We start from the raw sequence: 72,089 nt of genomic DNA, 5'->3' as shown, positions 1-72,089 counted from the left end.
TTAGGTTTAAGGAGCCTGTGAGAAATTATAGTGACCATAGAGACTTGGAGTTCAAAGAAGAGATCTAGGCCACTGTATTCTAATGTGCACATTTTGCTACATTTAAAAATATCTGAAATAAGAATATATCTTACATTTGATTATATCTCATAATTATTTAGCAGTGTTTTTCCTTTCTCAGTGCTACATAAGATAACTGAGTATCATATAACTCATGGTATCTTTGATGAGAAGCTGTAGAATTGGTATTGGTAGACTTTGCTTTATGAGTGTTAGTTGGAGCTTCTTTTTTTTAAAAAAGATTTATTTATTTATTTATCTTTTAGAGGGGAAGGAGAGAGGAATAGAAACATCAATGTATGGTTGCCTTTCATGCGTTCCCATGCTGGGAACTGGCCTGCAGGGAACCAGCCTGCAACCTAGACATGTGCCCTGTGATCCTCTGGTTTGCAGGCCTGTGCTCAATCCACTGAGCTACACCAGCCAGGGCAGTTGGACCTTTTTAATACTACCAACTGCAAAGGAAGGTGTCCAGATTTGTGTTGAAGGAGAGAAAAGGAACTTTAATATTCTTCCTTCTTGATCTGAAGTAACTTGTGCAACACCTGTCATTAAGACTCTGTGTGAAAGAAAAACTCGTTTCTTACCTAGGCTGAAATTTCATCTCATTAAAGACTTTTACAGCCCTGGCTGGAACCAAAAAGTTGCTGGTTCAATTCCCAGTCAGGGCACATGCGTGGGTTGTGGGTCAGGTCCCCAGTAGGGGCCACATGAGAGGCAACCACCCATTGATGTTTGTCTTCCTCTCTTTCTCCCTCCCTTTCTCTCTGTCTAAAAATAAATAAAATCTTTTAAAAAAAAGACTTTTACAAATCCTCCCTAAATTAGGTCAGTTGGTACTTTCTCCAGGTAAAAATCAGGTAGCTTTGTCCACCCTATTCTTTCAACATTGCAAACAAACTTTTTGTTATAATTTATTATAATCTTATGGGAACACCATTGTATATGCAATCCATTCGTGACCAAAACATCATTATGTAGTGCATGGCTGTAGATTCATCAGAGAAGTGAGGTCACAGGGCAAACCACTGCTCCAGAATTGAAGAGACAGAGAATTGCAACTTCCCAGAGCAGAAGCCCATGAGCAGAAACCTCTGCAGGAATCAGCATCAGGGTATGGAAACCTGAATTGTAATGGATGAACTGCTGGAAGCTCAGCATGGACAAGTCTGTTAAAAAACTCCTGGGGGGCCCAGTCATAAGGATGCCATTACACTTTTGTGAGTTTTACCCCCAGGAGCTAAACCAGTTTTTTCAGTGAATATGGGAGAAAAATCCCCTTGTGTTTCCACCAGAGGGGAGGGAAAGAGACCATTTTGAAATATGCTAGAACATTCTGTTCTTAACAAAGCTTGCCCCTGAGAGAAATTATTTTATCAAAACCTAAGCTGTTGGGGGTTTTAGAGCCTAATCAACCCAGAAGGAGGGAAATCCAAACGACTCTAGCCTTCCATGTGGGAGAATGGAATCATCCAACTGGAGCCCAATCAAGCCATCTTTTCATGGGGTGTAGTGGGGAGGGGAGGGGTGGGGAGGAGAGGGAATGAGAAACACTTGTAAAGTTCACAGTCCAGAGACACAGCCCACTAAAAGACTGAGCCATAAACACAGGACTCTAGAATGCTTCCCCTCCCCTGACGCCTCCCCACCAGATTACTAAGGCCTATTTACTGCAGTTTCTTTTGCCAAGTACAGCATGTCCAGCTACCAAGAAAAATTGAGAAGGCGTACTAAAAGGAAAAAAGTTTGAAGAGACAGAGAAACCATCAGAACCATACCTACTTAGCAGGGATATTGGAATTATCACACAGGGAATTAGAAGCAACTATAATTATCATGCTAAAAGCTCTAACGGGTAAAGTAGACAGCATGCAAGAACAGATGGGCACAGTAAGCCAAGAAATGGAAATTCTGAGAAATAAAAAAATGGTAGATATAAAAAACACAGTAACAGAAATAAAGAATGCCTTTGTTGGGTCTATTGCACAGGTGGCAAACACAAGGCCCACGGGCTGAATCCGGCCTTCACCTTGTTTTATGTGGCCCAGCACCTTGTTTCCACCCCGTGGCAGTGCCGAGCTCTCGCTTAACTGTTAAGGAGTAGTTACCTTTACACAGTCCTAAAATTACACTGGGCCTCTTGAAGGCAACCATGAGGCTGATGTGATCCCCAGTGAAAATGAGTTTGACACCCCTGGCTTATTAGTGGTCTGGTTGCAACTGAGGAAAGAAACTCTGAGCTTGAGGATATGTCAATAGAAACATCTAAAACTGAATGGCAAAGAGAGAAGAGACTGAAAAACACAGAATGTAATATCTAAGAACTGTGGACATCTAAAAATAGGTGTAAAAGACAGGTAATGGAATATCAGAAAGAGAAGAAAGAGAAAGGAACAGAAGTATTTGAAGAAGTGATGGCCAAGAAATTCCCTAAATTAATGTCACACACGAAATCAGAGACCCTGGGAGCTCAGAGGACACCTAAGAGGATAAATTCCCACCCCACCCCCAAAAGAGTGAAATATTTAAAGTATTTGAGAAAAACCACCAAGATAGAATTTTTTGCACTGCAGAATTATCCTTCAGAAGTGAAGGAGAAATAAAGACTTTCTCAGACAAACAAAAAATGAGGGAATGTGTGTTGTCAGTAGACCTGTTTTTCAAGAAAGGTTAAAAGAAGTTCTTCAGACAGAGGGAAGATAACACAGGTGGGAAACTCAGATACACATAGAGAAGGGAAGAGCATCAGAAAAGGAATAACTAAAGTTAAAAAGTCTTAATTGTCTTATTCTTAATTGATCTAACAGAGAACAGTTTGTTCAAAACAATAATAGTGACTATTATATATACATACATATTCTTACCTATAAGTGAAATGAATAATCGAAGATATAAAGCACGAGAGGGAGGAATTAAGATTATTTTGCTATTATAAGGTACTTGCACTAATTGTAGAGAGGTACAATGTTACTTGAAGGTGGACTTGGGTTAGTTGTAAGTGTACATTGCAAACTCTAGGACAACCCCTAAAAACACTTTTAAGAAAAAGTACAGTCAATATTCTTAAAAAGGAGAGGGAACAATATTAATATCACGAGGCAAAAAAAGTGGAAGACAAAAATAGGAACAAACAAAAAGAGCAACAAATAGAAAACAATAATAAATATGGTATATATTAATCCAACTATCACTAATCACTTTAAAAGTCAATCTGAATACCAATTGTCCTGGCTGGTATGTCCCAGTGGACTGAGTTCTGGCCTGTGAACTGAAAAGTCACTGGTTTGATTCCAAGTCGGGGCATATGTGTGGGTTGCAGGCCAGGTCCCCAGTTAGGGGCACACGAGAGGCAACCGACCTACGTATCTTTCACACATCAATGTTTCTCTCCCTCTTTATCTCCCTCCCTTCTCTCTCTCTAAAAATAAGTAAAATCTTTTAAAAATATAAATAAATAAATAAGCCAATTGAAAGAGAAATATTGTCAGAGTGATTCAGAAGCAAGACACAACTGCCCTGGCCCACGTGCCTCAGTTGGTTGGAGCATCATTCCATCCCATGAAATGAAAGGTTGTGAGTTTGATTACTGGTCCAGGCACATGCCTAGGTGGCAGGTTCAGTCCCCGGTTGGGGCACATGTGGAAAGCAATGGATAGATGTTTCTCTTTCACATTAATAGTTTCTCTCCTCTCTCTCCCTTCCTTCCCCTCTGTCTAAAAATCTATAAGCATGTCCTTAGGTGAGGTTAAAACATTTTAAAAAAACATAACTATATGTTGTCTACAAGAAACCCAATTTAAAGATAAAGACACATATTACTTAGAAATTAAATGGATAGAGAAAGATGTACTGTGCTAATACTAATCAAAGAAAGCCAGAGTAGCTATATTACTCTCAGTCAGAGCAAGGACACTTACCAGGGCATTCTACAATGACAAAGGGGTCATTCTCCAAGAATAATATCTTTAATGTGTATGTACCTAATAACAGACAGTAAAAATACAGAAGGCAAAACCTGATAGACTACAAGGAGAAACAGAGAAATCCACTATTAAGTAGGAGACTTCAGCACCTCTCTAGCAGAAATGGATAGATCCAGCAGGCAGAAAGTCAGTAAGGACACAGCTGAACTCAGTAAAACCACCAATCAACTGGGTATAACGGACCTGTATAGACTACTTCATCCAACAACAGCAGAAAACACCAAGATAGGCCATCTCTGGGCCATAAAACACACCTTAACAAATTCAAAAGAATAAGAATCATACAATGTCTGCTCTCAGACGACAACAGAATTAAACTAGGAATCAGTAACAGAAAGATAGCTAGAAAACTCCAAAATTAAACAACACACTTCTAAGCGACACATGAGTCAAAGAAGAAATCACAGGTCAGGCTTAAAAAACACAATGCCGTTTATATGAACACCCTAAAATGAAAAAATGTAGGTATAAATCTAATAAGATACATATAAGATCCATATGAGGAGAATACAAACTCTGGTAAAGAGAAATCAATTCGGAACCACGGACATGAGGAGCTATCCTGTGGTGCTGCGGGGGGAGGGTCAATGTTGTCAGGATGCCAGTCCTTCCCGATTTGCACTGTGGTTTCAGGGCGTTCCCAGCCAAAACCCCAGATAGTCATTGTGTGGGTGGCACAAGTTGATTCTTAAGTTGGAGACAATAGCCAACCTAATACTGAAGGAAAAGAACAAAGTCAGATGACTGACAATCCCTGACACCAAGACTACTGTAAAGCTACACTAAAGATGACAGTGTGGTATTGGTGAAAGAACAGATGAACAGACCCATAACTGACCTTTGACAAAGGAGCAAAGGCAATACAATGAAGAAAAGATAGTCTTTTCAACAAATGGTGCTGGAACAACTGGACATCCACATGCCAAAAATAAATAAACCTAGATACAGAACTTACACCCTTCACAAAAATTAACTAAACATGGATCACAGAACTAACTGTAAAATGCAAAACTATAAAATTCCTAGAAGATAACATAGGAGGAACTCTAGATGACCTCAGGTATGGTGATGACTTTTAAATGCAACACCAAAGGCATGATACCTGAAAGAAAGAATAGATGAACTGGTCTGGATCAAAATTAAATTTTTCTGCTCTGAGAGAGCCATTGTCAAGAGAATGAAAAAGACAAGCCACAGACTGGGAGGAAATATTGGCAAAAGACACATTTGATAAAGCACTATGATCCAAAATAGACAAAGAACTCTCAAAAGTCAACAATAAGGAACCACCTGATTTTAAAATGGGCAAAATATCTGAAGACACCTTGCCAAAGAAGATATACGATGGCAAATAAAGATATGGAAAGATGTTCCACATCATGTGTCATTGGGGAAATGCAGTTTAAAATGAGCGATGCCATAGGAATCCAGAAGACTGACATCAACGCTGATGAAATGTAGAACAGGAACTCTCACTTGCGCTGGTGCGAATGAAAAAGAGGGTCACTTTGGAAGACAGCTGGGTGCTTTCTTAACAGAACGAAACACATTCTTATCATACAAACCAGTAATCACGCTCCTTGGTTTTTAGCCACAGAAATTGAAAACTATGTCCACACAAAACCCAGCCCTTGGACGTCTGTAGCAGTTTCAAAGCATCCAGCTTCCAGTGCCCCTATCAATGTCCAGTGTCGCACGCAGCCTTGACACTGGACATTGCCTCGCCTTCTCACGTCGCCTTGAAGCTGCTGCGGCGGTTCTCACCTGCAGGCCCTTTCCAGCTCTTTCTGCAGTTCTTGCTTCCCTCCACTTACCTAGATGTGAGAAGACACGCTCCAGGGTCTCCACTGGGGACGATGGGGCAGCAGCGCCCCTTTCCCCTCCATACTACCCTCTGCCCTGACCTCACTTCTCTTCTGCTGCGCTGGCTTCCTGCAGCCCTGCTTCACCTTTTCATTGATGTCCGTGTTCTCTATAAATGAACTGACACCTATTGGGGTGAGGGTGGGGGCACCAAAGAGAAGGCTGTTTCCCCCCTCACAGAGGACTTCTCTTCAGCCTCAATAACTTGGCAGTGATGCCAGCCCATAGAGAGAGGGACAGAGGTCTCCTAGGGACCCTGCCATCCCCAACAGTCACGACAGTCTTCAAATCTACCTGAATGGAGCCTGACGAACATTCTTTGCTTGAACCTTCTCCCAGGTCCATCTGCACATTTCCTGTAAAATCTGGTTGTATCAAAACTCCTGCCACAGTCAGTTTAAACAGAACGCCCCACCCCTTCAAAATGTGATCAGATTCCTCCTCCTCCACCGCTGTCTTCATCAAGAGTCCTGTTAGGTTGCTTTAGCCAGAATCCTTCTTACCCCCTTGTTTCCTCTTAGTAATTTTCCATCCACGGCCCCCCACCCTGCTCCTTGGCTACCTATTGCCCAACGTGCATTCACAGTCAAGCCCCATCTCTCTCCCCATTGTAAAATCCCACTGCACTAGTCCTGATACTTACCATGATGGGCCATTTTAAACAACTGTCCTTGAACTTTTTTCTTTAACAAGCCCACTATCACAGTGGCTTCTTGGAGCCAAACCTCTCTGGGTATAGTCATTGGAATACAGCAAATTATCAAACTCAAACCTCAGGGGAACCCTGTACCCAGCTAGTCTTCACCCCTTCCTCAGGCTGCCTCGCCCTTCACCTGCCCTGACCTGCAACCTTCACTCCAGCTTCTGCTTCAGCAAGCTCTTCCCATGCTCCCCTTGCATCCCAGGACCGTTTGGTTGATGGCATCAGCTGCCACAGACTCCTCCGTAGCACCTGAATTGGATGGAGGTTCCGTACATGAGGCTCTGCCAGACCCCATGGCTGGAAGAGAGATGAAGGAGCCCATTTGCCAGCCTCCTTTTCAACTCAGAGGCCATGGGAGCCATGATTAAGAAAGGAAAACTGGCCAGGGAATCGGGGGACAAGGTTAGTCTCGTGCTTGCTTCCCACCAGCTGTGAGATGTCCTTTCCTCTCTGGCTCTCAGTGTCCTCTGCTGTGAGAGAGGAACTTCAATGGGATGCTTACAGCGTGTCCAACCGGCAGCCCAGGATGGCAATGAATGCGGCCCAACGCAATGGTGAATTTGCTTAAAACATTCGTTTTATTACTTAGATATGTATTTTTCTATATCAGTGATCCAAACCTGCTCGACAATTTTAGATTATTGAAAGGGCTGCTGCATAATTAGGGTTATTATGTGAGGACTTTTTTGCTTATCTGTGGTGGCAGGTATCACGAAAATTATGCACGGACCTTTTATTTGCTCATCAGTTTTCGTTAGTGGTTATGTATTTAACATGTGGCCCGAGACAACTCTTCTTCTCCCAGTGTGGCCCGGAGACGACAAAGGGTTAGGCACCGCTGCTTTAAAAGGCCTTTCCAACCCCCGTTGGGTCTCTGACAGCTTCGCGGGCTGCTGCCCAGGGAGCGCCTCTCTTGGAGGAAAAGAGGAAACAGTGCAGGTCTTTGTCGCCGCTTCTTACTCCACTTACTAAGGCTTCACACTGCCCAGTGCCAGACCATGCCCGGAGCTGGTTATGGCACCAGAAGCGGGAGGGAAACTGTGACTCGGGCTGAAGAACACAGGCACCAAGATCTGCCAGCTCTGGCTACAGCCCTGGGCCAAAGATACAGACTGTGCCATCTCCTGAATGTGGTACAACACTTAAAATGGCAGAGACCCTGGACTTCTTCCCTGCAGCCTCAAAATGGGACAATTTTGAAATTATCTCAGGCCCACCGTTACCCATGGGATCAGCTGAGGCCTACTTTGCAACTTCATTGCTCATTACAAATTTTTTTTTTAAGATTTTATTTAGACAGAGAGGAAGGAAGGGAGGGAAACACCATGTGCAGTTGCCTCTCTCACACCCCCTGCTGGACACCTGGCCCACAACACAGGCATGTGCCCTGACTGGGAATCGAACCAGTGACCCTTTGGTTCAGAGGCCAGCACTCAATCCACTGAGCCACACTAGCCAGGGTTCATTACTCTTTGAATTGACATCTGTTCATTCATGATTCCTTCACCCACCTAAGGTGTTGATCCTTAAGAAGTCTAGAGGTCTCCCTAATAAACTTCCCGCATACTAATGTCTCTCAGAGAGCTAGAGCTATAGGAACATGACCCATGGCCTACAAGGTCCTTCATGATCTGGCTCCTGCCAATCTTTCTAGTCTTATTTCTCCCCAGGGCCCCACTGCCACTATTCTTCAGCACCACTGAACTCTCAGTTCCCTGGACATCAAGTTCCTCTCTTGCCCTGTGCCAGTGTGTGCAAGTTTTCACATAGCTTACTGAACAAATATTCATTATCCTGCCATGGTCCTGACAGGACAGAGATGGCATACTCAAAAAGGGAAACTAGAAGGTTTAGTGAAGGGGCTATTTAAAAGGTGTGCCCTGGCTGTGTAGCTCAGCTGGCTAGAGCATCATCCTGATACGCCAAGGTTGTGGGTTTGATCCCCAGTCTGGGCACATATAACAATCAACCAATGAGTGTATAAATAAGTGGAACAACAAATTCATGTTCCCCTCTCCCTTCCTCCTTCCTCTCTCTCTCTCTCTCTCTCTCTCTCTAAAATCAATCAATCAAAGGTATAAGCAGGGCTATGGGCAAACCAACAAAACATCCCAGGACTAGTAGTGGTGGAGTAGCAGTGGGAAGCTGCTCGGCTGTGATGGGGTGAAGGGCAGAGCGGTCAGCGGAACCCGAGAGTGAGGGCTGTGGCTCTGGGAGGGAGCCAGACAGAGCTGTTACCTCGACGGAGAAGGCAGCTGGAAGTGAGCCGGTATAAAGAAGTTTCCAATCTCTCTTTCCCAACCACTGTCCAGCCTCTACTAGTACAGCTGAACCTAAATGAAGTCCCAGAGCAAAAGATGTATAGTCCACAGATACCAGCTTGTTGGGACAGAGAGCTGGGTGAAGCAGGGAAGGTGGATTTGGAAGGGCAAAGAGAATGCGCTCCCATAATCCCTACTGCGTGCCAGACACCAAACAAAACAGCATAGCATCTGCCCTCATGTTTAAAGTCTTGCAGAGGAAAACTGACTCTCATCAGTGAATCATAAAAAGTGATTAAAAACACCCATTATTTCTATGTACACATAAAACACAAATTCACCATCAGCTAGCCCATTAAATCAAGTTCCAATAGATTTTTAAAAACTGGCATCACATATACTTAGTTAACTGCCTAAAATGTAATTGTAAATCCTTAACCAAAACAAAAAAAGGAATTTATCTTCACACTTGGAAATTTTAAAACATACCTATGTAAAACTCAGGGCAAAGAGAAATCATAATGGCAATTAGAAAACCCTGAGTGCTGAACAGTAACAACAGAGTCACACACTGGAACCTGCGGTACTTAAAGGGAGATCCGAACTTTAATATTTATGTTAGAAACGAAGAAAGGCTGAAAATTCCTGAGCTGAGCATCCACGTAGATAGGGAAACAATGCATATTGGAATAGCCCTACCCAGGAGAACACAGGTAACGAAGAGCAGAAATTAATAAAGCAGAAAACAGAGGTGGTACGAGAGAAACGACAGAAGCTGGCTCCCTGGGAAACAGCGAACGGCCGAGCTGCAGCCCACGCGCCCTGGACGACACACCGCAGCGAAGACAAGTGCGCCGCGGTGACCGCAAGGCAGCCCGCGAAAGTCAGAGACTCACTGCGGAAAAAGACGCCATTTTTGTAAAGCTCAAGAATATGTAAAACCAAAATATATCGTTTAGAGCCCATGGATATTGGGCAAACTTTTTTTTAAAGCACAAGAATCAGCACAACAGTAACCACAACAGTAACCACAACAGTAACCACAACAGTAACCACAACAGTAACCCCGGGGTGAGGGGGCATCTGGGGAGAGCTCACAGGAGCTTCAAAATTATGGTTACTATTCTGGTCTACAAACTATATGGTGACTTCGCATTTTCAAATAGTTTCATAATTACAAAGATGCTACATATGCTTTTTTACAAATATAAAACAGTAAATAATAACTTTTTAAAAATTGATTTGAGAAAGGGAGAGAAATATTGAGTGGTTGCCTCTCATATGCACCCCCACCAGTAATCAAACCTGCAACCTGGGTATGTGCCCTGACCAGGAATTGAACCTGCAACCTTTTGGTGTACAGGATGATGCTCCAACTAACTGGGCTACCTGGCCAGGGCAATAATAACTCTTTAAAACCGTAAGCAAATCCTGCTCAGTAAAATGTCTCAGATGAACCCTGTATTGTCTCCATGTTCCCAGCTTGGAACCTGGAGCAGGTCCCCTTATTTTCAGAGCCTGTGGCTTCATGTTGAACCTGGCACTTCCCCATCCTTCTTTTTCAACTCCTGGATTTCACACAAAAGCTCTGATTCAGCATATTCTTAGATGCTTCAGAATCTTTTAAAAACTTTTTATTTTATTTTTGATTTTTAGAGAGAGGGAGAAAGAGGAGAGAAACATCAGTGTGAGTGAGAAACATCAATTGGCTGCCTTCTTTACAAGCCCCAACTGGAGACCTAACCCGCAACTCAGGCGTGTGCCCCTGACCTGGAACTGAACTGGCGATTCTGCTTTGTGGGATGATGCCCAACCAACTGAGCCACACTGGTCAGGGCATACATCGTTACTATTAATTTCTTTGGGAAGCCATGTTGAGAAAAAAGGGAGAAGAAAGGAAATAGAAACCAAGGGGGTCTTCTTTCAATGAGAAAAAAAGAAAAACTCCAGAGATTTTGAAATGTCCTCCAAGAGACTGTCACGGCTCTAGTCTACAAATCTACTTTCATGACCAACTATGCCTCCCCAGTAGCACCAGAAGGGTGAGTGTGAAGTCAAGCAGCCCAAGCAGTGAACTACACTGGACACCTGCCACCTAGGGTCTATCCTGAATCTGGGTCCATTTTTTAACAGCTCTTTGGCTACATTTTAGGAATTAACATCTCCTCCACTGAATACAGTTTTAGTGAGCAGGAAGTTCTACCTTTCACCATGGTATCTGGGCTTGGACAGGGCCTTCTGGTTCAGAACCAAAACAGCTGGGAACCAACACAGTGGGCCAGGGGCCTACGCTGTGCCATTTGAGAAAATTCTCCTTGGCTGCTGACTTGAGCGAAGACGGTTCTTCACAGCCACAGTGAGTCTTTTTCAGGAGCCTGCAAACCGCCTCTGGTTCCTACCCACCGATTCTGTGAGCCTGATCTTCCAGTTTCCTGTTGATCTTGTAGGCCCCTAGTATCTTTCCAAAACGTACTTCCTTTCTCCTAAATTTGTTTTCTTAAACAAATTTCATTCATTTTCTTAAAAGATGAGAAAAATAGATGTTCATAGCAGACGAACAATTCAATAACAGAAATACAATACACTAAAAGTTGAAAGTTCTCTCCCTGTGAATACCATTGGTACCAGTTTGATAACATACCCATTTTCTAGCATTGTGTGTGTGTGTGTGTGTGTGTGTGTGTGTGTGTGTGTGTGTGTGTGTGTGTGGAGAGAGAGGGAGAGAGATGGACTAGACCTCTAGATAATATGGGGTTATGGGGAATGGAAGGGATTTTTACATAAAAGGGGTCATAACAAATATAGTCTTATATAAATTATTTTTTAACCCAATGATATAAACATCTTTCTTTTTCAGTACATAAGAGATCTGTCATTCCTTTAAATAGATGCATAGTATTCTACAGTATGAACTCCATAATTTAATCTTTCCTTGTCAGACATCAACACTGTCTCCAATTTTTTAGTATTATAAATAACGATACAAGGGGGTTGAGGGGAGGGAGGGGAGGGTAAAGGGGGCATAAATGGTGATGGAAGGAGACTTGACCTGAGGTGGTGAACACACAATACAATATACAGACGATATACTATGGAACTGCACACCTGAAACCTATACATAATTTTACTAATCGGTATCACCCAAATAAATTCAATAAAAAATATATTAACTTTGCGAATAATTTAACTAGCTGCTTTATTACTGTAAAATGAAGTAGTTAGTAAATCCTTAGGACAGGATTTCAAAAAATAAATTTATCCAAGTTTTTAGTAGAAAATGAGAGAAGTAATGATGCAATAAACACCCTTATACTTACATAGCTTTGCACACTGTGCAAATATTTATGTAGGTGGGGGGTTGCCTAGAAAACATTTCTGGAACAGAGGATATATACATTTTTTCAAGATTTTATTTATTTTTATTTTTAGAAAGAGAGGAAGGAAAGGAGAAAGAGGGGAGAAACATCAATGTGTGGTTGCCTCTCACATGCCCCCTACCCTACTGGGGACCTGGCCCGAAACCTAGGCATGTGCTGTGACTGGGAATCCAACCGGCAACACTTTGTTTCACAGGCCAGCACTCAATCCACTGAGGCCCATCAGCCACGGCAGGATATATACCTTTAAGATGTTTATGTGAGGTACTGCCAGATTACCTTTTTTCTGGCTACGCCCACTTCCTAAAAACATCTGGAAGAAATGCTCATCACCCACACTTATAAACAGGTCTTTAATATTCCTTTTCAGGAATTTGATAGATGCAAGCATCTTTTTGTCTTTCATATGCATTTCCCCTGATTACTAAGTGAGGATAAATATATTTTTCAAATATGTATTAGCCAATTTATTTAAAAAGTTTTTTGTTGGTTTCTTCATGTATTAGGAATATGAACCTTTTATCAGTTAAATATTGTAATTATTCCCTCCAAATAGTTCTTTCTTAATTTTGCTTTTGGTGTCTTTGGATGTATATTTGTTCTTTATCATTTCCATCACTTCTTTATGGCTTCTGGGTTCCTGATCACACCCAAAAAAGTTCTCCTTTCCCCCAAACTACAAATGAACATACTTACATGCATTTCCCCCTGGAGGTAGAATAGCACAGCACAGTGGTTAGTTGTAGAAGGAAATGTTCTGGAGCTAGACTTCTTTGGTTCAAATCCCAGCTCTGGCACTTATCAGTTATGTGACCTTGGTACTTAACTTTCTCATCAGTAAAATGGGTTTCTAGTGAAGGTTAAGTTAATATATGTAAAGCATTTAGAGTAGTGCCTAGTATACAACAAATACTCAATGTATATGCCATTATCTAGTTTCTTTATATTTCTTTTTTATATTTAGATCTTTAGTATACTTTAACATTTTTTTCATAATTTGAGGCTATTTTTTTCCTCAGGTGAATAGCCAGTTTTATAAAGTAGTCTGTTTTTCCACTAATTTGAAATTCCATCTTTAGAATATACTAAGGAACAGGTCATCCCTAAGAGGGCCTCAGAGACCCACACCAGTTCATGGCCACCTGTAACTGTACTTCAAAGGCCACTCCATGAACACTTTGTGGACACCTGGGGGTCCTACTGAAGGTAAAAATTTCTAAGTTAAATTTAACAATGTCACATTTACAGTTTAAATTTAAAGGCCACATTGGTGGCCTCTCCCCTCTGAACGCCACCAATCACAGGCCCAGGAAGGCCACACCAGTTGCCCTACTCAAGGGACAAGCCTGCTGAGGGAGGTGTTTTGGAAAAGCATGCCCAATCTAAAAATGTATACACTACAAGCTATTTTCTCCAAAGTAAGAATGGTTAAAGAAAAAGAGAACCGTACTGAAATTTACACCAGAATATATGATATGTGCATGTAAGATGGGAGATATTTGGCCATGCAGGGTGGCTGGAATTAGTGGCGAGTTTCACAAGAGTCAGAGGCTCATCTGCATTAAATGACTTTTGTGTAGGGGTAGGCAGAGAACCACTGAGATACTTTAGTCTTTCCTTTAAGACTTAATTAAAAACAACCAACTGTTTAAGGCATGCTGCCATCTCCTGGCTAAACCTCTGTTGCAGCCAAATCACAAGCAGTTACAGCAAAAAGTGACACAGCCTTGCAAGCATGATATGGTAACCCAAAACATAATAAAACATGCACCCTGGGGAAAAGGTGGCAAGCTGCCTGCTCACATTCCCCGGTTACTACAGACAGTGCCACTCTGCTGGTGGTGGCCTCTGACGGTGCCGGCTAGGCACTGTCTAACAAGCACATCTGAAGCGGGGGTGAGCCTAAACAGAAAATTCAAATATTCCAAACACGGATAGGCTGGTATATAGATTCCATCCCCAGATGCTCTCACAATGTAATAAAGAATAGCTGGGCTCATGCACGAGCTCACAATGCTGCAAGCTTGTGCTGAAAAGAAGCTGAAGAAAAGTATAAACACCAAAAAGTCTCTGAAGAACAAACTGCTGTCACCACACCTTGCTCCCCTCTTCTCCACTGACCCACCTTCCGTTCCCTTGCCCTACTTCCTGATAGCAGTAACGTCACCTGGAAACCAAGAGCGATCTATGGGGGAGTGGCATATTCCATCAATCTCTAAGGCAAACTGAAAGACTGCAGAGGTCCCAGTAGAAATGGAATAGAATCAGGAGTGTCCTGTTAACACAGGGGAAACAAAAGCCAAACACGTAAATCTAAAATGTTAATGTGATCTTTATTATACAGTACATCTGGTATTTGTGCATGCCACAACTATACAGAATACTCTATAAAACCAGACCCAACCCTTCAAAATTACACTAAGTGAAGACTTGTCCCTTAATTGCGTCTCTTAAAAATACACACAGTTAACAGGGTCCTGCTGTAACAATGTGGAAATGTAACAACATGGAAAGAGACGGTAGCACAAGAAAGGAGAGTGTAAGGACTAAAGTTTTTGCCAAAGTAATTTCTCTAGTTATTGCACTTTTATTCTACACCCTTAGTATATAACATTTTTATTCAACACTGTAATAAACATTAGTGATTTAAAACAAACAAAAGTATTACATAAAGACAAGAGACAACAAGCTGTCCAGACCATTTTTCCTTTCAACCCTCTGGGGAAGGCCTACCCGGTGCCAGGTGTTCACAGTCTCTGCGATCCTCCCGGTTGGACTGGATGTTAACAGAGCAGGTGAAGTGAAAAACGAAACCCAGGTTAAGAACAGTAGTGCTGTATCTGAAACCCCCAAGGGAGTTTACAATACAAGTTTCTCAAGGTCACTCCCTCCTTACCTATTAACATCCACACTAGCCCTAACTACCCCCCACCTCCACATTTAGGAAGATAAACCCTCTTTCTTTTTCTTTTAAAGAGAAAATGGGTTATTTGATCCAGCAAATCCCAAAATCAAGCTTTGAAATCCGAAAGAAAACAACTCTTCTTTTGGCAATAAACTTCTGGAGGGCTGTTTAGCCGGCTCGATGCGCCGTGGAGTCTGGAGGTTCCCTGATTGGGCGGATGGAACACCGGGCAAGGCCAGAGGGAGTCTCTCTTCCCCCGAGTGCGCCTGTAACCACCAACCCCCCTGGGCTTGTCAGTGCTGAATAAAAACAAAGGTAAAGTGTCGTTCAGTGCAGTTACCATGTTGCAGCCCAAACAGCTTCTCCCGTAATGACAAAAAAACTTTTCCAATACCTTTGGCAGCTCACGCAATGATGCAAAAAAATAAAATCAAAATGTATTGGAGAGCTGACAGGTACTAGTCGAGAGTTCTACTATTCCCCTATTTCTATATGTGGTAGTAATGTATCCTTTCCTTCACTGGTTCCTTGACTTTTAGTGTTAAAAATTAGGAGAAGCTGCCGCCTAGGCTCTGTCCCCCTGAAAGTGATGGAGTCACAAGTGACTCTCTTTGGTCTGGGAAGAACCGGCACAGCCTTCCTTTCCAGAGAAGTGACAGGCCTGCTCAACCAATGAGCCTTTCTCCACAAGGGGGTCCAGGAACCAGGGTGTGCCTGTGGAAACCTCACCCAAACGAGCATTCCCCCACCCACGACTGACCGTGCTGCTGGCACCCTAGGCACAGGGTCAGCCACTCCTGGCTCCAGACTCCACCACCTTCCAACTGTACTGCAGGGAGGCCCCCTACTCAGTTCTGAAGCAACATAAGTGATCAGACTTCAAGTGCATTACAAATGTCCAGGCGATCATTTTGGGGCAGAAGTAAACTGCCCTTATTTAACTGACTAGAAGGGTAGAGCCCACTGTAATCCTCTCATCCATCCTTCTTCCTTGCCAAGCCATGATCTCACCTCAACACTGGGAGCACACACCACCAAAGCAAGGTGGTAAAATCTTTAGGCTTTGGTCTTGCTGAGCCCTTGATAGTCCAAGTGCCACCAAACTTCTTTAATAACCTAGTATCTTCCCAAGTAATATACAATACAGTACATTTCATGGCATTACATCACTTGAATAATAATGGGTGCCAAAGGAACAAAGAGCCCCAAATTTGCTGACGGTATGTAAAACAAAAGCGACGTACACACGTGGTATGTATCCTGCACGCAGCCCGCCGAGCGCAGCCGGCCGAGTGCTTCAGTAACGCGTCCCGTGCTTGCCCGTGGGCTTTGGCTGGCCGAAGACTTTTTTTTTTAAGTGAATTGTAGCAGAACTACTCATCATCAGCCTCTCCCTTCTCACTCAGGCAAAAAATGTGGGAATCTGCTAGAAAACTGATGTCTGAGAGCAGACTAAGCCACAGGGGATAAACCAAAACGGGACTCTGGGTGGAGAAAAACCTAGCCTCCCGTGTGTGAATGGGAATGTGACACTTCTGAAGGATGTTAGGGATGTGGCCTCCAAAAGGGGAGCACCAACTCCTGATTACAGTCGGAGTTACACTGACAGTCTGGACAAGGGAACTATATAAAAGTGTTCTTGAAATTTCATATAGAACAAGACTTGCACTGATTTTTCATCAGGTAGAGACTACTCGCCTCTACTTCGTTAACTTGAAACGTGGCTTCCTGGAAGGCCCATGATAGTTCCCAGAAGGGCAACAAGTTCATGCTGACAAGAATAGAGTGACTTGAAGTAAAGCTAAGTGTAAGTGTTAAAAATTCCAAGAGATATACTGAACATTCCACCAAAACAAGGCTGGAGCTTACAGAACCCAAAAACACCGGGTCAGTAAACTTAACCACTGCAAGTAAGAAGTTTTTCAGCAGTACATGGAATTTCGGAAGGGCTGCATGTTCTCGGGGGCTACTACACTCACAAATATCAGGATCAGAGCCCAGGGCAGTCAGGTTAAAAACTGAACTTTGAAAGGTATATGGAAAATTTTTTGTAGACTCCATTTACACCCTGTTAATGTTTAAGAGATGGTTATTCTATCACTAACAACCCTAGAAAATTCCAGCAGCAAATCTGACCATTGTCATATGTGTCTACTCTGGGACTTGTTCCACTCACTGTTTGGGACTAGGCACAGGGCACAGGCCACGGTGCTCGGGCGTTGGGCAGATGGAGGAGGCTACTCACCCCCACTGTCCATGGCTTCACCTGTGTGATTTTCTAAATCTAATGGACTGTTTTGGTTGAGGGAGGCTTAAAGTCAAGGTCAAAGATGCACCAGTGTTTAAATCGTTCCCCTTCCTTGGACTGGCATAAGAATTTCTCTTCTTACGTACACTTCATGACAAATCTCCAGAAGACCACCACCTGCCTTCCCAGTGCAAGGGACAGGACCCTCCAGACACTAACACACAGGGACGCAGGGCACACACAGAGCTACAGAGTGCTCTTCTCTTCCATCTGGCTCTTTTCATCTACGCTGCATTTAAAATAAGGTAAAAAGAAGGGACAGGTGACAGAAGAAACCTCGGTTAGAAAGCTCACTGATCAAGTTTAAAAACATCAGTGTGTTAGATTCAAACACTAAAAAACAGTGATTTTTTTTTAAGTTTTATAAAACCACTGGCACCCTTGTAGTGGGTTTGTTGAGGCCCGTGGCCCCAGACCACTGTCCAATTCTCAGTCTAACCAGATACCTCACACTGGGTCAATTGTACTCACTCACCCCTAAGGGCCATGTTAACTGGAGCTTCCCCACTGTGAGACCAAAGAGAGAAAAAAAAAAGTGAAGATGCAGGGGCAGAAGAAATTCTGTTCTAGGAGTAGCAGTAACTCAAAATCCAACAGCACACACATACACACACACGTTTTTTTCTTTCTGTGGCCTCTTGGTGATGAACTGTGAAACCCTTCCCCAGAAGCCAGGGCTATGTGCTCCTATAAATGTAAACACACTGGCACTGTAAGGTACAGGTAGCTGTGTTTCTAGCTTTATCACTGGGGCCTCTGGCTGTTGCAACCTGAGATCTCTGGGTGCAGATAGCAGGAAAGAGTAATCCACAAGTTATTTTTTTGCTCCTATGTTTTCACAATTCCAGAACTAAGCTTAAATTTTCTAAGGGTTCTGACAACTGGATAGATCCAAACTATTCTGAGCTAGAGTCGAAACTATGAAAATTAGTTTTTAAGACTATTGCAACTGCAGTGTTCCCCTTGTCTTAGAAACATACAGTGAACAGACAATGGTAACATTTACCTCCTTTTCAGTTCTGAGGCCTGAACATGGCCTTCTCCAGCCTTGTGCCCATGTCCAAGACAATCTTTTGCTGAAGAAACAGCTTGGGGTGTCAGTGAACTGCTGAACATGCCCAGCTGCCCGACAGCACTATCCGGGAGTTATCTCTGCCTGGGGGGCCTCAAGCTGCCCGGCAAGCACCAATTGCCCCGGAGCGCTCTGTGATGAACAACTGTCAAATTCTTCCCATGGCCAAAAGGTGAGGGGAAGGAAAGAAATAGAGAGTGAAAGAGAAAGGTCTTTGCTTTCAAGTAGAATCATCTAGTCCTCTGTTTGGCTGCTCAGAACTTGACTTGCATAGCCTGTCCATAATGCCCTGAAGCATGGGCTGGACGATACCCAAGAGAGGTCTCTGGGAGGGGTCGCCATCCCAACAGGCTTCCATCAGCTGCCAGCACTCCTCATCAAACACAGGAAGACGTTCTGGGCGGGCCCCTAGAGAAAGGAATGCGGGAATAGACCGAGAGTCAGTGCAAGGGCCACCAGGATGACCAACGGGCATGATGAGCTCTCGGACTAATGACCCAGTTGGGGCTCAGAATACTGAAGAATACAGTAATTGTCAGCTCCAACTGCAAAAATCTAGACCAGAACCAAAAAGTAACAGTGATGATTAACTGCGACACGGTTGAAGAACTGGAAATCTTAAAGAAAAAAGCTTTTATGAGACCGTTCAGCACAATGCTGCTGGAATCAAGGGTTTGAAGGGAGGCCCCTGCTGCAGGGTCTGGCCCCAGTGTGCTCTCAATCAAGGAGTTTGGATGAGGTAGGTTTGTGGCTCTTACCTCTCCGTACATTGTTCCAGAGGTGATCTTTGCTGGCACACCTCTCGAATGCCTCAGGGAGCTTGACAGAGCCTGAGCAGATGTACCAGAAAAGAATGCCAAAAGCGTAGACATCTACGGAATTGTCATACTTCCCTACAACAAGAAGGGGTGACATGCAGTGAGCCAGGGAGAGAAATCAATAGCATGACCACTAACATGCGTCTGCAGAAGTCTTTACACATTCTTTTCTAAAGCTTTTAACATACATTATCTCTCACAACGACCCTGTGAGGCAGGACACATTCACAATGCCATTTTATAGTAAAAAGAACTATGGCACTCAAGACCAAAGCTAGATATTTAGAGAGCCAACACTAGAACATGACAAAGGAGAAGAAAAACAGGTCTTTTATTTTAAAGGGACAGTCAAAAAAGATTCATTGTGAAAGGTCATTATTACGAAAATAAAGGTGGAAAGTACAGGTGTGGGGAACCGCTTCGCAGGATGTGGAAATGTAGTGGGGGGCAAGTTGGCACACAGGACCACGCCCACGACGAAGTTCTGTGGGAAATCAGGCCCACATTATACCTAGGCTGCTTTGTGACTTGCTCTTGCTAAAACTCTCTCACCCTGAGTTCAGGCAGCAAGCATTTGCTGCATATCTTTAACTTCCTGAAGTCTGTGCTCATTCTCCCAAGGACTGAAGTGTAACCAGACCTGTTACTCTTATGTTCCCTTGCATTTGCAACATTTTTTCCTTGTTAATCTGTAAGAAGTCATCAGTAACATCCCTTCCATTGCTATCTGTAAAAAGTAATTACCTAGAGCAAACCTAAGTATAATGAATGAAAACCTTCTTTGATGTATGCTATTAGAAAGCCAACAAAAGCCTGTCAAGACAAGGGTCAGCTTGCTCCCCTCTTGACTGAGGGGCCAGGCTGCTCTGAGGTGCTCTCCCCTTGAGAGAGTACCTATGCCATCCCTTTTCCTCCACAGGACTCAATAGTCTGTGTGAATGTCTTGTCTCATCCATAACACTGAGGACACTGCGGGCAGGTATCCACGTCATACAGGTAGTCGGGCAAGTTGAAACCAGAATATAAAGATTTTTCAAGTTAGACAGAAGAGTCAGAATTGAGTGGACAACAGAAGTTATTTATGTTTTAGACCAAGAGGTGACATGAAGAAAAATATTTTAGAAAGATTATTCTGACAGCATTAGAATGAATTGCAGTAGAAACAATAAAAAAATTTAAATATAAAGCAGCTGAGAAAATAATAAGACTTGGGGGAGTAGAAGTTTAACTTAAAAAAAGTAAATGTAGAAGAAAAATGCTGACTGCGCTGCGTTCCCATGTGTGGAGACTGCAGCTCTCTAGCTGACCCCCAGGGCACATGGGGGTCACTCAGTGAAGGGCTGCTACGTGAGGCTAATGAGAGAAATTCAAATACATCACCAATTTAACTCTTACCACTGCTAATGAGTAACCTGTGATTGCCTTTCCATCTTCCCCAACAACCTTACAACCTCTCCTCACATCCACTCGGGTTCAAAACCTTGGGGTCATTGTTTAGTAATCCCTTCTGTTCATCATCCACATCAACTTAAACAAAAAAAGAAACCATTATCCATTATTCTTCTGAATTCTCTCAAATCTGTCACAGTTTTACTTAGCACAACCACCAACCTAATCATGAAGACAGCCACCATTTCCCTACCTTGGTCATTGCCACTCAAGTTACTTCTACCTACTGCTGCTAAGCTAATCTTCCATAAACATTTTTCGTTCCTTACCTGCTCAAAAGCACAATAACACCTTACTTCTTCTACATTAAAAGCCTTCATTCCTCTGTGTGAATTTTAAACCCACTGCATTTTATCTTCACCCTGGTTTGCTATTATTCCCCAAATGGATTTCTTTCCTATCCCGCTTATTTCTATTCTGCAACTTTCCTCATATTTCCCATTCCCCAGCCTCCAGAATTTTCATTCATTCTTTCATGAAAAGACATGGTTAGACACTAGAGAATGAAACACCAAGATTCCATTGCTAGATTCATGACTTCCAGCTCAGTGTTCTAGGGTGGGTTTCTTCAGTAATCGGGCCTTGACTTAACTTTATCTATGATACAGACACAAAAATGAATCACTGTCACCAGAGAATTCTAGTGAAGATTAAATAGAATAAAATATATGAAAAAATACTCTGCCTAGCTCAAAGAATATTCTTTTTTTAAAAAATTACTTATTTATTTTTATTCTTTCTTTCTCTCTCTCTCTCTCTTTCTTTCTTTCTTTGTTTTTTAGAGAGAGAGAGAGAGGAAGGAGAAAGAGCGGGAGAGAAACATTAATGTGTGGTTGCCTCTCATGTGTCCCCTACTGGGGACTTGGCCTGCAACCCAGGCATGTGCCCTGACTGGGAATCAAACTGGTGACCCTTTGGTTCACAGGCCAGCACTCAACCCACTAAGCCACACAGGCCAGAGCTCAAAGAATATTCTTAATAATGAATGCTCTTTCCACCTACCAATTTTTCTAGATTGGACTCAAATTCTACCTAAACTCTTACCTCTACCATAAAACCATCAAACATTTCAACCTTAATTCATCCCTTCTCTGAGCATCAACATCACATTTTGTAGTACTTAATGTAGCACTTTATCACATGTTGTCTGGTATTGCCCTCCTAATTATTTCACATCTATTAATATATCTCTGTCATCTGTAAATTCTTAAATGATAGGGTGATAGGGGACAATGCCTTATATAGGGTAGCAGTTAGTCGATCAATACTTTATGATGAAATGATTGGTTGATTATGAGAGATATCCAAAAGAACAGTTGGTGATGCCCATTCGCACTTTTCTTTCTGACCCCTTTACCTCTACTTCCCCTAGCACTTGTCTTAGTTTCTCCCTGTTCTGCTTTCTCCCTTGCCTGTGCTGGGTCGGCCAGCACTACTGGTGGACATCGCTCTTAGCTCAAGGGGTAGCACTCACTGTTATAGTGTGGAGCCAAGCCCAAACCCACTCCCTGCCCTCCAGCTTACCTGTGAAAAGTTCGGGGGCCATATGGATTGGCGTCCCCACAATGCTGCCTGACATCATGGCCTCTGGCTTGCAGAATCCTAAGTCAGTGATCTTGGCTCGGTTCTGCTTGTCCAGCTGCCAACAAAGCAGGGTTAGAGTCACCCCACATTGGATTCTGCAGATAACACTCAACTCCATTGTAGCCCGGAGCTCACAAGTAGGTGTCTCCCTCACAGCAGTACCGAATCAATCCTGCCTCCAGCCTCCCCATCTCCAGCTTCAGTTGCGTAAGCAACCTGATGGCACAACTGCCATATTTATTTGGTGAAAACCTGTGGGTTCCCAGCACTTAGCATAATGCCTGGCACTATCAGGAGCTTAACAAAACTTGGAAGAATGAGTAAGTGAATAACACTGAGGAAAGTATTTCAGTTCCTGATTATTCTCTGGCCTCCAGACCCCAAGGACAGAAAGCTGCTAAGTAAGGACACTGAGGTCCTCTGTTCAGCTAAAGAAGTTTCTGAAATTCCTTGTAGTTTCCTTTCCTAAAGGTCCAAGAGAATAAAGCTGTGTGTCACTTGGTAATTGGTAAGCCTCATAAATTTCAGCCTATTAATTTTAGAAAGATCCTTCCTGTCCTTCAAATTGCTATATCTTTATATACCATTTAAGTGACACCACAGATAACTCAGTAACACAATATATTTTCAAGAGAAGTATGTCAAAAGATTCTTTGTAATTTACATAACAGGCCTGGTGGGTTTAGGACCCTTTTTTTGGTAAAGATTTTAATTTATTTATTTTTAGACAGACGGGAAGGAAGGGAGAAAGGGAGAGAAACATCAATGTGTGGTTGCCTCTCCTGCACCCCCTACTGAGGACCTGGCCTGAAACCCAGGCATGTGCCCTGACTGGGAATCAAACTGGTGACCATTTGGTTCGCAGGCCAGCACTCAGTCCACTAAGCTATACCACCAGGTTGGTTCATGACCTTTTAATGTTCATTTACCAATCTCATCCCTTATCCAATACTTCTAATCAAACCTTAAGCAATAACAGGACCTGGAATGCTTAAAAATGTCAATGTCACAAAAGCAAAAAAGGCAGACGGACTATTCTAAATTAACGGAGGCTAAACAATCACAATGAAAAAACATAGTATATAGCCCTTGGACTGGATCTGGAATCAGAAACAGACTACATTTGGGATAACTGAACATATGTGGGACAATAAAAAAATGTTAGTACAGACAGTATATTAACCAATAGAATTGTATCAGTGTTAAATTTCTTAGATGTGATGATGGCATTTTAATTGCATGGAAGATGTCCCTTTCTTTCTAGCAGACACAAACTGAATACCTCGGAGACTGCAAGTGCAGTTCCAGAACACTGCTCTAAAGCCAACAAAGTGAGTCACGTGAATTTCTGGGCTGCCCAATGCACATAAAAAGTTACTTTATTCTATACTGTGGTCCACTAAGTGTGCAATAGCATTACATCTTTAAAAAAAACCACCCGAGGTATATACAATAATTAAAAAACACTTTATTGCTAAAAAATGCTAACCACTGGGATGGGAGCTCTGGCCACGGAACGATGGTGGTGGCAGCAAGATGGGCTGGGCAGGGACCGTGATGGTGGCAACAGAGGTGGCAGGGGCAGATGGCTGGTGGTACGTACAGAGGAGGCTATCGTCTTCGGAGGGCTGTAGGTGGAGGCGGAGTTTGGGCCAGCAGCAGGGATGGCAGCAAGGAAGCCTTGGGGGCGCGCTGGGTGCCACAACGGCAGCTTGCCCAAGGGGAACAAGCAGCCCCACCTGTCAGAGTGGTCACTGCCCCAGGGAGACTGGCTGCTATACCTACTGCTCTGAGATCTGGTGGTTCGGGCTGCTCTGGTCTGTCCTCATCCTCTTCAGCCACTGCTGCGCCTTCTGTCGTCGACGACCTTCACTCTGGCTACAGCGGCAGCAGTGTGAGATCAACCTGTCAGTCTACCATGGGGCATGCCACGGGGCTGGCCCCGCTCCTACTAGTTCACTGTTCCACAACTGCTCCCTCATCGCCGTCAACTCATCAGCCTATGAGGATGTGGTCCCCCCCCAGGCACACCTCCTCACACTGCGGTCTAAGGCTGCCCTCTGACCGCGCCCAGGGAGTGTATCTGCTGCTCCTCCACTTCTGGCTGTCCTGCCCACTGCGAGGAAACAAATGTGGAAGGTGCTTCCTTCCATCAGAGTGTCCCTCACTCATCAGGAGGGTGAGCCCTGCCCCCACACTGCCACCTGGCTGGCAACTTAGGTGTCAAGCTCTGACCTTGTCCTGACTCCAGCGAGGGCGAGCCAGTCAAGGAGGTGAGGGCTAGTGCCACCCGGCCAGATCTGGGGACCACTCCTCTTGTACACCGCGCTTAGATCCCCTGCCCCAGGTTTCTTCCGTGGGGCTGGTTCCCAGGGAAGGAGACATCGCATAAGCAGTTCTGGGAGGGTAGATGGGTTACTTGCCCACTAGAAAAAGCCCCGGTTCCAATTCCTTGTGTTCTCGGCCTGTCCCTGCCCTCCTAGCATCTGCCTGAAAGGGCTGGAGTCCTGAGGAGGGGGCCACGTCTGGGGGGCTGTGGCAGCTCTACCCACGATGGCACACATAGGAGCCTCTGACCTCAGGAAAGAGATGTGAACCAAAAGAAAACGCTAGCCATCACGTGAGCCTTCAGTGAGCTGTGATCTTTTTGCTGTTGGAGGGTCCTGCCTCAAAGTTGACAACCGCGCACTGATCAAGGTGGTGGTTGAAGACTGGGTAGCTGTGGCAATGTCTTAAAGAAGACAGGAATGAAGTCTGCAGCATCAGTTCACTTCTTTTTTAAAAAACTGATTTTAGAGAGAAGCAGGAAGAGAGATAGAGAAACACCGATTTGTTCTTCCACTTATTTATGCATTCATTGGTTGAGTCTTGAATGTGCCTTGAGTAGGGGATTAAACCCGCAGCCTTGGCTTATGGGAATGACAGTGTAACCAAGCTTCTCAGCCAGAGCTTCAACGGACTTCCTTTCACTAGATTTTTCTGTAGCATATGATGCTGTTTGATAGCATTTTACCCACAGAACTATTTTCAAACTTGAAGTCAATTTTCTCAAACCCTGCTGCTGCTTTAACATCTAAGTTACGTCATATTCTGAATCCTCTGTTGTCATTTCAACAATCTCCTTTCTTTGTTCATCCATAAGAGGCAACTCCTCACACATTAAAGCTTTATCATGAGATTGTAGCAATCCAGTCAAATCTTTAAACTCCACTTCTAATTCTTCCACTGAAGCTTTGAATCCCTCAAAGTCATCCATTAGAGCTGGAATCTTCTTCAAAACCTCTGTTGATATTTTGACCTCTTTCCATGAATCAAGAATGTTCTAAATGGCATTTATAATAGTGTTATCCTTTCCAGAAGGTTTTCAATTTACTTTGCCCAGATCTGTCAGAAAATCATTATCTTTGGCAACAAAAGATAGTGAAATCTATCTTTTTCACTAAAAATGTATTTCTTAAATAGCAACACTTGAAATTCAAAGTTACTCCTTGTTCCATGGGCTACAGAATGGATGCCGTGTGAGCAGGCATGGGACCATCAATCCTGCTGCACATCTCCACCACAGCACTCGGGGGAGCAGGACTCTGCCGGTGCTCTGGACTAGGCTTTCACTTAAGGGAATGTTGTGGCTGGTTAGCTCTTCTACCCAGACCACTAACACTTCCTCCATATCAGCAATAAGGCTGTTTTGCTTTCTTATCATTTGTGTGTTCACTGGAATAACACTTTTAATTTCCTTCAAGAACTTTCCTTCTCATTCACAACTCGGCTAACTGGCACAAGAGGCCGGAAAGCTGCAGAAGCCGCATCTGACGTGCCTTCCTCACTAAGCTTAATCAGTTCTACCTTTTGATTTAAAGTGAAAGACGGGAGGCTTCTCCTTTCACTTGAACACTTTGAGGCCATTAGAACGTTATTAACTGGACTGATTTCAATATTGTTGTGTATCCGGGAATCAGTGGAGCAGGCAGAACATGTGCAACGCTTACCTTAAGTTTGCCATCTCATATGGGCCAACTTGCCATCTTATGTGGGTGTGGTTTGTGGTGCCCCAAGGCGATTTCAATAGTAACATCACAGATCACCACAGCAAATACGACAATAATGAAAAAGTCTGAGAGTGAGAATGACCAAAATGTGGCACAGAGACGCAAAGTGAGCAAATGCTGTTGGAAAATGGTGTCAACAGACTTGTTCAAGGCAGGGTTGCCACAAACTTCAATCTAAAGAACATAGTATCTGTGCAGTGCATTAAGCAAAGCACAATAAAACAAGGTATGCCTGTATTTAGGAATGACGTGTTACCTGCAATTTACTTCTATATAGTTTAGTGAAAAAGTCTGTGTGTGTAGAGAGAGGCAGAGGACACACATGGAAAAAGTGAGACTGTGAATCTGAGTGAACAGTACATGGGCCTTCATTGTACAGTACCACTATCTTAACTTTTCTATAAGTTAAAAAAAAATTTTCATAGTGTTGGGAGAGAAAAACCTTAAGCAACATAAACTAGGTCTATGATGCAAGTCCTCCCTGAGCTTTAAGTCCAGATACTACCCACCTATTCTGCTGTTAACTCTACCACTTTTCCTTCAGTCTTTTCCTGTGACCAAATGTACATTTAAATGTACCCTAGAAAGACCACTTAACCCAGAGGCAGCATGTTATTTTAGAAAAACAGCTCTTACTCACCAGCACGTTTTTCAGTTTGATATCACGGTGGACAAGTCCCTGGCTGTGCAGGAAGCGGATCCCTTCCACCACGTCGAGTGCCATCTGCAGACGTGTCTCCAGGGTCAGCCCAGCCTTGGGGAAACAGAAGAGCTCACACGTCACCAACAGGACATCGCATCAAATCCAACCTACTACACCAACTAAGAGTTCCTTCTGTGGGGTCTAAAAGACTGACTGCACTAGGGGACACAAGGACAGAACAGTGGATGGAAAACCGGGAAGAGGAAAGCAGTCGAAAAACAAGGGAGGACAAGCTCTCTAGGCCAGATAAAATCCCTGGGAAGCTGCTCGTAAGCCAGCTGGATAATCCCCAAATGTGACTAGGAGAGATGCAATCAAATGACTAAAGACATGAGCTCATTCTAACCCCTAAATCAACTCTGGAATTGCCCTTCAGGCTCAAAAGAATTATTTCTGGGCCCTTCGGGCAGACTCATATCCACTGGTTTATAGACCTAGTTGGGCCCGGCTGGGTTTTGCTTATTCACACACCATACCCACTCGCCTCACTTGTACCAAGCCTCATGCATACTCTAGCCACATGGAGAAGCACCAGACAGTGCTGAGCTCATCTCCTCTGAACGAAGAAGGAAAACTGCTTGGAGAGTCATTGTCTTTATCATATTGATTTCTCATGGCTCCTGCGAACGTGTCTAAGGCTTCCAAATAAACTGGTACAAGAGAGATGTGAGAAGGGCCCTGCCCACATGCCCTGGCGGTAGCTTCCCCCCATTCTACTGAGCTCCAGTGCGACTCCTCTACTTGTTGTTGGTGGTTATTTTAAATTAGGGAAATGCAGCATCCAACCGAGGGTACTTCACTTTCACTCGAATAAAATCTTTTGAGAGCTTCTCATTGTCTATAACAGAATTTGAGTTTTACGGAAACTCTTAACATTTTCAGGCCTCTATAATTTGCTCCCAACATTTCTTGGCATCTTATTCGCCCACCCCCACCCCCAACATTCCCAAAATGAACCAGCTGCTCCAATGGTGACAAGTGCCCTTAATGCCTTCCAATGCTGTTGACATTATACTATTTCCTCCCCTGGTATGGCCTCTTCTTTCCAATGGCCCAGATTTTAGCCATCAATATGTACTCATCTAACTCAAACACCCCATCTTCATGGAATATTTCTGACTATAATTCTCTTAAAAGCTTCTGTCAATTACACTTTTTGACATCCCTCTATGGTCCTTAAGGGCTTTGTGCAAAGTAGTCACATGTAGTAATAAATATATGTATTGACCAAACAACAATAACTGGCTTTATACATTGACAGCCAAAAAAAAGAGAGAGAGAGAGAAAGAACAGCAGAGTTAGAGGAAGCTTTTCTGCACTTCTGAGTAGTCTAGATTTTTCCTACCACCACAGGAGGTATCTTGGATATGAACTGCATCAAAAATAAATTCTGAAAAAAATTTAAGATTTTTTGGAAATAGGGTAATAAAGTTTGATTACTCCAATAATGTCTTCTAAAAGCTAGAAGCTCTGAATGAATAAGAAAGGATGAAAGGCCAGACAGGAAGGTGCTGATCTGGCTGCCAGCTGGATCTCACTCTCTCCCCGCCTGGCCTCACCTTCAGCCCAGTGTAGAGGTCCCGGTGGAGCCGCTCCATAATGAGCAGCACGGCAATGCTGGAGCCACCACCGTAGCTGTAGTCGATGACAGAACCGTGGAGGTCCACCAACCGCTCATGCTTCGGCAGAGACCTGATGAGAAGGAGAGAGGTCTGGGCCACAATGCACGGCAGGCCACCACGTGGGAAGGAATAACCTTGAGACCATGCTTCGTGCAGATCCACAGGTAATGGCCCTCGGTACAGAAAGAGGACAAAGAGAATGGGTTCTCAAACAAGAACAAAGCATATGGAATCTAAAAATTGATAGGCATTTAGAACTAAGGAAGAAAATCAAATGAAAGGATGAGTGAGAATCTGGGATGCTGAGGAACGGCAGGCAAAGAGAGTAAAGGCCTTGAAGAGAACAGCTCTGGGCCAGACACAGAAATATTGGGTCTACAACATTCTGAGGCCTAGGTGTGGAAGGACAAGGCGTGCTGTAGCTCTTGGTACAGAATTTATGCTAGGCTTCTGGCTTCTTCTCTGGATCATTTCCCACAGAGGAGAATGAGACCCTACCCACCTCATGTAGTGGAATTCCAAGGCCAGGTCATTCCAGTGCTTCTCATCTGGAGGAACTACTGACTTGAGGGCACAAGGAAAGTGTCCCCCCCAGTTGTCACACAGGTACACCACACCGTACTGGCCCCGGCCCAGCTCCTGTCCCAGTTTAGGTTTACCTGCAAAGCACAGAGACAGAGATAAGGCAGGAGGGGTGGGGACTTGCTGGGCAACCTCCATAGGATTCTTAGCCCTGGACCTGCCTAGAGACAGGAAGTCATAATTACACAGCGGGCGGGGAGCTGCCATTCTAAACCAGCAGAAAGTAATCTGACTGGTTTGGCTGAAGTAAATTTGGTCATGTTATTTGAACTATGTAAGTAGCAGACCCAAACACACGTCAGGAATTCAACTACGCATCAGGGAGTGCTACACAGATTCCCAAGGAAGCAGCTTTGGACACTGGCATTCTCCCAGGCTGAGAGGAAAACTGTCCTCCAATTTACTTGTGAAAAACAAGGACTCACCATGTAGCAAGACATCCTGTAAAGAACGGCTCTCCAGAGAAAGCCTGGCCAGGCGGGGGGCATGATCTTTCCGAACCTTCAGCCACAGGTCCTCAGTTTTCTCCAACCGGCCTGAGTGGCCAGCTTCCAGCTGGGAGGACATGGGAGACAAGACATGACTTACAAAGTCCCTGGTATATAGGGATAACGGCATCTGTGTCATAAGAATGACTGTGAGAATCAGGTAAGATGTATGTAACCAATTTAGTTCCGAGATTAGTCGTAATGTAATACTTTCTCCTCCTGTGTGTATATCGTATTACCCACCCTCCCCCGACACACACACACACGCACACACACATGCACACACATCCCCAAAAGGACAAGCAGATGTCACAAAACTGCCAACTAGTATGGAAGTTGGAAAGTCATCCTTTTCTGTCAATCGTTCCTGAAGTACTACAGAAAATTCCTGCCCCTTGATTTTCATTCCTTACTCAATGAAATGGGGAGAAAGTAACTAGAAAGTAACATGGAAAATTTATTGATAAAACTTCCTGTGACATGGTATTATCCTTGGATAGAGTAGAAAATATACTAATGATTTTTAAAACATTATATGGAGAGCAGATTTAAATATTACCCAGTAGATGAGGTTCTCTCCACTTGATCCAGCTTTTGTCTCCTTTCCTATATACCCACCTGCCTCAGGGAGGCTGCAAAAGCCTCATGAGAACTATTGAGCCGGGTCCGGAACTGGCTGCAAATGCTTTTGGCCAACTTGGAGGCACTGAGGCTCTCAATGGCTTCCTGGGCCACCTTCCTCTTCCATTCTAGTGTGATGGCCGGTGGGCTCACCCACGTGATGCGCTGGATGATCTGCCAGGACAAGGACAGTGAGATCAGAGACGGAAACCACTGGAAAAACCAACGCCCTCCCCTCTCTGAGTTATCCACTCTTAAGACAGGGGCCATATGAAGTCCAAGACTGCTCTCCAATTCCATCTACCTCAAGACTAGGGCTCGGGCCACAGGAAAGCATTAAAGAACACTAGACCTAGTCTACGTGTTCACAAACTCTCAATACATTACACCTAGTGCCAGACAGTGCCAGGTAAATCCGTCTGTGAAGTCAGAAAATCCCTGTGAACTCCACATAACAGGCGGGTCACGTTCCAGAAAAGGAACCACACTCACAGCCTCTGGCAACAAAGCCTGGTTCTGAGACAACATTTAGGTTGGGACAAAGAGATACGAAGAAGCTGGCAAGGCAGTCTTATGGCTCCATAGAATAGCATTTAAACACATCACTTTTAAGAGTTAAAGGTGGCCTAAACAACAAAACAATCAGACAAGCAAAATATAACCAAAGACACAGAAATAGAGAACATGGGGACAGTGAGCAGAGGGGAGAGGGGAGGGAATTTCAGGGGAAAAGGGGAAGGGTTTACAGGAACAAGAATAAAGGACACATGGACAAAAACTGGGGGGGGGTGGTGGAAATGGGACGGAGAGGGTAGGGCTGGGTGAGTGGGCTTGGATGGGAGTAAAAGACAGAATCTCTGTACTTGAACAACAATTTTTTAAATTAATTAATTAATTTAATTAATTAAAAAAAAAGAGTTAAAGGTGGCGACAGTAACAATTACACCAGAACGAGCAGGAACAGAATTCTCCCCGGAAGGAAAACAAGGACGCACGGCCACGCTCCACTAACAGAAGGAGCCTATCGCAGTAACTAGGGTTCGTGTGAGCCGACTAAGGGCAGAACGTTTTTTCTCTGAGCAGCCTCTACCTGTTTGATTTGTTCCCACAGCATCCTTGTAACCGAGGACCCTGAGTGAAATGTGACTTCGACATGATAGGCAGCATTTAAAATCTGAAAGACAACACACAAAAGAAAATAAGTATGTCCTGAGTGGCTTTTTAAAAAATGCAATAAATGATACTCCAAGAACATAGTCTGGTCTCAAGGTTTTCAAATTTAACCCTCAATATATGTGTAGTGTCAATGCAAGTTGATCGAGCATTTTGTGACTATTTGGGTGCCTTTTCTTCATCTTCTTCTTGCTCATTGACTTACCTGCAGTTGTATAGTTCATAAGCACCTCCTACAGGCAGTGATCATATGATAGGAAATGAGCATAAATAAAATTCTAAATGGATCAACAAGAAGTTGAAAGGGAAACTGTTGGCTAACTTGACGTTGGGCTTATGTGCGGATTCCGTTTCACGTGTCATCCAGGATGTGGTGTCTTAAACTCTCTGAGTACCTGTTTGAGATTATTACTGGTGATGTGAACTGAGACATCCTGAGACTTCTCCAGGCTCTGCAAACACCGTTCCAGCGTTCCGACAAAACTCTCACGTAGGTAATCCACTGAGCTGATCAGCTTGTTAGCCACCGCCTGATTCAGCCGGGAGATGATGAGTTCCTGGATCTGTCGAATGCAGCATTTGATCTCTCTGGTGCCTACTGGTTCCCCATTCTCAGGGACAATGACATCTACGGGGGCAGAGAAATAAGTTAGTTGGCTGTGAGGGGAAGGAGCAGGCATACCGAATAAAAACATCTCTCAAGCCAAGGAGCTACCACAACAGCTACACAACAGATGGCTGGCTGATGAACTCTGACCCTCAGGGTGATCGGGGGGCCATGTAACCCTCAATTACTTAAGGGAGCTAATAATCCTCAGAAGGAGCAATTGTGTCTAGAATAAGCCTATTGATTTTGTTAGCTTTTTGATCATATTTATTTTATTGAGTGCAGACTCTCTGAAAGCACTATAGTAATTTACACACAGTCTCATTTAATCTTCACAGTAGCTTTGTCAGGTGGGTATTACTGTTTACAGTTTTAGATCAGGAAACAGCCTCGAAGGGAGGACAAAGTGGGCCACAGGGAAGAGGATGTGCAGTTAGGAAGTACTACACCCAGCACTGAACCCAAAGTCATGAATTTCAAAGCCTCTGATCTTCGTGGTTTTTCATAGCACCTAGCATACTGAGAAAAACCCCAGAGTCAGGTTTTCAGTTATAATCAATTACTAGATAAACAAAAGTCAAACTGGAACACTGACTGTCTCCTCCATGCCGCTTCCTCTTCCCAGCATTAGAACCTGCTCTGCAAGCCAGAGGACAGAAGTTAACAGAAGATACACCACCTGCAAACACTCCACTCCTAAAAAGGCAGTCTTGTGTTTACTGCTGGGAATTTAGTGTCACCTCTTTGGAGGAAATCTGTCAACATCTATCAAAATTCTAAACCAACTACCCAACAACAATAACAACAACCTATATAACCTTTGACCTAACCATACTGCTTCTAGATGTTATTTTTCTAGAAATATACCCTTACAAGTCCCAGAGATATATATGTATGATGATGTTCAATGCAGTACAGTTTGTAATAGCAAGAAAATAAATAAATAAAAGAAACAAAGAAATAGACTAAATGTTCATTAGTAGGGGAATAGTTAAATAAATTAAGGTACAGCCATTATAAGAAGACCAATTTGTACACCCATTTATAAAAGGTCTCTAAGATATAAATTAAATGAAAAAGCAGCAGGCAGCAGATACAGAGGAAAACTGGATGACTGGGGATAGTATGTCTATACCTTTGAGCTAAGTACCATGTATACAGTACTTAATATGTAGTCTTAGTAGAAATCTGGCTCCACAGAATATGTTGTAGAGTTCTTCTAAATCTATTTATTGTCACCCCAAGAATAGCCAGAGAGGACTCAGAACAAGGTAAAAAGCAAATATGTAAGTTAATATATATAGCCAATATATATATTATAGCCAACCAGGTAAGTAGATCCAAAAAACACAATGTAGTTAACAGGGCCAGATATGTGATCTGCTTGTTCCCAGTCACTCCCACATCTGTTGAGCTAACCATCATACCCCAGACACCGAACACGGTATGCCTGGCAATGACAGACAATCAAGTATTTCACTGTCTGCCCAACTTAGCTGCCCTGTGTATACTGTGATGTCAGCACTGCCAGTCCAGGGTCTTTAATTACTCAGAAGACTTCCCAGGATTTCCACTGCAAGTGAGCATGTCTCAGCAACTCCTCCTTACAGTAGGAATTCATCAAAGAGGGAATTTTGTTCATCTTTACCAGTAAGAAATGAAGCCTCCTATGCTTGCTAAAGCCAACCATGTTTCCTTTGTATCCGTAAGTTTAACGGCCACATACCATCATTCACATACTCATTCAGTAGCTAAAGAGGTACTGTAACAGACTCTATGTTATTTGCTGCAAGAAATATGGTAAGGCCAGGGTCCTATTCTCCTGCATCTTCAGGATTTTAGAAAACAGAAGAACATCATTGTAAATAACTATAATAAAAAAATGAAAGTGAAATACATCAGACATTTCAATTACAAATGAAATGCTTTGGGAGTTCAGATGAATGCAATGGTTATTAGTGAATAAAATCAAAGAGAGTTTCATGAAAAATGTTACTCGGAAGATTCACAGACAATAAAAGACATTTCAGGTTTAGGGTATGGAGCAAAAAGAAAAGGTAAGAGGAACATATAGCCCAGGCTGGTGTAGCTCAGTGGATTGAGCGCGGGCCTACAAACCAAAGGATTGCAGTTCGATTCCCAGTCAGGGCACATGCCTGGGTTGCAGGCCAGTTCCCGGCAGGGGATGCATGAGAGGCAACCATACATTGGTATTTCTCTCCCTCCCTCTTTCCCTTCCCCTCTAAAGATAAATAAAATCTTTTTTTAAAAAAAGAGGAGCATATAGAAGACAGCAAGCAGTTGAAAGCAACTGAAACAGAAATTACATGAAGGTGCACAGTAGGAAATATGATGGAAATCGCTGGTAAGGGCTAGGCTTTGGAAAAATCTTTAATACTAGGTGAAGAAGTCTACACGTAGTCTGCAGGAACAAGGAGCTAGTAAAGATGCACTGGAGAAAGGAGAAAAAGATGTCAGTGAGATCAACCAGGTAACAATAGTTCAGTTAGACTCAAGAAGAAGGAATAGAAAAGCAAAGGTTGATATAAAATATGGGAGAAGACTCATCAGGACTCGGCAACCAAGTGGAAGTGGGCAAAGAGAAAGAAAACAGCTAAAGGCAGTGCTGAGGAGTTGCAGCTGGCTACGAGGAAGACGGCCGCATCCCATAACTGGGAACAGACTGAGAAGCAGTGAAACATGGAAATAAAAGAGTATGGGCTCAGGAATCAGACTATATTGATTCAAATCCTGCCTCTACAATTTAGGAGTTACGTAACCTTGAGGAAATTACTGTCTAAGCCTCAGTTCCCTCATCTAGAAAATGGCAACGAGTATAATGCGCCTAGGGAGGTTGCTTTTGAAAAAACAAACAAACAAAACCCCCCAAAACATAATGCCCTTAGGTCCCATGCCAAAAACTCCTGAAGAATTAGCAGTCTTAAGCATTTGTATTTTCAAAAACCCTCCCAGGTGATCTGGATATACAGCCATGGTTAAGAACCTAAAGCCTAACCTGCAAACCATGCCATTCTAATGGTGGTTGAGTTAATGTCTGGTGCAGGGAAGTCTACGTAGCTGTCAGTAGACAAAGTCAGCAGCATCTAAAACTTCAGACACCAAAAGACTAACCTCTGTGGCCCAATCTTGTTAATAGCTATTTTAAGAATGGGACCACCAGAAAAGCTAAAAACACTACTTTGGGAAAGGCTCCTAACTTGGGTTTCAAGAGCAGCCTGAAAGAAAAATGGAGACTCACACACAAAAAGTGCCAATAAGAACGTGCTATGCTGAAGGAGCCAAGGTTAAAGCATGACTTAGTAACATTCTTTGAGCAGTTCTTTTCCAGCTCCATTAAGGTCAAGTGGACCCAGACATAAACTGGAGATCATAAATGATTTCCAGTAGGTGCCTGCTGGAAAGGGGTGTAGGTGAGAAAACCCTGAGGTTTCCCCATTTCCGGCTGGAAAGGGAAGACGGTCCTATAGTCCTAGCATCCCACCAAGTGTGCTGGGACCTACCTTTAAACTCCATGTTGGCAGCATCATCCAGAAGTTCCTCCTTCATGGTGTTGAGTGTCTCAACAATCATGTCCTTCATTTCCTCCTGCTTTCGGTTGGCAATATTCATCAATGATTCATATAACTCATTCTCCATTTTTCGCGTATATTCTAGACGTTTGGGAGTAATCTGCAGGTCCCGCTGCATGTCAAAGGCCTGGTTAATAAAGATGTCAAGGCAGCAGCAGTGCACCAGGTTCAGGGCCTTGGCTCCATCCACCAAGCGAGCCTGTAGAACCTGGTGAGAAAATGTGCTCAAGAGTCTCAGCTTCTCACTTTGTTCCACCAACATGCTCTGAGCTTTAGTGTCCTGGCCAGAGGCCCCGCAGTTGCAGTGACTGATGCTCAGATAGCCCAGGTCAATTAGCTGACGATGAAGTGGTGATCTCTCATTCTCCATTCTTTTGGTGGAAGAGTCAATTATCTCTGAGCCCAACTTCAGTACTTTGAAAAAGAATATGGGAAAAAAGAAATACTTTCGGATTTCCTGGAGCTCTTGCTCTTCCCTCTCGGATAGTTCATCTTTGTGAAGTGCATAGGTTATCACAGGGAAGAAATCATTCACCAAGTCACCCAGAACATCCACTGTGGGCCGGAGGCTTTGGCACGGTGCTAGCACAATGTCCACATCCTGGAATGGTAACGAGGTCATATCAGCACTTCAGGGTCAACTAATCCTTGCCTCCCCAAAGTCCCACACCGAGACCAAAATCCTGATCTATAATGGGGCGGTTGGATTTTGGGGTGCCCCCAGTCATCTGTCCACCTCCTTCATCAGTTACCAACACTCATCTAGAGAGAGTGAAAAAACAAGTAAGTAGAAAGAATGGCAGTGTCCTTAGCCATTTCTGATGTAAATAATACATTTTAGTCCCTGACTTCCTATGTTGCTTGGAAACTCATGATTCTCTCTGATGAAGACAGACAAACAGAAGAAAGAACTATTATGGAAGTTATCAGACTGAGATAACTGGAACATCCTCTGCCCCCATCTCACAGCCCCGTCCGTCCCCACGTCTCTAACTTTGCTAGCTCCGAAGCAGCCTTTAAATCTTGATGTTTACGTCATGTCATACCATTACAGAGGCTTTCCTATAACATAATCCCAAGGAATTTTTCTCTGCCTCTCCTTTTCTTATTGTTTAACACATCTAAAATTTATTTATTTAAAACACATTTTTCCCCATAAGCCAACAAACTCTTTGAGGGCAGTGACTATGTCTATCTTATTCATGATTATAACTCCAGTGTCCATCATAGAGTAAGTCCTCAATATTGTTGAATCGATCAAGCTATGGCAAGCTAAAAGCCAGGCCTGCCAACATTATTACTGTCCTATTCTCTGAGTCTACAGGTATCCCAGAGTCTTAGCCATTTAAATATTGGAAATACCTTTATTCTCAGGATCACGTGGTATAGCAGAAACTAAAGTATGCCCACCCAATATTCAGCCTCTGCATTCTTTGGGAAGGCAATGTCCTCTACAGACAGGAGTGGCCAACTAAGTGTATGGATCTACCAGGAAAGCCCTTTAGAGATTTGATTCTACCAAGAAGTATGCCCACTGGCCTTCCCCTGCTTGGCTGGAGCACAGACATAGTATCTAGAGCAGAGGTGGTCACACCGCAGCTGACAGGCAAACCTCAGTGTGGACCCAGAGTTAAGGATCATGAAACAAAAAAACCCAGAAGCCTAGAAACCTGATGACCGCAGAGCTGCCATGCAAGCGCTGAACTGCCTAGCAGTTCTTTTTTAAAAAAATTAATACCTGTGTCTTATTTAAACAAGCCCCTGTGTTTTTCTGTCTTTTGCGTTTGACTGAACCCAAGTTCTTAAAGTGAGTTTCAAGAATGATCTTTGGTTTAGAAACAAACCTTCTACAGGTCCTTTTCCTAGCCAACAATTTCTGCTTTGTGTTTTATTTCTTTCCTAAGGATCCTGAAGCACTTTGGAGCATATCTTTCCATCTGCTGCATAAGCTGCTCCTCTGTATCCCTGAAACTGGCTACTGTGCCTGGCATTCTGGACCTAAGGGTTGACCTAAAGACTCTCACCTGTATCACCACCATAAGCACAGCAATTCCCAAAGTGTTCAGGGGTCTACAAACTCAAAAATCAATGCTCCACTGCATTCTAGCACATTTTACATGCTAGAACTCAACACAAAGCTGCCCAAATTTGTGTCCTTAATAGTTATCAGATGTTGAGATTTTACTTTATTTGAAATCTAAAGAAATATACAATTTGTTTAGTTCCTTTCAGAATAATATTCTGTTTTCATTGCTTACCTTATTTGAGCAAGATGTATTTCTGATGGGAGATTTTCAAATATCAAATCCTAGGAGCTCTTGCCTTTTTGATCTCCTTCTCTAGATAAGTAAGAAAGAACTAAGAAATGCCAGCCTATTGTTTCTTGCACTGTGTGTGTGTGTGTGAGAGAGAGAGACAGAGAGAGACAGAGAGATCTCTCCCATTCACAGCAAAGCACAAAGGTCTCACCTTCCCCAACAAAGCACTAGTACGTGTTATCCTAAAGCACGTCACATAAGTGTCGTTTGGCCGGCCACTTTCAACTCTAAAGCTGAAAGTGCTTTTAGTATCTGACCATTTGCATTTGAGCAAACACTGCATACATCCACCTATTTTCCATCCAAGCCTAGGACAAGAAGAAATCTGCAGAGTCATCTGTGCCCTGAATTGCATGAAATGTTTTCTGACTGGAAGATTAATCTGACACTCACCATGACATTCAGAACAAGCCCTCTTTCACTCCCGAGTCACACTGCTAGAGTAAGGATCATTTCATGAGGCACATGGAAAATGTGGGTAAGAACTTCTAATGTTTAGAGTAGAATATACAACTACCTAAATGCCAACATTTTAATTTCATATAATTAGAAAAAGACTAGAAGAAAAAAATCTCAAGAAATTAAAATATAATATGGTAGAGAATTATAAATGAAAATGCTCTCAAAAACATTTATTTTAAAATTGCAAAGCTGTGGGTTGCAGGCCAGTTCCCTGCAGGCCAATTCCCAGCAGGGGACGCACGAAAAGCAATTATACATTGATGTTTCTCTCCCTCTCTCCTTCCCTTTCCCTCTAAAAAAGATAAATAAATAAAATCTTAAAATTGCAAAGCTGTCTTAAACATATGCATTTTAAAAGATGTAAGCCACCCTGACTGGTTTGACCAGGTTGGCTGGACACAGACCCACGCTGCAAAAGGTTACCAGTTCAATTCCCAGTAAGGGCACATACTTGGGTTGCAGGCCGGATGCCAGTTACAGGCATTTGAGAGGCAGCCAATTGGTGTTTCTCTGTCACACTGATGTTTCGCTTCCTTTCTTTCTCCCACCCTTCCCCTCTCTCTAAAATAAATAAAAGCCTAAATATTCAAAACCAAAGTAAGTGTTGTTCAGAAAATTTTCAGGAAGAATCTTTGTTTGCTTGTTTATTTGATGGATTTTCTTAAAATTCTAAAATAAATTTCCAGGTTTTCCTCAAAGGACCATTTTGTGTGCAATAGAACCACTGGCCAAGGCTGCCAAGTCTGTTTGTAGAATCGATATCCTTTCTAAGACCCAGCTCAGTTGAGCTGCTCAGGGATGCAAATTCATTTGTTTAAATGGATCCAAGGTTTTCTAATGGGAGGTATTACCTGACATGCTGGCACCCAGAAAGAACTTGTCTACTCCTCAATATATCCTGTACTAAACAAAAATGGGTAGAAAACAAGTACCACGCCCTCTTCCCCGTTTCCCAGTTAAGTAACTTGTACAGTTGGCCTCACTGTTCTATCATGACTTCTAGAGGACAGGAAAAAAGGGCTGCTGGCTGAGACCTTGGCAGCAGCACAAATTAGACTGGAATGTGATATGAGATTCTGCAATACTTACGGTGAAGGGATGACTCATGCCTCATAGTTATAAACAAAAAGGAAGCCAGCACTGTCTCCTGGAGACAGGGAGTGAAAAAAATAACTGCTAGAGGATGAGCCAGACCTGTTCTGGGCCCTATTATGACCACCTTCGAGGGAAGTCTGACCTCAGACTGCCTGTTCCCAGATCCTAGAACAGTACCTGGCACTGTGTAAGCATTCAATAAATAAATGTGAAAGGAATGGATAAATAAATGATGCCTTTACTACTTGCTCAAAACCCCTTTCACTAACTACGAGTAATCTTGGCCAGCTAGCTCAGTTGGTTAGATATGCCAAGGTTGCGGGTTCTAGCCCTGGTCAGGGCACATATAAGAAGCAATCAATGAATGCATAAAGTAAGCGGAGCAACAGATGAATGTTTCTCTCCCCCTCCCTTCATTTCTCTAAAATCAAAAAGTAATTTTTTTAATTAACCAGAAGTAAACTTTTCTACCCTTCAACCTATACCCCACACATTTGTCTGGAATTGCTGTCTGTCCCTACTCCAAGAATGATACAGTGAGTGAGCATTTTTCTTCTAACTCAAGTCCAGGAACCAGATTGCAGGGAAGCATGAGAGTGCCCCCTACTTCCACTTTAAGTCACAGTAGATTCCTACAGAGATTTCTTCTGTGGGATGCACTCTGCACAAATCTATGGGATCTACAGGTGCTGACATTACCATCAATTTTCTTGGCAAGACTGAGAATGCAAGAGAAAGGAGACTGCTACTCTGCAGGCACCAGAATTCACCTCTTTGGTTTTGTTTTGGGTGTAAGTGACACTACCTTAAATGCTAAGAAGAAATCACAGAGCTGCTGAGGAAGCCGACGGCCCCCTAAGGCAGCCAGCTCCACGGATAAGAGCCTCACGCTCTGTGCCCCTGGCATGTTGCTGGCACCGTTTTCAGCCAAGAATGGCCATGCTGACTGCCACTTTAGACAGAAGGCAGCCATGACCTCAGGTAGGTCACAGCTGTCTCTGCTTTCTCTGCAGTCCTGAAACCTCGGGTTTATGTCACACAAAAGAAAAGAACACAACTATATTGTCCTGCTTTGCTCCCCCATGGACACACCCTCAACTTCATCTCTGCTGCCAAATTCTCCCTATTTTTACTGTCAATTTTCCCATGCAATTCTCACAGGGCAGTTGAAAGGTAGCTTTTTGTGTGTGTTTGTTTTCACACAGGATTAATTCTTCTTTATTTTTATATAGCTCCTGGAACTCATTATCACTCTTAAATGTTACTTGAATATTAAGAAACACACCTCTCTACTCTTGTTCCAGTACAGAAAATACCCTGACTCTTGTGGGTACAGTCTCACAGGGGAGCTGCAACTCCAGGGCTATAAAACGCTAGCCTCGTAAGCACCTGGGACTGGTCTGAAGCCAACGGATAGCTTTATGCAGCGGTCAGCATGGAACGGATGCAAGCTCATCTTCCTACTCAGTAAAAATACCAGTATGGTAACTCAGGTGCCAGAAACAAGGTTTGGGGAAAAACACAATCCCAAAACCTTAAACCAACCACAGAAAGCATGATGCTAAAAGTGGGAATATATTTACAAACCTAAACACTCCAAAACAGGGACTCTGAACCTCAACTGATAAGCATGAAGCCCTAAGGACCTGAACTATCTAAGGATCAGAACCTTTGCACTTCGTACTTCTTGTCTGAAGACAAGTTTACAAGAATGTACTGAATGGACACTTTGCATTCTACCTGTGGATATTCAAACACCCACAGATACAGATAAAATAGGAATCTGAAGCTTTTTTCTTTTACCACTTACTACATCCACTAAGAAAGAAAGAGAGAGAAAAACAGACAGACAAAAAAGTGAAACGGAGAAGAGAGAGAGGAAGGGAAGACTTTATATACGTATTAACTTTATGACTTTAACCTTTATACTATTTGCCTTTTAATAACATTCCTCTTCTTTCATTTTATTACAAAAGTATTTCATAATAAATTATAAAAAACTCTGTCTCTAATTATAGCAGAATCATAACTATATATATAAGTAAATCAGAACCAGGAGGACTTAGGTTTGACAAAAGGAAGGAGTTCCAATGTGAACAGTTCTCAGGGAAGCGGTGAGTGACAGAGAGTAGGCAACCCTCTTCTCAAGGACACTGATTAACTCACACAAAGGGAGGAGGGAACTGGCTGCTAGGCACTGGACACGGCTACTCTGTTATTTAAGCTTCGACTCACATCAGTCCTAAAAGAGATGGCTAACTACTCCCATCTTACAAATGAGAGAATCGAGCACCAGAGTGACACAGTCAATTAAGTGACAAAGACGGGGTATAAAGCCAGGTCCGCTTGACTGCGAGCGCCGTGTTTAAATAGTAACTGAAGGTCCACTGGACGTCAGGGACCGTCTGTCAGGGCCCTTCTGAAAGAATAAAGGTTGGACAAGATGATTCCAAGGATCGTAACAATGCTTGTGTTCTGTGTTAAGCAGTATATCCTGCCTACGGAGTAAGGGCCCTGCTATGAAACAATCCTGCAAGGACTGGGTGAAATATCAGAAAAGAAGTCAGAAGAAAATATTTTTCATAGCCCCAAAAACAGTTTCTGCATGTTGACAGTACTTTCAATCTCGCAGCCTCGGAACTGGGGGAGATTCCCTACCCCCGCCACCCTCTTCTCAAAGGGAAACTCCAGCAGATTTCTGAGGCAGGGAGGAGGAGGGAGGAAGGTGTCCGGTGCACAACAGAGGCAGGCTCCCAGAAAAGGGAGAAGACGAGAGAGGAAGATTAAGACTCTGATCTTGGACAGATTTTTCTCCTCAAGAGCCAGCCTTGGAAGGCCAAAAATTAATCACTGGAGGTGAACTGAGAAAACTTTTCTTAAGAGATACCAAGGCTTCTCTGGTGAGCATAGAGATTTCTTTTTTTAAATCTTGCCTCTAAACTACACATATCTTTAATAGGTAAGTTAACCTATAATGAGTATTCCCAGGTTTCTTGACAAAAAACCATGTATACAGGACAGTTACATTTCACTATGTATGTTAGTGTGCATTAGGGGAAAGGCGAGAGAGATGCTAAAATCAAAGAACACCGGACTACTGCCTGGAAGAGATTTAGCATTTGCATGAACCTCCCAAATTCTTTTTTTTGTTAAACATATCACTTTAGTTTCCCTTTCTTTTTGCCCCAGAAAACCGTGGTTTCTTTATTTTAATATCTCTTGAATGTCATTATTTCTCTGTCTTATATATATTATCCCAACTTCATTTCTTTGCCTTGAAATGGCCAGTTTTGGCCTAATTCCATACACTTTCTCCTCCTAAAAGGATCTTCTTGCCTTGAGAACTCTCACCCAGATGTCTTTCCTACTTTTTACCAATCAACCATTATCTTTCAATTTAGATATGTTCTAGAGAAGATACGGTATCTAAGAAAGTAAGCAACACACAACAAATTTACTTCTATAAACTGACATATTAAATGCCAATAACTAGACAAAAATTGAGAGAAGCTAACCTAGCAACAAACAATATTCCAAACAAACAGAACCAACAAGCAAAACAGAGAGACTCAAACAGAGCAGGCGGGCAGCTTTGGACAGGGGCTGGGGGACCTGGGGCGGAGCAAAGGAAAAGAACTGGGGGCACGGAGGCTGTGTGATGGCTGGGGGGGAGGGGTGGATGGAGGCAAGTAACTGTCATAAAAAAATGGAAATTTTTAGCCGTGGCGTGGTGGGTTGAGCGCTGGCCTAAAAACCAAAGGGTTGCGGGTAGAATCCTAGTCAGGGAACACGCCTGGGTTGCAAGCCAGGTCCCCACATAGGGAGGTGTGAGAGGCTGCCACACACCGACGCTTCTCTCCCTTTCTTTCTCTATCCCTTCCTCTCGCTCTAAAAATAAAATTTTTATAAATCTTTAAAATTTTTTTAAAAACCATTTGGATTTAAAATTTTGCATAAACTTTTTTCATTTTAAGTAAGATAATTTATGATGATTTTGGCTCGTGAAAGTGTTGACTGCTGAGAAATTAAAAACACCAAGGTCTGTATAACATTTAAAACAGATTTTTTTCCAGCAAAAGCTATTGATTGAGGGTTATAAATAAAAAACTTTTTAACTCAAACTGGTTAATGTTACAAATAGTATAAAAAAATTTATTTGCAGTTTAGTAGACCTTTCCTAGAAACATCCATCTACTTCAGTTCACTGAAATATACCCTACCAGACACCACCATGAGCCAAAAAAGGTGTCAGCATATGGCAGGCTGGCTGCTAGGTAACCCGTCCACTTGTCCAAAGGGCCAAAGAAAATCTGGGAGGGACAAGCAGGCCACTGATAGGAGCAGAACCACTGAGAGCTGTGGAGCAGCCGCGGGAAGTAAAACAGCAGAGGGAGCGCACCTCAGGCTGAGGAAGTTTAATCATCTCCGCTTCTTTTCATTCCTTTTCTTACAGTGTTCGCCGGAAAAAAATACACATACACTGCACACATCAGACTCAGACCAATCTGAGCACACGACTACGGTCCACTGGATTTACAAGAGGAAAAAAGAGAGAAGGGGGCGGAGAGATGCATGTGCGGACAGGGGTGGGTGGGGGAGGGGAAATGTGTCTCTACAAGAAAGACCGAACCAGCTCATTCCAGCTCATTCGGTGAGCAGTGGAATGTGCTGCCAACTGAAAATGACTACGGTTTTGTTTCTGTTGTAGGTTTTTTTTAATGTTTTAAATTTAACAATAAACAAGATTTCGGAAACTAATGGCTTGACGTGTTCCTCTAACAATGAATTATGAACCAAGAATGTCAGAACTAAACAGCTGAGAACACCGAGTGCTGTGGGTTCCCTGGCCTATTCCGGAAACACCGAAAGTGGCTCATGTATGAGGACTTTAAAGCAGCGCATTAGAAGAACGACCATTGTATAAGAGGGTAAGGAAAACTTCTGCTTTGATAATTCGACAGTTAAAAATGAACATCAATTTCCCTTAATTCAATCTTGGTTTCCTTTAGTTCAATGTTTCCTTTCTTTACCACCCTTTTACACACCAAACGGAAGGGCTGTTGAGAGCTAACTCACTTGTCCTAAATATAAAGGGAGCTAAACAAGATCTTTCTCACTGGCATGAAAAATCTCCAAGGCAGCGGTGAAATGCCCCCAGCAGTGAGCTGGGCATGGCTGCTGTATTTAATGGGGACAGGAGCCGGACTAGAGGCAGGCCAGGCCCTGAGCTCCACAAAAGCTGCTGTCACTCTGAGGTTCCCCATCAAGGAGTTCTAACTGTGAACCGTTGGGGCCCGTTGCTATTTCTACATCAAAACCATTAGGGAATAAAGCAGATCTGAAGAAACATTGGCTAAGGAAGCCTCAGAAACCACATGAAACAGAAACAAAGACTAGTAAATTCCTCAAGAAAAGAGAAGAATATTCCTTAAGAAAGAATATATACTTCAACTGTATGGAGAGGAAGCTGCTTGGTATCTCAACCTCCCACCAGGCAGCCTGCTCAACCGCTACTGCGGCTGGGTGCTCAGCACGCGTCCGAGCAGGGCTGGCAGCTCTCACAGCACGGCGGGCGCTCAGAGTGCACCTGGGAAGGCGCTCGCTCTCCTACCTTGTGTCACCTCAATTCATGGACCAAAAGTAAATGAACACCAAAAATGGAAACCAATAAAATGAAGGGGCACCGAGAAACCAAATAACTGGCCCTTCCTGCAATGGCTTTGCTCACATCCTAAGACTGCTTTTAAAAGGCAAAAACAGGCAAACTCTCTGCCCAACCTCGAGCAGGCATTTCACCTGTTTAACAGGGTAAGCTCCAGGTCACAAGGTATTAGGTCCCAGCACCAATTTAGAGGTTGCTACCATTTGCTTTTTCAAAATGAAGTCAAACAGAATAAAAAAGGAAAATATCAGTGTGTTTTGCAAGAAGTATTATTTCATGAAACTTTATTTCAAATGTACATGTGTACATGTGTACTGGGTCCTGTTATAAATCATTATTTCTTACAACATTTTACTTTATTTTATTTTTTTAAGATTTTATTTTTTTATCTTTAGAGGGGAAGGGAAGGAGAGAGGGAGAGAAACATCAATGTATGGTTGCCTCTTGTGTGTCCCCTGCTGGGAACTGGCCTGCAGGGAACCAGCCTGCAACCCAGGGATGTAACCTGACTGGGAATCAAACCCCGACTGCCTGGTTCGCAGGCCCACTCTCAATCCACTGAGCTACACCAGCCAGGGCTATTTCTTACAACATTTAAAAATCTACAGGTATGAAAATCACTGAGCTATTGAAAACTGGAGAAAACTTGACCAGGGTGGTATACTACAGACAGATCAAATGCTTATGACTTGTGAAGAAGTTCATGGGTCAACCGAGAAACCTCAGTCAATATATAAGACTTACTCTCAGAGTTATCTAAGAACGCTCGCAATTGTCCCTGAGCTAAGAAGTGCGAGATCTAGGTATGAAAACAGGAAAGCCACCACTGAAATGGACCTGAGAGAAAAATGCTGCCTTATGCAAAGGGGACCCCCCCTCCCCGCCCAAACGGAATTACCTTCTGGAGGGCGGGCCCCTTGTAGTACAGGCTTCCTCCACTAGGTGAGTGTTCTAGGAACCATCTGTTTCAGTGTGCCAGCTGGTGGTGTGGTGAGAGGCTACGTTTGGCATCACTGAATTTTTTTTGTGAAGAATCTTTCAATATGTATGCCCATTTCATGATGGGTGTGATTTACGAGCACACCTGCCCAGACTGCGCTGGGTATTCAGCAGTTTTTGACCAAAAAGGGCAGACTCCCATGCCCCACCCTCCTTATTCACCTGCTCTCACCCTGAGCAACTTTTTTTGTTTCCCCAGATGAAAAAAGTCCTCAAAGGAAAACATTGTGCTGATATGGAAGAGGTGAAACAAAAAATAGCAGAAGTACTAAAGGCATCAAAATCGAGGAGTTCAAAAACTATTTTGGGCAGTGGTAAAAACGTCTCCGTAGGTGTATTGCAACCAATGGAGAGTACTCTGAAAGTGACTGAAGTTTAAACATGTAAGACTACATAGATAATTTTTTATAAATAAATTCTGGGTTTTCTGCCCTCCCCTTGTATACATAGCCCCCTCTAGCTTTTATCAAGATAAAATGAAAGTGGACGGACTCTGGCCCTGACTGGCGTGGCTCAGTGAATTGACTGCCGGCCTGCAAACCAAAGGGTCGCTGGTTCAATGTCCAATTTAGGGCACATGCCTGGATTGTACGCCAGGTGCCCATTAGGGGACGCATAAGAGGCAACCACACATTGATGTTTCTCTCCCTCTCTTTCTCCCTCCCCTCCCCTCTCTAAGGGGAGAGATTTCTACGAAATCTTTAAAAAGAATAAATCTGGACTCTGGAAGGAAGTGACAGTTTCTACTTCAAGAATATCATATAGACGATGGCCACAACCAAATGGCACCATGGCCACAACCAAAGGGCTCTTTCGCTGACTCGGAGATCAAGCCTGTTAGAACAAGGGTGGGTGAAGAGGTTTTAAGAAAAAAGAAACCACTCTCTCAATCTTGCCAACCCAGCTCTATCTTCCTGGCCCAGCTAACCAAAGTGATAGACTCTATTCTGACAGTGTCTGCATTCCTTCAGTCCTGACCCTCGGGAACAGTCACATCCTGTGCTCATCCCCATTTAGTCTAATAAAATAGCCCAGTCCTAGCACAGGAAAGGAGTCCTTCCTAAGTGCAGACAGGAATACCAGACAGGCAACATGATTTTTAGGATATGCCACGAGACCTGCGTTTTCTTTGGAGAGTTTACTGCAAAAGAGAAGCAAATGACATTCTTCTCGTGCCAGGATCTCTAGACCTCATAACGTTGAGCCAGACTTGTTCTCACATTCCCAAGCTCCTTAGAAAGTACAACATGATCTATCCCACTTAGCTCAGCAAGTGATGGCTAAGCCTAAGGAAAACCTCACAAAATTTTTTGCTCATCTCTCACAAGAACATTAACTATGCATTGTCTTATTGCTCCTTTTAGAAAGGGATGGTTAGAGGCACTCCTAGCAACACCTTCCTGCTAAGAAAGAAAAAGGATTTCTAATCCTCATCATAATTATTCTGTAAAAGCATGTCAAGATGTAAGTATCACATTCCCTCTGCTTTAGAAAGGGAGATAGGAGGCAGGGAGACGAGCCGATTGCTCAGGGCCGTGCAGCGTGACAGCAGAGGCAGGGATGGGTCCTGCTACAACCACGTCCACTTCCAGCTTCCCAGACTGTGGTCCTCTGACTTCATTGGCTGATGCTCAGAGCCCAGGGTATATAATACCAAACTACTTTCTGAGAAAGCTGAAATACAAGAAAAGCTGGTATACATGTGTACAATGTATAAGTAGGAGATTGGTACCTGTAGGAGAGCATGGTGCATCGTCACCTCCAGTTCGGCTAAAACATGGGCAGCATCCTCACTGTCCTCTTGGACCTCCAAGTCCTCCTCAGGGATGGTCTCCCAGGTGCCCTGGTGAGCAACCAGGGTGTGGACTAATTCATACTGGCCAGGGAGCGCCAGGCTGACCCGAGTCTGAGTCCCATAGGTGAAGCGGAGGCGCCGAAGCTTACAGCTCTCCTCACTGCCCAGCTTGGTAGTAGGAAGCACCTGCGCCCCCAATAGCAGGTTCAATAGCTGGCACTTGGCATTACAATCCTGGCCGAGGATCAAGATGCAGGGTAGGCAGTCCACAATCTGCTGGAGATACTTCTCTTCCTTAGGTGGGAAGGAAATGCAGCTCAGCTGGCCTGGTTGGGGAAGGGGAGGGTGGAGGAGGAGATAGGAGGACAGAGAGAAGAGTGAGGACGATACAGGGTACAGCCAAGAAGGGGGCCCATCCCCATTCTACAACAAGGAGGGGCAGAGAGACTCACAGAGACCCCATTAGGGTACCAGGGTTCTAGGAGGCTCTCGGTTGAAGGAGGTACCAGGAAAACATCTCTGTCAGAAAAGGCTCCTCAGTATCAGAGAGAACTCCCCTCTGCGGCTCATCCCCAGAGCAGCTGTTTCCACCCAGAAAGGCAGCAGTGACCTGATCTTACCCTCCCCCCTTCCTTTTCTTCCAGGGGAGGGACAGCCGAAGAAGTTTACAAGGACTTAGGCACAACCACAAGATCATTAAATTGACAAAGCCACTGTGAGTCCAAGGAGAAACTATGCCTGAACATGTCAAAATGAAAGTCCTCCTTGTGACGACGGAAGACCTAGTACTTGAACATATTCAGCCTTTTTAAATGTCACTACCATATGGAGTTTTAGCTTGTTATTTTCCTTTCTTATGACACATTTTATAACTAAATGTATGAGTTAATCTCTAAGTACACACACATGGAAATTAAAACTTATTCAAGTTTACATAAGCTCTAGAGTCTTTTCTGGTTCACCTGTCTGATAGCTGGCAACAGCATCCCAGCGGCCAAATTATGTGTTTTCTTAAAAAACTGAGTGCTCAATCAAGATCAGTATCTCCTAATTAAATCACACTTCCTCAGCTTATGGATGACAAGACCCCGGGTGAGACAAAGGGAAAGAACTGCCTGTTAGGATGAAACCCGGCACATCTAGAGAGAGATGTGATCTCTCTCTAAAACATTCTTTCGGGACAACCATGATTCCACAAACAAGGCAAACAGTATTCAAAAAAGAACAAAAGACTTCCTCAAGTATGAAAGCCTCTGTTTGAGAAAGGGAACCAGAAGTTAGTTGACGGATTCTGAACTCAATCACTCCTCCACTCGTTCAGTGCCTGGCCTGCCTCTGTCTAGGATTCGGGCAGCCCTTGGGTTTGTTCAAAAAGGCAGGGACACACGCTCCTTGGCTGAAAGAAGGCCGGTCTTAGATCTTAATTGAAATCTGGGGTGGCCCCAACTGACTAAAGTATTAGTATTCACTTAACCATGAGCTGTATTAAACCACCCATAGGCTGTTTGTTTATTTTGTTCCTATAAATGAAGCAAAAGAGAGCCCAGACTCATTTAAGAGGCTGCTCTACTTTAGACTGTACCTATCCTGCCACAAACTTACTATTTCAAATCCTCAAACCTCCTTCTCTCCCACAAATGCCACCGCCAAAAGGTTCACAGCAGTTTGCTTTCACCCACAGCCCCTCTGCATTTCCTGGAGCCCTGTTTGCAGGTCTGTCTGTAAGCACAGCACGTGGCCTGCACATGCACATCAGCAACGCCAGAACCTGAAACCAGGAAATCTACTCTCCTGGGGAAGAAATTCGGTCCTTTAAAAAAAGCAAAGAGCATTAACTGAGTGCCTAATTTTGTGTTAGGTATTTACTAAGCACAAAACACCAGACCACTGATCTAATTCTGACCTAAAATCAAAAGCAATAGGACAGCATTGGCTGGTGTGGCTCAGTGGACTGACTGCCGAACTGTGAACCAAGGGGTCGCCAGTTCAGTTCCCAGTTGGGGTACGTGCCTGGGTTGAGGGCCAGGGCCCCAGGATGGGGCACATGAGGGGCAGCCATATATTGATATTTCTGTCCCTCTCTCTCTCTTCCTCCCCCTCTCTCTAAAAATAAATTAAATCTTAAAAAAAAAAAAAGCAATAGGATACAGCCAATTTCTTGTGTAACCACTTAGCAAGTAATGGGCTTGTCCTGAGTCCTTTCGTATCATGTTCACAACCACACACTAACCACTCTAGTTATCTGTTTGTAATTACTGAAACACCCAACACAACGACTAAAACGTAGTAAGTACTTTATGTCACACTCCTGTTTACTCTGTGTGAGAATCTGTTTACTGTGGACAACTGTCTATACAGAAAGTTGTAAATGGTTCCGCTAAGGGCTCAGAAAACTCCAGTACCATGATGAACCATTCGGGATCAACTATCATTCCTAAAAACCTTCTTCAGCTCAACATGGAAAACAGACGTGGACAACAGGACTCACCTTGCAGAATTCAACTGCCTCTCGGCCTGAGCAGTGAGAATCCCACTAGATTCATTCTCATCTACCCTTCCTGTCCTTCCTCTTCCCCCATCCTCCTCGCATCCTCAGGTAAGTGATGAGTTCACTTACAAACTGACAAACTTCCTCACTCCTAAACAGAAGTTGGCACATACTAAAAACATAAAACCTAAATGAGTTTTGATGCTGCTCTGGCTAGGAGAGTGGATAACAGATCATGAAAACAAACTAAGCATTTTCCAGAACCAGAGGGAGAGATCTCGATGTCTCTGAGACAATGTCAACTATAGGAAAGCCAGTGAAACATGCTCTGCGTGAGCCAAAAACCACAGCAGACACACCCATTCATCTGACCCAAATTATCACACACCCCCATCTCTGTAGTGACAAAACAGTCGCTACCCATAAACCTGCTCGTGTCAAACAACCATACAGCAGTGCAGCAGGAGAGGGGCTGAACCCAGTCTTCATGGTCGTGTCCATGCACTGCTAGGGTTCTGCGTGCCACCAGCTGCACTGAAGAGAGCCCTTCAATACCTCACTATCCAAGCCCTTTGCCTCTCCCACAACTCTTTAGCTTTTTTTTTTATTGATCTCCAACGCGACTTGAACAAGGGCGTGGAGAAATGAAGGTGAAACTAGATTGCTCCACTCCTTGCTTCTTTCAGCAAAGGGCTCATGGTTGGTTCGGGAGGGAGGAGAGCAGCATCAAAGTGGAAAGAGCACTAGAGAGGAGAGAGGTATTCTGACCCCAGGCCTCACCACTGATTAATCAGCTCTGTGACTTGGGCAATCCACTTGATTTTTCTCAGCCTTGGATTTCTCATCACTGAACGAAGGGAGTTGGATTAGATAATTTTTAACATCCTTTCCAGTTCTAAAGTTCCAGGATTCCATCAGATTTTAACTGTTAAAGGAAAAGTAACTGAGGGGATAGGTGGTTGGTCTGGTTGTTTTTATCTTAGGTTGTGTGTGAATTTAATTACGCAAGCTCTCCCTGGATCTACTGTAACTCAGATCAAAAGGGAGCCTGCACCAGCCAGGGGCTCTGAGGGGCCAGTGCTGTTCGAGCAGTTCTCTAGAGAAGAGATGAGAAACTGGAGACCGGCAAGAGGAGGAAGGAAGAAAACCTGCTTCAGAACTGCAGCAGCTGCCCACTGACAGTTAAAGGACTTCAGAGTTAATCCGGTTTTCTTCTGTAATTAATATAACAGCATCTGCATATGGGCTGCCAGAAGGTAACAGCAGGGCTTCTCAACTGGGGCACATTAACCCTGCCAACTCTGGCTGCAGGAGAAGTCAATTCGAATTGCCTGAAGTACAAGCCAAGGCTTTTTTCCCCTCTCGATGGTTCTTAAATACAGATTATCGTGATTGCATTTAGAGCTGACCTTTGAACAATGTCAGGATTCCGGCTGCAACAACCTGCGCAGTAGAAAACTCTTGTGTAATTTGCCGGCCTTTGGCGTGCATGGAGTCCCACCTGCCAGTTAACCCCTGAACAACGTGGGTTCGAAACGTCAGGTCAATTGACCCATGTGGTTCAACTGAAAAATTCTGCGTGTAAATGGACCCGCACAGTTCAAATACATGTTGTTTGAGGGTCAACTGTACTTTTGAACAAAGGTTTTAAACTACAAGAAGAGTGAGCATCTAAAGTAGTAATCCGTTTTGTTTATGTTTTAGATAATGAAGGGGAGCAAAATACACCACCCCAAAATACACATCAGCATATCAATTATTTTAAGCTGGTTATTTTTAAGAAACAGCAGACACAAAGTAAAGCTCTGAAACCCGACCCGAAGCCACCCTCTGTAAGAACCGCTCAGGAGGGAGATGCCCCTTGTAAGGGTGTCTCCTCAGTGCCACGGCAAAGATGACCCCGAACCTCTAGAAATCTCTTACCAATGCAGAACAACCCTGGTTTACTGTGCTTTTCCTCCTAATCTCCCATAACCAACCCCCAGCAACATCTGTCTTTAGCTGGAGATTATACTTAAAGTGGTACCTTGGGCCATTTCAGAATTATTCAGTTTTCCTGGGTATCTGCCATGTATACAGGAGGTATGCATATTATTAAACTTCTGTTCATTTTTCTCCTGTTAATGTCTTTTTATTATGGGAGTGGAGAGGCTCAGCCAAGAACCTATAAGGATAGAAAAAAAATATTTTCCCTCCCCACAGTAACATTTACTGTGCCTCTGCCTCATGTCATTTAATGTTCACGCTTCTACCACAGGATGGTTACTATTATCCCCGTTTCTAGTTAACGGTAGGAATTTATCGGAAACAGTATCTTAAGGGAAAAAAGCCCACGTTTCTCCATGTATCTAGACAAACAAAAGGTGGAGTACAGGGCGGTGCAGGAGCTCGACGTGGATCTCAGAGGCCAGTGCTGGGGAGGAAACTTCTCCTTCCACACGTCTAGACTTGCTGGCTAGTCTAACAATCAAAGTGACACGCGGCAGATGACCAAGAGTCACTGCATGTGAGTACAGGGCCCATAAGAACGTAAGACCCACAGGCAGTCAGGCACCTGAGACCTGTGTGGTTTACAAGGGCTTAGCTTCTGTCCTTTGGAAGGCAGCATCTCACAACAAAACCTTTAGGAATGATCTAATGATGGTAATGTGTCAAAAGGACACGTGAGCCCTGGCTGGTGTAGCTCAGTGGACTGAGCACGGGCCTGCGAACCAGAGTATCGCGGTTCAATTCCCAGTCAGGGCACATGCCTGGGTTGCAGGCCGGTTCCCAGCAGGGGACACATGAGAGGCAACCATACATTGACGCTTCTCTCCCTCTCTCCTTCCCTTCCCCTCTAAGGATAAATAAATAAAATCTTAAAAAAAAAAAAGGGACACATGAGCCAGCTCCAATGGGGGCTCACTGACCAAAACAAAAGCCATGTAAGGCTAAAAAAATAATGATAAATTTTAATGACAATAAATTACAATCCACTGAAAAATTCTCAAGTGTACACTGACATAAACAAAACAAACAAACAAATAAAAAAAAAAAAACAAGGGAAAAGGAGAGCTCTTCCTTAACACAGACTATCAGCTAAGAAATACAGGAGGAGGCCCTGGCCGGGTAGAGCTCAGTGCTTAGAGCACCGTCCTGATACACTAAGACTGTGAGTTCGATCGCCAGTCAGGGCACACACAAGAAGCAACCAATGATGTGTGAATAAGCAGAAAAACAAAACCAATGTTCTCTCTCTCCCATTCCCCCTTTCTTTCTCTCTCTAAAAACCAACTTAAAAAAAGAAAAGAAATAAATACAGACGGAATGATAAATATAAAAACTATCACTGAAACAGGTGGGAGTTGTCAAGCACACCAAAACCAAGCAGATGCTATATCCGGTGGAATTGCAGGAAAAGGATCATCAGTGACACTTTAGAACACCTCCTCACAAAAGACTAATAAACTGCAAAGAGAAAACTGGTGACTTTAGGGTGAAGAGCCGAGAGGGCACTAACAGGACCAGTGATCAAGCTTAACATCTCCAGGGTAGGATGGGCTGACATCACGTAACCGTGATGTGATGTACACCGCATCACTTCTGTGCCTAATCCTGCCCGGAGCTCATGACCTGAGTCTGGACATGAGGCAACAACAGACAGACCCAGGCTGCGAGTCATCCTACAAGATGTAAAGCCTACTCTTTAAACCCGTCAAAGACATAGGAAATGCAGGGGAAGGCCGAGGAACTGTTCCACATGAAGGGAGTCTGAAGAGATGTGACAACTAAATGCAACAGGTACTCCTAGACAGGACCCTGGATCAAAAAGAAAAAGATTACTAGCACAGCTAGCAACATCTGAGCAGAATCTGTGGACTGGGTGGTAGTACTGAACCAATGTTAATACCCTGGCTGGGGAGCTGTGTGCTAGTGTGTGGGAGCATGCGCTTGTTTGGGAGAAATGTACTCTGGAGTGTTGACAGGAGATAAAACCACCTTTCTAGAGATTACTCTCAAACTGTTCAGAAAATGAGTAGACATAATAGAGAGACAGGTATTGGGTGATGGAGCAAATGCAACAAAATGTTAACTGAAGCCGTGGCTGGCGTGGCTCAGTGGATCGAGTGCTGGCCTGGGAACCAAAAGCTCGCCAGCTGGATTGTGAGTCAGGGCACACGCTTGGGACTGCAGGTCAGGTCCCCAGCTGGGGCTGAGCTAGAGGCAACTTATCAATTTATCTCTTTCACATCAATGTTTCTCACCCTGTCTATTTCTCTCCTTTCCCCTCTGTCTAAAAATAAATAAAATCTTTTTAAAAATAAAAATTAAAAACAAATAAATAAAATGTTAACTGGGGAATCTGCATGAAGCAGGTATGAGAGCTCTACGTACTGACCTGGCAACACTTACTGTCAGTTTTAAATTATTTCAAAATCATTTTTAAGAAAGAGCCAAAACAATACCTAGCAAAGTGATCCAGTTCTAGATCTCAGAGGACAAAGAGTAAGAGACAGGATTTTACTTGACAAAACAAAACAAATAAAACCCACTGGCTAAAAGACACATCGAATACAGTAACACCAGAATTTAAACAAAACCCGGTTTCTTCACTGCCTACACCTTTGCCCTGCACGTTACTTTCTACCTCCTCGTGTTCCTGGGAGAGTTTCTGCTGCCGAGTCAGAGTCTGGGGGCTTTAGGACACTAATCTAAGTAAGTAATTCAGCATGAGATTTAGAACCGGAATCCTCAGGCTAAGCAGTATCCTTTTTTCGTACCTATGTACCTCCATAATATTAAAAGTTAAGGCTAGTGTATGTTGCAGTGAATATTATTAAGAAGTAAACTCCATATTGGTTCAGTTACTCTCTAATTTAAATAGATAGCTTTGATTCAAATAAGCCTTGTAATCTAGCTACATTTATGACCAGGCCTTACACTTTGCTCTAAAAATTTTGTGCTGATTTAAAAAAAAAATCCTGGGAAATGTAATTCTCTCCCCATTATGTAAACTGGAAAGCTAAAATACACTAAGCTAAAATCTGTGCAGCATAAATAAGGCACTAAAGTTCTTAATCTGCTGATGCTAGGGTTAACATCTACCTTGTATCTGAGTTAAAGAAAAGGGATAAAAGTATTTTTAAAAAGAAGTGTGAGAACAGAACCCTGGCTGGTGTAGCTCAGTGGATTGAATGTAGGCTGTGAACCAAGGGGTCGCCAGTTCAATTCCCAGCCGGAGCACAAGCCTGGGTTGCAGGCCAGGTCCCCAGTAGGGGACATGTGAAAGGCAACCACACACTGATGTTTTTCTCCCTCTCTTTCCCTTTCCCTTCTCCTCTCTCTAAAAATAAATAAATAAAATCTTTTTTAAAAGGAAGGCTTTAGCGGCCTGGGGACCAGGATTGTGTTTCTCTCCCCTCTTTCTCCTTCCCTTCCCCTCTCTCTAAATAAAAATAAAAAGGAAGGCTTTTTATTATACAATCAAAAGCTTTTATGACTACATAATTCTTTGAGATAGTTTTGACGATTAAACAAGTGAAAAGGAAAACAACCCTCAAGTCCTGCTTCCCACCTTCCTGCCCAGAAAACACCACCTCAAGGAACGGAAGCGCATTACTGAGCCCAACTCCAGAGAGAACTGGAGCCAAAAGGTTCCCACAGCCACAGGGCGCAAGGCTGGGGACTGCGTCCGAAGCACGCACGCCGCCTCCTGAAGACAGAAGGCGGCCCTGCTGTGCCGTGATGAGACAGGCACTTCGGCCGTGGGCCTCTCGGGGACGCTGATGGGTCCCAACGCGCCGACCGACTTTTCCTCAGAGTTTTCGTTGGAACTTTGGAAGAATACTATATATGGTTGATGTATAGCTCTAGGCAAGGGGGAACATTTCTCAGCCACTGCTACATCAAGTTCCAGGATCCCCAAGATTACCCGACTCCCCATTTAGCAAGGAATCCATTTTCAAGCCTGAGGTGGACTATACTTACACCTAAAATCCCACAGGGACTCCAGTCACACCTCTGAAGGTAAAGAACAAAAAAAAAATTCATCTTTCACATGGACTCACCCTCTGTACTTTTTTAAAAATGATTTTTAAAAGATTTTATTTATTTATTTATGGAGAGAGGGGGAAGGGAGGGAGAAAGAGAAAGAAACATCAGTGTGTGGTTGCCTCTCACGTGGCCCCCAGTGGGGACCTGGCCAGGCATGTGCCCTAAGGAGGAATTGAACCGGCAACTCTTCGGTTTGCAGCCCACGCTCAATCTGCTGAGCTATACCAGTCAAGGATATACTCTTGTTATATAAATAACACCATTCAGACTCCCTAGGCCATGTAGGAAGCAAAATCCACCATCTCTAGAGGTGAACTATTTTCCTATGAGAAGTAAGGAGCAAATTTTACCTCAGGTCTTAAAACTGGTAGGAAAGCCCTGGCTGGGTTAGGTTTGTTGGTTAGAGCATGGTCCTGATGTGCCAAGGTTGAGGATTCGATCTCTGGTCAGGGCACATACAATAATTGACCAATGAGTGCATAAATAAGTGGAGCAACAAATCAATGCCTGCCTCTGTCTCTCTCAAATCAATAAATAAAAAAATTAATAAGCCCTGGCTGGTGTAGCTCAGTGGATTGAGCACGGGCCTTCAAACCAAAGGATTGCAGTTCGATTCCCAGTCAGGGCACATGCCTGGGTTGCAGGCCAGTTCCCAGCAGGGGACCCACCAGAGGCAACCACACGTTGATATTTCTCTCCCTCTCTCCTTCCCTTCCCCTCTAAAAATAAATAAATAAAATCTTTTTTTAAAAAATTAAAAATAAAATTTGGAAAAAAACATAGGAAAAACCACATGCACCCGCACACTTCATACTCTTCAGAGTGGCTTCCTTGCGAGTAACCTCCGAGAAAGAGATGAAAGTGACATGCACTCTAAAATAATCTTCATGGATGCCACACACAAGACAGTTCTGATTACTCCATCAAGGGCAGTTTGGGGCTCATTTTCTTGTATTATTTTAGAAAGTGGGTAAAGCATCTCAACTCCTGTCTTATCAATGCCATTTAATCTCCCAACCTCCCACATCCCCGTTCCCTCCAAAACAGCTAATGGTTAATTAAGTTGGTGACCAATTTATTAACAGTCCAGTAGAAGGCACACGATGAAACACTAATCTTTTAATAATATCAACTTGGAACTAATAATGTCAATCACTTGGACGGTGGTTCACCACTGCGCGTCCTGCATCCAGTACAGTCAGGCATTGAGAAAGGTTTGCGGAGTGAGTGAGTATCAAGGGTTTGCTTCTCATATCACGGTAGAGCTCTGCTCTACTGGGTATCTGCATCCAACTCATTCTTTGGGACATGAAAATCATTCTCTAGGAGGCTGGCAAAGAATGCCACTCTAGCCTAATCAATCAACTGTCAAATGCACATCATTATTCTTTTTTAGGGGCCCAGAGAGTAAAATGGGGCAAATCTACAAAAAGCCTTATCTGTTAGGGGTAGTTGCCCTTCTGAAGTAGAAACATTATTCCAAAATCTACTAGCCATGGATATAATTGAAAGATATTTGTCTGTTACATACAAAGCAGTATGGTAAGAACTGTAGGAGATATAAAGATGAGTAAAACAGTCTTTACCTTTAGAGGTTCACAATCTAGCAAGCAGAAGATAAAAACATCCATAGGTATCGTGCAAACAAGCAAAATCTGTATGTCCAGAGCCTATAGGAATTGACACCTATAGGTATAAAGCGAAAGTCACCTATAGGTAATAAAGTGAAATTCACATTTCCCTTTACTTCAATAACGTATTTTTGAGGTTTTGTTCTCAAAAGATTGGGTTTGAGAAGTAAATTTATTGCAGGAAGACTGTTTGTTCCCATAACCTAGTAAGGCAGATAACAGAAGTAAGAAATAAAGAAGACGCTGGGAAAGTGGACAGAGCAAAACAAAACTTAAAGACTAGAATAGATTTTTATTTAAATCCAGGCTTTAAAACTACTTGCAAGGCTAAAGTATTAATCATATTGAAATCAGCAATGACTTTTATAAGTAACCTAAACATAGCAAATGATAATAATCTTATCTTTTAGGAGCAGGCAGAATTATCCAAGCCTTTTTAATAGTGGGCTTCCCTGTGCCACGGAAAACAGATTATCCTCCGGAAGACTTGGAAGGAGGATGGTGTTGAAGAAAAAGGGTGCAAAGAGCCATTGTGCTGAAGGAGGCCATATCCTCCCAGGGGCATGGTAGCAGCCTGACCAGCAAAGAGGGGCCTGGTACCCCAAATGTCAGGAACTGGACAAGGGAATAAGAGGCTCGGGTACATAGTATCACACTGTACTCACTCAATCAGATAAAGTCTCCCACTGAAGTAAATTATGGTTCCATGACAAGCTATGGAGCCTGGGTTATGACTCATTTGTAATAAAATCTCTCCACTGCCAGGGTGCATTTTATATTCCCATGGCCAGGTCAGAAAAGAACAAGGGAGGAGTCACAGAAGCCAACTGGACTGGGAGCTTACAGACCCAGGCTTAATTCTGGTTACTGTTCAAAACTGCTGTCCCACATTCTCTTTCTGCTTCTCTCCTACTATTCCCCTAACTCATCAGGTTCCAACTTCCTAAGCTAATGCTCACCACTGTACATACACTCACACAAACACACTCAAACAGCCGCAGATATTTATACTAACTACACACCTATACTAAGTGCTTTGCTATATATTACCTTTCTTTTTTTTCCCCCAAGTTTTTTTTTTTTAAGATTTTGTTTATTTATCTTTAGAGGGGAAGAGAAAGACCAGAGAGAAATATCAATGTGTGGTTGCCTCTCATGTGTCCCCTGCTGGGAACTGGCCTGCAACCCAGGCATGTGCCCTGACTGGGAATCGAACTGCAATTGTCTGGTTCTCAGGCCGGCGCTCAGTCCACTGAGCTATATCAGCCAGGGCTATATATTACCTTTCTTAATATATTTTATTGATTATGCTATTACAGTTGTCCCAATTTTTCCCCTTTGCCCCCCCTCTACCAAGCACCCTCTATTCCCTCCGGCAACACCCCTGCCCGCCTTTGATTCATGTCCATGAGTCATACATGTAAGTTATTTGGCTACTCCATTTCTTATATTGTTCTTAACACCCCTCTGCCTATTCTGTAACTACCAATTTATACTTCTTAATCCCTGCACCTTTCCCCCCATCTCCCCCTCCCCCCTCCCAACTGGTAACCATCTAAATGATCTGCATATCTATTCTGTTTCTGTTCTGCTTGTTTAGTTGTTTTTTTTAAAGATTTAATTGTTGATAGTTGTAAATTTATTGTCATTTTAATGTTCATAGTTTTGGTCTTCTTCTTTTTCTTAAACAAGTCCCTTTAACATTTTACATAATAAGCGCTTAGTGATGATGAACTCCTTTAGCTTTACCTTGTCTGGAAAGCACTTTATTTTCCCTTCCATTCTAAATGATGGCTTTGCTGGATAGAGTAATCCAGGTTGTAGGTCCTTGCTTTTTCATCACTTTGAATACTTCTTGCTATACTCCCTTCTAACCTGCAAAGATTATTTTGAGAAGTCAGCTGATAGTCTTATGGGAACTCCTTTGTAGGTAACTCTCTACTGTTCTCTTGTTGCTTTTAAGATTCTCTCTTTATCCTTAACCTTTGGCATTTTAATTATAATGTGTCTTGCTGTGGGCCTCTTTGCGTCCATCCTATTTGGGACTTTCTGTGCTTCCTGGACTTGTATATCTATTTCCTTCACCAAATTAGGGAAAATTTCTTTCATTATTTTTTCAAATAAGTTTTCAATTTCTCGCTCTTTCTCTTATACTTCTGGCACCCCTATGATTCAAATGTTAGTATGCTTAAAATTGTCCCAAAGGCTCCTTAGCCTAGCCTCATTTTCTTGGATTCTTTTTTTCTTCTTGCTGTTCTGATTGGGTTTTTTTTTCCTTCCTTATGTTCCAAATCATTGATTTGATTCTCAGCTTCATCCACTCCACTGTTGATTCCCTGTAAATTTTTCTTTATTTTACTTAGTGTAAACTGCATTTCTGATAGAATCATTTTTACACTGTTGAAGTACCTTATGAGTTTCTTGAGCATCCTAATAACCACTGTTTAAACTCTGCATCTGACAAATTGCTTATCACCGTTTTGTTCAGATCTTTTTCAGGAGTTTTGTTCTGTTCTTTCATTTGGGCCATGTTTGTCTCCTCATTTTGGCAGCCTCCCTGTGTTTGTTTCTATGTATTAGGTAGAGTTGCTATAACTTAGGAGTGTGGCCTAATGGAGAAAAGCCACTGTTAATTGCTTGGATGGGCTGCAAGTTGGGTGGGGCAGCCCATGTGAACTAGGCTGATGGAGTCTCAGATATGGTGACCCTGCTCTGTGGCTCTGTGTGGAGGAGGGCCCAGAAAAGTGACAATGGCCACTGTCTGGCTTCTAGGGTTTTGTCCGGGAGGACGCTGTCTCCCGGCACTCACCCTGACACCAGACACTTCAGTTCTTCCCCCTATTCCACCGGTGCCCTTCCAGCTGCTGCCCTATGCTGGAGCCCAGAGGGAGTGAGTCTGAGTAAGTCCTCGGTCCACTGTGGACCCTTCAAAGGGAGATGCCTGAGAATCCCAGTTTCTTCCGTCACCCCAACATCCACTGGTTTTTACGGCCAGAAGTGACAAGGTCTTATCTTCCTTGGCACTGGAACCCTAGACTGTATGGTCTGCTATTGCTCGTTCCCAAGATATACCACCTGATCTTTATCCACCACACGTGGGTGTGGGACTGGCCTGATTGGTACCTCTACCCCTCCTACCTGGCTGAATGAATGTGACTTCTTTAATTCCTTGCTGTTTGGACTTCCATACAGCTTAATTTTCTCATGGTTCTGAGTGACAGTTATTCTATAGTTTAGCTGTAATGTTTGCTGTGGTTGTGCAAGGAGGTGATCCATGTTTACCTATGCCTCCATCTTGACTGGAAGTCTTGATGTATATTATCTTAAAAGTCACAACACCTTTGTGAGGCAGACAGTATTACTGCCATTTATTTATTTACTTAGATAATTCATATATTGCTAAACCATGCAATCATCACCACTATCTAATTCCAGAACATTTTCATTCCCCCAAAGAAATCCCCAACCACTCCTCATTTTCCTCTCCCCATCCCCTAGAAATCACTAATCTACTTTCTATCTTTATGAATTTGCCTATTCTGAACATTTCATATAGATGGAATCATAAAATATGTGGCATTTTGTATCACTCCCACTTTACACATGAAGAAACTAAGACTCAAATAGGTTAAGTGACTTGACCCAAGTCACATAACTAATAACAGGCTGAACTAGAACAGGAACCCAGATCTGATGCAAATGCTTGAGCTTGCTTTTGACTACTATATGCTGCTTCCATGCAGGAGAAAGAAAGTGGAAGTTTTAGATATACTTGGAGAAATGGGGTTTATCCCCCAAGGTAATGTAAGTAGTAAGAACCACAATGATAGCACCAGCTCTGCTGAGCTCATGTAGAAATGCTGAGGCAGACCATGGCAAACTACTAGAAAGCACGTCCAGCCCAGTCTCCTTCTGCTCCACAGCACGACCCCAGCTTCTCTCCACCCCCAGCTCCATGAAGGTGGCAGCTCTGTAAAACCGGGCCAAGAAGAATTTCCTCTCTCCCACCTTTCTGTCCCCTCCCTAGATGTTACTCTGCCACTTAAACTTTATGATCCACAGATTTCTGCCTAAGTGGTCCAAGAAAAATGCCTACTCTGAATAAGTACATCAGTGTTTTCCTTCTTCTTTTTGATTGTCATAACCAGTTTATACTAGGTATGAAAAAAAAAGGGTGAAGAACAAGGGAGAAATCAAGCTGTTGGCTAACCAAAGGTAAAGAGCTCTAAAAACCTAAAAATTATAACTCACATAAGAAGCCTAGAATCTAACCACACCCTGGCTTTCTGCAATTTTTCTGCTTTATGCGTTGAATTGTATATGGTTGAGATTAGATTAGACCTTTCTAAAAGACCAAGTCCAGGTCTTCCATCATCCCTCATCCAACATGAACAAACTGCCTATACAACAGTGTTGACATTTTTTTTCTTAGAATAAAAGTATAAAATGAAAACTGATTTCCACTAACCCGAGGCCAAGGCCAATGTCTTTACTTAACTCTTCATCCTCCATATCAGGCACCCAAATGTTTACTGAATAGTGGATACTTATGCAGCAGTACCAGACACTGTTCTCAACACATGTAACTCCCAACCATCAGGAGGCAAGTATTAGTATCTTAATCCTCATTTCCTGATGAGGAACTGGGTGGCCCCCCACAGCTATGATTCGGCCAAGGTCATTCAGTCCATAAGGAGTAGGAACCAGGACTGAGGGAATGCAGGAAGACAAGAGCATTCCAACTAATGGCTCTGAGTCATTCTGATTTCTTTAAACTGAGAGGTTTGTGATACAGTGCAACACGCTATAAACAGCCAATGGATCTAAAAACAAGAAAAGTATTTTTCCCTTTGCTACACTGTAAAAGTCCATTCTTCCTTTCTTCAGAAGTGCTCAAAGCCTTTACCCATTACATCCGAACCCTCTGACAGGAAAACTGACAGACAGGGGGGCTCTCAAGCACTACGGTTAAGTGAAAAGAAGGCAGCAGAGGAACTCAATCAAGGAAATTCTACTTATAATTCTGTTTCTTTGTTACAGGCCAAGCTACTCTCATGTTAAGAGTTCTATTCCATCTATCTTTTAATTTTTTAATATCATGTGCATCGTATACTAGGTGGGGAAAAAGTAGGTTTACAGTTGTGAGTATGTGAAACACAAGAGTTTATCCTCGTATTATAATTTATTACTGTACTGTTACTTTCCACATGAACAACTGTAAACCTACTTTTGCTCCACCCTGTACTCTCTACACTGCGCCCAGTGAATACAAAACTATCAAAAGTAAGAAGAAAACAGTTTTGGGGAGTCCTTACCATCTAATTTGTGGTTCAAAGGGAAATAAAAACAGAGTACAATCCCATGATCTTCAGTTGCTCAAATCCCAGACTACATCCAACCCAGAAGCACATTCCATCCTGGTACGACACTTAAAACCTTCTAGAGGATTGTTACGTCAAAAATTGAGTGCTCATTCTTTTAACATTCCAAGTTCCAACTAATTAGAAACTGATATTCGCAAAAGAAAGTTGAGACAGTCTCTGAAAGAACATGACCTTGCAAAGATAGCCTGTAAAAAGAGAACAAAAGCTGGTTGTCTTTTAAGGACTGTCTTTCTACTGTCCAATACAATTACCCGAACAGCTGGAAAAATGGCATCCCCAAAATGTACATATAAGCACCACCTCACTAATCTTCCCCTCCAAAGTCAAAACTCTCCAAACTAAAAGGAATGGTAGTATTTCATGGAACAGGGTCAAACTGCTCCCAGTGCTACCATCTGTACCCTCTCTTGGTTTTTATTTCGGGTGGACGGAGGGTGGAGAGAGTTAAAAAACACTAAGATTATCCCTGACTGGTATGGCTGATTGCCACTGGTGTGGTGCCAGTTGATTCCCAGTCCAGGGCACATGCCTGGGCTGTGGGTTCAGTCCCTGGATGGGTGCGTACAAGAGGCAACCAATGGATGTTTCTCTCTCACGTGAATGTTTCTCTTCCTCTCTTTCTCTCTCCCTCTCTCTAAAAATAAATAAAACCTTTTTAAATAAATAAATAAATAAATATCTAAAACATTAAGTTTAGTTCATGATGAAGTCAACTAGAAAAACCAATAAAGCAAAATACAAATGTGTTTGTATTTTTTAATATATTTTATCAATTATGCTAATACGGTTGTCCCACTCCACCCTGCACACCCCCTCCCACCCACATCGCCCCCTTTAGTTCATGTCCATGTGTCATAAGTTCTTTAGCTTCTACATTTCCCATACTATTCTTGCCCTCCCCTATCTATTTTCTACCTACCGTCTATGCTACTTATTCTCTGTACCTTTTCCCCCTCTCTCCTCCTCCCACTGCCCTGCTGATAACCCTCCATGTGATCTCCATTTCTGTGGTTCTGCTCCTGTTCTAGTTGTTTGCTTAGTTTGATTTTGTTTTAGGTGTAGTTGTTAATAACTGTGACTTTGCTATCTTTTTACTGTTCATGTTTTTTATCTTCTTTTTCTTAGATAAGTTCCTTTAACATTTCATATAATAAGGGCTTGGTGATAATGAACTCCTTTAACTTGACCTTATCTGAAAAGCATTTTATCTGCCCTTCCATTCTAAATGAAAGCTTTGCTGGATAGAGCAATCTTGGATATAGGTCCTTGCCTTTCATGATTTGGAATACTTCTTTCCAGCCCCTTCTTGCCTGTAAGGTCTCTTTTGAGAATCAGCTGACAGTCTGATGGGAACTCCTTTGTAGGGGACTGTCCCCTTATCTCTTGCTGCTTCTAGAATTCTCTCCTTCATTGTAATCTTGGGTAACGTAATTATGATGTGCTTTGGTGTGTTCCTTCTTGGGTCCAACTTCTTTGGGACTCTCTGAGCTTCCTGACTTCCTGGAAGTCTATTGCCTTTGCCAGATTGGGGAAGTTCTCCTTTATTATTTGTTCAAATAAGTTTTCCACTTGTTGCTCTTCCTCTTCCCCTTCTGGTACCCCTGTAATTCAGATGTTAGAATGTTCAAAGATGTCCTGGAGGTTCCTAAGCCTCTCATTTTTTAAAAATTCTTGTTTCTTCATTCTTTTCTGTTTGGTTGTTTCTTTCTTCTTTCTGGGCCATTCCATTGATTTGAGTATGTTTCCTTCCCATCGCTATTGGTTCCCTGTGCATTTTCCTTCATTTCACTTAGTGTGGCCTTCATTTTTCTCATCTAATTTGCAACCAAAAATCAATCAATTCTCGCATATCCTGATCACCAGTGTTTTGAACTGTGCATCTGATAGGTTGGCTATCTCTTGGTCGTTTAAAAGTATTGGCTCTGGGGCTTTGATTTGTTCTTCCAATTAAGCCATTTGGCGGGGGGGGGGGGGGGTCTGGTATCACCTGTTATGTAGTGAGGGACGGAGCCTTAGGTGTTCACCAGGGCAGGGCAACCCAGTCACTGGGTTGTGATGCTGAATGTGGGGGCAGGGTCAAAGAGGGAACAATGGCACTTGCTCCGCTCTCTCTTGGATTTCAGTCCCTTCTGCTGCTTCCCCCAAGCAAATTGGGCCCTTCTGGTGCTGGTTCTGGGGTGGGTGGACTTGTGTACCTTCTAGGACCCTGTGGGTCTCTCCAACGAACGTTCCTGCGAGGCTGGGAGTCTCTCCCAGCACCTCAACCCCCACGAGTGTTTTCAATGGGTGCTTTTAGTCTTTATTTCCCGGTGCTGGGGCCCTGGGTTGTGTGGTGTTTCACTGCCCATTTTCACCTGGTTTATCTGTGCTTAAATGTGAGACCACAGTCTGCCAGCCGCCTTGTGCACCTCATTGGGTCTGCTTGTTGCCTCCCAGCGCTCAGGGTCTGCCAGCCACAGCTTCTTCCTGCCACAACCCCTCTCTGCTGGCCACCAACTCCACCCCTCTTACCAGTCTGGATGAACAGTTGTCAGACTTCTGTACAGTTCAATTTTCTGTCAATCTGGTTGTTTTTTTTGTTTCCAAATTTTTGTTGTCCTTAATTTTGGTTGTGCAAGGAGGCACAGCCTATACACCTACGCCTCCATCCTGGCCAGAAATCGCATTTGTATTCTTAAGTTGGCTTTTAAAGAATAAAAACAAGACCAACCAAGGTACTTTGAAAATGAGATGAATCTATTCTCTTGATTTTTTTCCATAGTAATTCAAAACTAAGTAGTTGTTACAGAACAACAGCAATGGAGAGTTTTGTTTATTTGTTTGTGTGCTTTGTGTGTGTGTGTGCGTTTTTTTAAGGTAAGCTGTAAGAAAACCCTGGGAGCAGGAAAAGCCACTGCAGAGTGCTGCTGAGGGAGAGGAGGTGAAAGCACATGCGTTCGCATTCCGGGGGTCACCTCTCAAAACACTGGCCCTTTCAACAGCTGTTTTATGAGAGCATCACAAAAATCCGTTCCCTCTGAATCTCTGAACATAAGATGTCAAAACCACAGTTTCAGAATCGCTAGTGTTGGGGCCCTGGGCAGTCCACCCCAAGATATGTCACGACAGTATAGTAAGTATTTTTGAATTAAAGTTACTTAGGAAACAGCCTGTGTAAGAAGAAAACCATGACCTCTTTGTCCCCTTTTAAATCTCTCATGTGATAGGTGCCCTCCTAGTGCCAGAGGGCTGAGACAACCTTATCACAAGAGTCAAAAGAATCCAGTCAAAAGCTTGTAGAAACAAGCCTTGTAATGCCTTTACTAACTTACTACTCGAGTCCAAACTTTGCTTAGATTCTTCACTAACAAATACCCAAAGCTTGCTTAGATCCTTTCTAATAAGCACTTTGTTTGTTTTGTCAATTTGTGACAAATTTGTCTAATACGTATAAAAATGTGTCTGGTTAGATCATTTCTTTGAGCCTCATTTTATGATCAGATCATATTATCATTCTCTCATGTGCATCTATTAAATAGGTTTTTCTCCTGTTAATTGGGTCAATTTTATTATTTCATTATGAGTCCAGCCTAAAGAACTAAAGAAGGGAGGGAATTCTACCTCTCCCCAACCCCAGTCAGCCTTCCTCTCCCATTTATCTCATGAGGTAAAATAAGAGCTTTTTCATTTACGTCTAGGCTAACTCAATGTAATAGTGTCATTTAGGACCATATCGGAATCTTACTAACTTGTTTGTAACACCATTTCTGAAGTCTCAGACAAACCTAGGGTACTAAACATGCACCGTGGGAAATACAGAGCCCAATACACAAACTGTGATGAGTTTACCAATTCATTCCATTCTGAGCTTCATGTTCAAACTTGCTGTCAGCCTCTAAAATTTGTGTTTCCGAAAGTGTTTGCAGACCACTTGCATCAGAATCCCCAGAGATGTTTTATGTTCAGATTCCTAGGATTCACCCACCAAACCTACTCAATCTGTGGAATGGAGCTTAAGGCATTTTTTATTTTAATTTGATTTGAATACATATTTAAGAATCACTAAATTAAACCCACTGACTTCTTTGCTATGTTTTCCCCAGGGTTACAGGATATGTCTACATGGGATTATTTCCTAACTAACCCAATAGTTAACAAACCAGACCCTCCAGTTCCCCACCAATAACAAGCCGTTTAAGAGGAAGGAAGAAACTAGGAAAGATCAAAGACCTTGCATGATTTTAAGTGCCAAAGGGCCTCTAAACACATCCCAGAGAGAATCTTGTCGAGAAGTCTGAGGACCAAAAACACACCCCTTCCCTCTCTAACTTCTTCATCACCGTAAGAACACGCAACATCTCTGGCAATTCTCTGGCAACCATCAGCCACCATTTCCTTCGGTGACCCCAGACCCACTGCGAGTACCTTCCTTACTTCTTCAGTCTCCTCATGATTGGTGTAACAGCATTTCACGTACAGAATCAAACACGCAGAGCACACAGCACTCAGTCCACGACAGTTCCCCGGCCTGAGGCTCCTGGCACCCTACTTCTGGCCCCCCTCCATCCCTCCACCCCTAAACTAGAACTCTGAGCCACAACTGCCCATCCCCCAACTCAGAGCAACTTTCCCCACTCCTTGGGTTAACCCCCGCCCCACGCACACACACCGGGCCCCAAGCTCCCGCCCGCCCGCACACAGCCTGTCCCCGGAATCCCGCTCTGGGAGCTCCTGCCTTTGGGAGCCCCCAGGACCCCTAAATAGAGCCCTTCCCGCCCCTTAACAGATCCACCCACCCGGAGAGATGCGCTCCCAAGGCATCGGGATTCCGCTGGCGCAGGCCCTCGGGCTCGGCCCTTCTCCCATTTCCACCTCTTCCCCCGGTTGTTTTGCAGGGCACGGGTGCGGTCCACCCTCCAGCTGGCCTCTGCGGCCCTCTCTCCCAAGCGGCTGCCCTCCTTACCCGCATGCAGCCCAGTCTCGGCGACATCGCCGACAGGGGCGTGCTGGGCCCCGCCGCCGCCGCCTGTGGGGGAGGATGGACAGCTGAGGCTGTGGGAGCCCTTGATGTCTTGGAAGAACTTCTGGGTGTCGCTGAGGTTCTGCCGCAGCCGTCCCAGGTAGCGGCGGTAGCGCCCAAAGCTCCGACACAGGTCCCGGATCATTCCGCCGCCTCCCGGGCCAGGACCCGAGGGTGGCTCGCTACCCCACCGTACCCCGTCGCCCTCCATCTCCTCAGCCCTCTCTGCCTTCGGGGCTCGGGGCTCGGGGCTCGGGGCTCGGGGCTCGGTCCCGGCCCGCTGGCACTGCTTCCCTCCTCCCCACCCCCCAGCCCCCAACCCCCGCGCTTGACGAGGGAGGAACCCGCCTCCAAACTTCTCCGCCTGCAATCCGCACAGCTCTCAATTCCGTCACCGAGGTTAAAAACAGACCAGCCTACAGCGACGGAACCTTTATCTCCGCAATCCAGAACAGTGCGGGAAGGACCACTGGAACACGCCAGGGCTGCGGTGTCTCCTGGGACTTGTAGTCTGAACCCGGATACTGTGGATGGGGCTCATCCCCCTTTGGTATAAGCCTCACCGGTTATTGTGCGTACACACTCTCCTCGCTTACAAACGTGTTCCTACTCCCTGCATAAGTGGCCCTGAACAAAGAGAGGAGCTGCAGGACCCGAACGCCAGCAGAAGTAGGGTTCCTTACAGAAATCGGAGTGAAAGATTTAATAGCACAGAAAGGGAAGGAAACAAGACGGAAGCCAGTAATATCTCCATGGTTACACTAATGACTCTAAATTTCCGGATACTGGGGAACTGGCTAAAAATACCCTGGAAGTAGGGAAATCCCTTGGGTTTATATTGCATCCTCCTTTCCTGACTTTCCTTCTCCAAGCGTGGAAAAGAGGGTCGTGAGAGGGTCGTTAAAGAGCTTTAAACTGACGTTCGTTTGGTTTCTTGAAGTAGAGAGACCCAGCTGGTAAAGGGGAAGTAAGGTTTGTAGCCTTCCAACAGGTTCTGATTATCTTAACTTGGCTTCTGCTAATATAGAACACTTTTACTCATAGACTGCCAAGGAGCCCTGAACACAATTACAGAGGAGACAAAACTTGACAGCCACCCCTTTTTTGCCTCCCCTCCTCTCTCTCCTTGCACAGAGCCTTCCTGTCTTTCTCGATGTGGACAGGCCTCATATTTTCACCCCAACCGGGCTTCTCTGACAGCCTGAATAGTGGAGTTCCTCAAATGAACTTAAAGAGGAGATGAGTTTGAGCAAGAATTCCCCCAATGCCTTGCCTTGGGAGCTATGAAGTAAAGGTTTCTGTTAGTTCATCTTTAACTCCTGAGGGCTCTAAAATTTTGAGTCTTGCTTCAAAATCTTCCCTTCTTCCTCCCAATATCTCATCCCTTCAGTACAAGTGATCCTAGCTAAGTAATGTCATGATAATTGGATTAATTCAATGGAAAATGTGAAGGCTTTACCTTTTATTAGGTTGGCCAAGTAGTCCGTTACATTTTTTCCATAGGTGACTCCAGTAGTGCTTAGTTGTCTTTAGCTTCAATGTAAAACAATTTTCTTAAATTGTATTGTAACAGCTGTCATATCAGTGTGCATTTAAAAAAATATCAAAATTGGTGAATTTTTGTGCAGCCATTTTTATATTGAAGATGGAAGAAAATACTCAACATTTTCAGTATATTATGCTTTATTATTTCAAGAAAGGTAAAAACAACTGAAACATAAAAAAAGATTTATGCAATGTATGGAGAAGATACTGTGACTGATCAAACATGTCAAAAGTGGATTATAAAGTTTCTTGGTACTATTGATATTTTGGCCAAATAATTCTTTGCTGTGGGGCTATCTTATGCATTGGAAGATGTTTAGTAGCACCCACGGCCTCTACCCACTAGAAGCCAATAGCAGGAGATAGTTGACATTCTCAAAATATCCAGATCAGTAAAGTTACTGGTGAAAATGAAAAATGTGTTTTTTATTTTTATGGAAAAAACTAAACGGACATTTTGGACAACCCAACAGCATGTTATAAAAAGGGGTCACTTGGACTTCCGCCAAGATGGAGGCATAGGTGGATGTGCCGTGCCTTCTCACACAACCAAGATTAGAGAAAACTAAATATTAGCAACAGAAAACACAGCCAGAACACAGAAAATTGAACTTTTCGGAAGTCCGTTAACAACAAATTCTTCAGCCTGACCGGTAAGGGGCGAAACCAGCGGCTGGCGGAGCGGGGTTGCACAGGAGGACTCGGCCAGACACACTCAGGCCCACGGAATCCAGGCGCAGGGTCAGACCTAGTGAGCGACCCAGCGAGCAACTCGGCGAGCGGCCACGGGGGAGACAGCCGGGCCCGGGGCTGCGTGTTGACTGAGGTCGCGCATTTGTGCGAGGGTGGACAGGCGAGGGAGTGGGCGGTTGGACCCGGCCGGCAGGTCCCCACGGCAAGCGGCAGTGGAGGGCACCGCCATTTCCCTGCTCTGACCCCACCTCCACATACAGCCTTGTAACCCAGCAACTCTGAGCGGCCCGGCCCAGGTGAACCACCTAAGGCACTGCTCCTCCGCACCCAGCTGTGGGAAGCGGCAGAGGGGGTTGCCATTTCCCCGCTCAGGCCACGCCCCCACATACAGCGTCACAACCCAGCGACCTGGGAATCCAAAGCGCCGCTTCTTAAAGGGCCTGAACAGACCAAGAATGGCGCAGGAGGATCTCAGAGTCCCAGAGCCAATAAATCTAAGCGATGAAGAAATAGCAAAACTCACAGACCCACAGTTTAAAACATTGGTGATCAGGATCCTCACAGAACTGGTTGATTATACCGACAAATTAGACAAATATATGAAGGCGAAACTAATTGAAATGAATGGAATTGCACAGGACACCAATAGCAATGAAAAGGAAAGTGGGACTCAAATCAATGGAGTGGACCAGAAGAAAGCAAATAATGGCCAAACAGAAAAGAGTCAAGAAGCAAGAATTCAAAGAAATGAGGAGAGTCTTAGGAACCTCCAGGACATCTTTAAACGCTCCAACATCAGAATTATAGGGGTACCAGAAGGGGGAAAGCACAGCCACCAGTGGAAAACTTATTTGAACAAATAATAAAGGAGAATTTCCCCAATATGGCAAAGGAAATAGACTTCCAGGAAATCCAGGAAGCTCAGAGAGTACCAAAGAAGTTGGACCCAAGAAGGAACACACCAAGGCACATCGTAATTACATTAGCCAAGATTAAAATGAAGGAGAGAATCCTAGAAGCAGCAAGAGCTAAGGGGACAGTCACCTACAAAGGAGTCCCCATCAGACTGTCAGCGGATTTCTCAAAAGAGACCTTACAGGCAAGAAGGGGCTGGAAAGAGGTATTCCAAGTCATGAAATCTAAAGACCTACAACCAAGATTGTTCTA

At 43.7% G+C, this 72,089-nt stretch overlaps 1 protein-coding gene and 1 long non-coding RNA gene across 2 annotated transcripts; one reads left to right on the top strand and one right to left on the bottom strand.

Annotated features, from left to right (window-relative positions):
* Positions 1–14,559: 14,559 nt before the first annotated feature.
* DSTYK (dual serine/threonine and tyrosine protein kinase) lies at positions 14,560–69,143 on the bottom strand. Its single transcript, XM_037155322.2, has 13 exons — positions 68,628–69,143; positions 48,087–48,475; positions 35,750–36,419; positions 32,017–32,249; positions 31,539–31,622; positions 30,446–30,622; positions 29,765–29,894; positions 29,260–29,416; positions 28,695–28,827; positions 27,073–27,186; positions 22,324–22,438; positions 19,291–19,425; positions 14,560–18,940 (listed from the first exon to the last, which is right to left on the bottom strand). The coding sequence occupies exons 1-13, from the start codon at positions 68,893–68,895 to the stop codon at positions 18,753–18,755; spliced, it is 2,793 nt and encodes a 930-aa protein (XP_037011217.2). The 5' UTR covers positions 68,896–69,143; the 3' UTR covers positions 14,560–18,752.
* On the top strand, positions 44,353–49,044 carry LOC119056793 (uncharacterized). The gene is made up of 3 exons (XR_005083950.2): positions 44,353–44,621; positions 47,719–47,818; positions 48,794–49,044. It is a non-coding gene; the product is annotated as an uncharacterized LOC119056793 (long non-coding RNA).
* Positions 69,144–72,089: the final 2,946 nt, after the last annotated feature.

This window comes from Artibeus jamaicensis, unplaced genomic scaffold (genome assembly GCF_021234435.1).
Source record: "Artibeus jamaicensis isolate MK-2021 breed Jamaican fruit bat unplaced genomic scaffold, CSHL_Jam_final contig_475, whole genome shotgun sequence".
NCBI lineage: Eukaryota > Metazoa > Chordata > Mammalia > Chiroptera > Phyllostomidae > Artibeus > Artibeus jamaicensis.
The sequence above is the reverse complement of the archived record's forward strand: the minus strand, read 5'-3'. Positions and strand labels throughout refer to the sequence as shown.

Excerpts from the sequence above, each read along its gene's own strand:
- DSTYK (XM_037155322.2), bottom strand. The coding sequence starts at position 68,895 with ATGGAGGGCGACGGGGTACGGTGGGGTAGCGAGCCACCCTCGGGTCCT. Across the intron at positions 48,476-68,627 it reads CGAGACTGGGCTGCATGCGG|GCCAGCTGAGCTGCATTTCC; the intron begins GTAAGGAGGGCA and ends TTCCCCAACCAG. Across the intron at positions 22,439-27,072 it reads TCAAACTGAAAAACGTGCTG|CTGGACAAGCAGAACCGAGC; the intron begins GTGAGTAAGAGC and ends CTTTGTTGGCAG.